The sequence below is a fragment of the Nuphar pumila genome, chromosome 5 (genome assembly GCF_984573655.1).
Source record: "Nuphar pumila chromosome 5, dmNupPumi1.hap1.1, whole genome shotgun sequence".
Classification (NCBI taxonomy): domain Eukaryota; kingdom Viridiplantae; phylum Streptophyta; class Magnoliopsida; order Nymphaeales; family Nymphaeaceae; genus Nuphar; species Nuphar pumila.
In genome coordinates this window covers 35782123-35854211 of record NC_143253.1, presented here as the reverse complement: position 1 = coordinate 35854211, position 72089 = coordinate 35782123, and the positions used below count along the sequence as shown (strand labels likewise).

The window sequence follows — 72089 nt, the reverse complement described above, 5'->3', positions numbered from 1 at the left end:
TTTTGAAGGTAATTAAATCAGTAACTTTATTGTATTAACTCAATCTGAGTTAATGATAACCTAAGTTAAATTTAGAGAAGTGTGTTTTCTTTATTAATGGAACAAAATTTTAGGCATGTTTTTAACAACATAAAGAACTTAGTTATGTTTTTTATTATTGTTAAAAATTTTGAAAATTTTAAATTTAATACAAGATGTTAAAAAGTAATAAATTACTGTCCATGGGTGTGTCGCGTTCTCATGTGTCTGTGTGGTGCTGTGCCGCTCGAAACATTAGCGAAAAATGGCATCCCTACGACGTAGATAATAAATCGGGCATACTTCTAAATTTCTAATTGTATCTTTATCCTAGCACTCCTGAGATCCGCTTACTTTGTACGCACGGCACGGTAAACAATGAAGCAAAAATAGAAAGGAGAAAATTAAAGAGAATAAGGAACTATCGATATCTTTCAAAGGCCAAGGTTGGCATCATGTGAATAGGGGTGGCAATCGGGTCGGGTTGGCGGGTCAGCATACCCCAACCCGAACCTGACCCGTTTATTAAACGGGTCGGCTGTGGCAAACACGAACCCGTCCTGTTTATTAAACAGGTAACCCGACACGACCCGCCAACCCGTTTAATAAACGGGTTGGGTCGGGTAAACGGTTTGGCAGGTTAGAGGGCGGGTTGACCTGCCGCCTAACCCGTTTATTAAACGGGTCAGCCGGGTTGGCATACCCCTAACAAGAACCTGACCCATTTAATAAATGGGTTAGGTGGGTCGACCTGTTTATTAAACTTGTTAGTTTAAGCCCAACCCGAACCCGCCTAAGAGGCAGGTTGGCGGGTCGTGTCAGGTTTTGCCACCCCTACATGTGAATTTTAACAAATACGTATAATTACAGTATCATGTGAATACAAGAACTTGGAAATTTTTACCTCACGCCCAAATGTTGCATGACCGTTATGACGTGAAATGAATGTATGCCAAAACAGCTGTTTTACCCAAAATTCCTGAGCTCATGAAAACTGTGAAAAAGATTCAATATTAATAAACAAGTTAAAGGTTTACTATTGGCGTTTCAAAATTGGGAAAATAAAGGTCCATAGGGGTAACATGTTTTATCACTTAAAGTTAAACTTGATTTGTCCACAAAGGTTCCAACTCTCTCTAGACAAGGGCAACTGTCGTATGACCATATTTAGGAACCCACACAGGATGACCCTTGCCACAAGGTCCAAGCTTGGTGTACTTCCAGGTAGGCTGAGAGGACCTCAAAAGTTTTATCAATAGAAGGTTTACCAATTTGTGGCCCGTAATGAGAGGGTTTTCGTTTGGCTTTAGCTAAAAAAAAATAAAAGTTAAACTTGGTTCATGGTCCAGGTCAATTTGTATTGAGGGCCTGTCTGTCAGATTTATGATTAGCTTTGGTGTTCATTACAGGGTTACCTTATTTTTATGGTTACGCAAGAAGCAACTCTTTTGATGTACAAGGATAAAATCCAAAATGGTGCGTGCATCTTTTTTGCAAGGCATGCTTTAAGTGTTATCTTTTAGGAACGTGATTGTGATATCTTGCTTAAATTAATGCAGCACAACTGTCCCAAAGTTAGAGCTCACCATGGTTGTTGGTCTAGAAAAAATGTCCCTTGTGCACATACATATGCACATGCGCAAGTTTAATACACGCCATTCATTACATCGACGTGCTCCAAAGTAATTCCCACCAACATTTCAGATGATCAGTTGCAATCTCGTGGCGGTTGAGTCCATGCTTGTGGGGCCCAATGGTCCAAATATTCCTTAACCAATGTGGGTCCAGCAAAGTAAAGTAACCAAACTAATTAACTTGATACTACTTTTTGGCCAACTTGCTGGTCAAATTGCAACTAACCTTGAAGTCTTGAGGAAATTAAATAAGAGCCTTCCAATTTTTTTTTGTGGTGGGGGTGGGGGGGGGGGGGGGGGGTTAAAACCAATGATTTTTTTATATTTTACAAGAAATAAAGGCGAATGTTAAAATATTATTCAAACTTAAGATGCTATTTAATTATAATCAGAGCTTTAATTGCATTTGCAATGAATCTCAAATTGGGAATTTATTTCGAATTGAGTTTTGAATTTTAATCTATATTTAAGTTAAACTTAATTAGAATTTAATTTAAGTTTCAATATTAGTTAGAATTTGAATTGAGTATGCATTTGAATTTGAAGTCTTATTAAATTTTGATTTTAATTGTTGGAGTTTTATCATATTTGAATTTTGATTTAGAAATTTGGATTCAGATTGGACTTGGATTTGAATTCAGATTTAATTAGCAGGTCTCAAAAATTATAATTGGATTTGGGTTTGATTCGCATCTAAATTAAGATTTAATAGAATATCAATTCAAGTTTGAATTATACAATAATTTAAATCCTTGTCAAAATTGAACTTGGAATTTAAATTGAAGTAGGATGCATTACATGTGATTTTTCAGAGTATTTCTATAAAAGAATAATTAATAAAGATATTTATGAGAAAAAATATAAAAATACAAACTTGTCTAAGTTTAATGATAAAAAAAGATTCTATGAAAAATTAAAGTTGCTTCAAGTTGATTTTAGTGAAATTTGCATTCAGAACTGAATTTATAAAAAAGATGAAATTTAATAAAATAATTAGTAAATTTTGTCAGAATAAAGTTGAATATGATATTAGATGAATTTAGAATAATTTGATACAAATGAAATGTAATTTCAATAAATTTGAATTTAGTTTCATGTGTTTGAAATCCAATTTACAAAAAAAAAATGACTAAATTATCCAACCGACCCTAGTGAAAATCACACTCAAAGCTAATTTTAATAAAAATGATATTTTTAAGAAAAATAATTTAGATAATTATAGTAATTCAGTATTTAAAAGAATTTCATATGCATTTTAAATCATTTGGATTACATGTCATTTCATTTAAAATTTTAAATATGGTGTTGGAAATTTTTGAAATCTAAAATATTAAATAAAATTAATTAATAAAATAAAAAAATAATGGAATGAAAATTTGGATTTAACTATAATCCATAAAATAGTAGAGGTCCATAGGTGGGTTGTCCCCTATGAGGCCCATTCTATATGGCACCTCAAGGTTAAATTAGGAAATTAAATTTAAAACTTTTTTTAAAAGTTGTCAAAAACCAATTTTTGATAACCAAAGTCAAAAGTTTCTAAAACAAGACCAAAGGTGAGACTCTCCCAAGAGGAGAGCCGTCCCATCCTAGAAGGATCTAGGATGGGGTAGGTAGCTAAGGAAAAAAAAAAGGAATAAGGAAAGAAAGGAGGAAGGAAAGAAAAAGAAAAAAATTAACAAATTCAAACTTGGTTACCAAGCAAGTAAGTTTGACAAAATTTCAAAGTGAAAAGAGGAAACCCTATAAGGTTGTGATGTCCAGCCTATGGAGGGATATACTACACATTAAATATACTATAATATACTATATAGAATAATAGACTAAGCTTACTAGATAGAAAGAAAAAATATAGGGCAAATGAAAAAAGAAAATAGGAAACTTAAAAAAAAATTAGAAGAAAGAAAAGATAAGAGGGACTTAGATCAAGGGCTAAGAATTTTCCCATCCCCTTTATCTACCCCTATGCTTTATAAAAAGGGAGGAGGGGCTCACGCCCCTTATTTTCCCTCTTTTTGTGTTTTTTTTTCTCTCTCTCCCTATCTTCTTCCTCTTCTATTTTTTTCTAGTTTTTCACTTTCACACAACCAAAAGGTAAACTCACACATGTTGGAGGGGGGGCTGAACATCGAGTTGTAGCTACTACATGAAGCAGAGAAGCCGATTCGATCGAAAAATCTATTTTGTTTACTAGAAGAGGTGTTTATCAAAAAAGGTAGGGGGTTCTATTCTCTACACATAAATCAGAACTCATACATATGAGTTTATTCTAATTTCTAATTTGATGTATCCTGTACCGAACCTCCCATGCAAGGATTCAATGTCGGATTTTTCAAAATTAGAATAGAGATGGTTTCTTGAAGAAAAACTCTCTAAAAAATCTGTTTTGCTAAATCGGGTTTCTCAGATCTTAATTAAAATTAAGTTATAACACTAATATATGTGCATACACTCTAAATCAGAGGTGTACACATGAATACACGTGTGAGGAAGGCTCTAGTTTTAAGCCTTAATGGAAAAAAATTATAAAACATGCATTGGGTTCAAATATGGGCAAATTGGGCCTAGCAGATTAACCCGAATTTGAAGTATTAAGGGTTTTCAAGTGAAAGCCCTTCATAAACCATGAAATACATTAATGATGAGGGATTTATCTGATTTTCTAGAGAGAAGTTGGTTCAATCCCTAGAAAATGATTTGATTGTATTGAAAAACTTAAGATTTGAGGTCAACTGTGTGTTATGGGTTTTTCAGAAATAAAAATCATTCTCGAAATACAATAGGATAACGTATAATTAGTCATTTGTGAAAAAAAATAGTTTGATTGCTTTATTTATTATTCTCATTCATGTGGTCTATTGTTAATTGAGATTGTGCTATTTTTGCTGTGAAAAAAAAATATAACTCTATGCATGAATATAAGAAAACACCAAAAACTTTTCTGAGGAAATAGTTTTTGGGAAGGCAGATCAATTTCGCCATCTGATGGTTGTGGAAATAGAATTTGTCTGTAATGAAATATCATGAATGTAATACCTGCAAATTTTTGAGGAATTTTCATTAATTTTTGCAAATGCATTTATAGGTAATAAATTGATAATACTAATATACACTAAGTATTATACCATATATTGTGTAAGGCTTAGAAAAAAATATAGGAATTACACTCACACACCAAAACGGTCCTATCGACCCTAGTAAAAATTTCTCTTTCGAAAATTATTTCTGAATAATTGGAATTTCATTAAAAAAAAAAACATATACATATTAAACTAGCCAAATTTTTGATCTAGACACATCCACCTACATTTGAACCTAATTTAAGTTGTATTTAGAGTCATTCCACTTAAATCTAAATTTTAGTTTTGAAAGAATTGAAATTCAAATTACCAAATTTAATTAATTAGGAAATTATTAATTGAAATGGAAAATGTGCTTCAACTAAAATTAATAAACTTATAGGAGTCCTATGTGGCATCTCCTTTTTAACTTTAAAAACTGAAAATGAAATTTAAATTTTAAATTCATAGGGTTTTAAAAAAAAAACTTACCCAAAATCAAATAGGGAAAACAAAGTCAAAACTTAACATTTCCATAAGGAAAACTTCCAAGAGGGGAGGGAATCTCATCCTAAAAGGGAAGGCTGGAACAAGAAGAAGAATGGAAGGCGGATTGGGAAAAGAAAAGAAAAAAAAATAAAATAAATTTTTAACTAGTCAAACTTGTTTGCCAAGTAAGCAAGTTTGAAAATTTGGGAAATAGAAAGGATGACCCCATGGGGGTCGACCAGCCGATTCCCCTCCTTAGTAGATATTGTATACTTTATATAATATAAAATAAATATATATTCTAACCTAAGCTAAATGAAATACACAAAAAAAGAAGAGAAACAGAAAGAGAGAAAAGGAAATTAGGAGAGTTAGAAGAAAGGTAAGGGAGCATGGGAGAGATTAAGGGCTGAGATTAACCCAGCCCTTGACCTAACCCCAAGACCTTAAAAATAGAAAGGAGGGGCTCATGCCCCCCCACCCCCACATTTTTCCTCTTGGAATTTATGCCCTCTTCTTCCTCTTATTCTCTCTTGCCTCTTCTTCCTTCTCCTCTCGAAACGCAGTTGGATTGGACTTTTAATAGATCTAATAATAGTGTAACCTCAATCAAGATCTGAAGTTCAGTTGGGAAGTCTCGAAGGATCCAAAATTTTAGGAAGATCTAACCTGGATCCGAGATTTGTTAGAAAACCATAAGTATATAAATAAATTAATATAGACAAGATTTGCAACAAGATGTGAAGCGGTGTTGTTGTGGGGTGTGTTACATCCTTGTGAGGCAACCTGAGTTCAAGTCTTACTATAGACGATTTTTTTTTTGAAAAAAAAGACCACGTAAATTGATTTGAGAATTCATATTTCTAAATTAAAGAAAAAAAAACAATGGCCCCAATATATATATGTATATCCAAATTAATTAGTTAGAATAATATATATAATGCAATATATGTAAAATCCTAATTATCTAGGGTTTTATTTAAGTGAAGAAGAGGCAACTAGGGAGAGTTGCCATGTTTAGATTAGGCCGAGATTTTTTTTTTCAACCCTCATCCAACATTTTAGAGAGGTCCTATTTGGTAGGAGATATAATTAAATGAGAAAGGTTTAAAAAAAAAATGTAGAAAGAACAACTAAGGTAAGTGGGCACTTACCATATACCTTGGGCTTGGGGGTGACTCTATATAGAGACTCTCCACATGTTTCCCCTCAAGCTACTTTCTTTTTTTGTCTTTGTCTTTCTCTCTCTCTCTCTCTCATTTACACTCTTTTTCTCTTATTTTCCTTTTCTCTTTTTCCCTCCTTCCTCTCCTCTTTCACACCCCTTAAGTACACTTTGTAGCACGAGTTGCAACCATTAGATTTGCAGCAAGGTGGTGGCAGCCTACATCCAACGTGTTCTTCATTCCTCACCAAATTGATCCATCATCTAACCACAGGATTCCAGTTTTGGGTTTTCAATTCATCAAGAGGTAAGGGGCTGATATCTATGTGTGTGTGCATAGTGCCATGAGGCACGTATAGGTGTTAGACCACTTGAATATATGTATGATGATATGTACATTTCAGCCATTAGACTTAGCCATGGTTGAAGAAGCGTATACATCTAACACCGCTCTATACTTATGCATAGATGTATAGTCTCAAATAGTAATATACATAATTGCATAGATTTGATCTTTTATTTTTCATATACATATGTGCTTAATCATAAGTCTGCGTATTTGTGCATATTCGATTTTTATAGTCTTGCATATATCGATGTTAATCATAGATCTGCGTATAAGAGCAGATCTGATGTTAAATCTGCATATAAATATGCCTAACCACATATCTGCGTATTTGAGCAGGTCTGATGTTAAATCTGCATATGAATATTGTATATTTTTGTTGTAGTTGGTAGAATATATGTCTGTGGATATTATGTGATTTTTGTAGATTTTTTTGAATTTTATTTGCATATAAATTTCATGATTTATTTCATTAATTATGTATTTTTCTGAATTACTTTTTGAGAAAATAATGCATGTGAGAGACGAGTCAATTTTTTTGGCCAAACGGTTGAGAAAAAATATTATTTATCTCATTTAGAGTAAATCAGACTTAATTGTGTAGTTTTATTTTAGTTTTTAATTAAACGGTTGAGAAACAAGTTTTAATCCTTTTTAGCAAAAATCGGATTTTCATTTTATGTTTTATGTTCAAATTAGATTAACATGAATACATAGTTGATTCATTTCATGTTAGTAATGTTAATGAACATGATATTATATCTGTAAATTTAAGAATTGATGGCTTGTTTGATTTCTATGTGGTTAATTGGTGTGAGTTTTGGAAAATGATTTTTAAAACAATATTTTTAATGAAAACAAGTGTGAAAGCCAGACACCAAATAATAAAAACCGGCTCGCACGAGTGGTGAAGTCTGGGTCGAACTCAGAGAACGGAAAATATTTTGTATTGAAGAACACAACTAGCTACGCTTTATTGCCAAAAAGGAAAATCAATTAATTGAGTAAATACGGGAAAGAGTGCAGCCCTTTCTAGAGGACTTTAAACAATAATTAATCAGCCTTATTACAAACCCAATTAAATGAATAAAATAAATCCTAAGCTAAAAATAAAAGAAACTATCTTCAGTGCTTTAAGTCTTTTGTCCTTTTTTTGCCTCTTTTGCTTAAGGTTATTTATCACTATTCATGAAGGGCTCTTTTGAGGGGCTTGAAGGGCCTTTTCAGGACATGAGAGGGCACTTCGGGGGTACTAAAAGGGGCTCACCGCACGTTTGATCGCTTCCCTGCAAGAATAAAAAATGCAAAATGCAGCAAAATGATACAAACTAAACAAAATCTAACACTTAATGAACTAAAAAACGGCAGCAAAAGAAGATCTAAACTACACTAAAGGACAAACTAGCCTAACTAACTTTCTAACAAACTTTTAACAATCTATGAAACTAATTGATGTGACTAACTAAATGAGTTCAGGCAACAAGAACATAAAACGTAAACTACGCTAAATTGTAACTTCAAAAAAAGAATTAATTAACCACTAACCAATTAACTATAATCTAAGTAAACATGGCCACTCATATTGAAACACCCCAAAATCAATTGGGACAAAACAACTTGGATTGGCGTTAATCACGCTGAATTGTGATTGATGCCCATCCAAGTTGAATATCAACGCAATAAAATCGTGCACCTCTGTCCGATTCTATCGTTTGGTTTTCTTGCACCCTGTTGTACCCAAGATTAACAAGTAAATATGTTCTTTTGGCACACTATCAGAAGGGTTCAACAACCTGCTTAATGGTGGCCCGATCAACAACAAGCAATGATAGATCTGGGATTCAATCGAAGTACAAGACATGATTAGGTAAGAATAACAAATGAATTATGAGCAAAAATATAAACCTATGCACTATATGAATCAAATCTATCAATCACACACATTGACTACGACCAAAAAACATTGAATAGATCTAATTTAGATGCAACCAACAACTAATATAAGATGCAAAACTAAAAGAAACAAAAATCAAACTAGGCTATATGCTATGAATATGCAGAAAAATAAGAAACATGCATGCAATGATCCTATGAACTACAGAGATGAGAGAGAAGATACAAACCATATGATCTGCATCCGATGGAGGGGTTGAGAAAAAGAGTAGTTTTTTCATTGAGCAAAGCACGCCTCTATCGAGTAAGGCAAGAAGAACCGGTGACAGAGATACGTTAGAAGCAAGACGAATCCAAGGGAGAAAATAAGAGAATGGGGGAGAACCGGTTGTAATTGAGAAAGAGGAGGAAAAGAAGAGAGAGGGTAGAAGAGGTTGCATTTTTCTCAAGAGGCAAAAACAACTTCCATGGCTGAAAAAGTTCTATTTATAATAAAAATTAGGTTAAAACACATTTTCTATGAAAGTCTGAAATATTTTCAAAATTTTCAAAACAAGTTCCTCAAAAATGTGTTTTTCAAAAAAGGTTTTTCCTAAACTAATTAAAAATTAGTAAATACACTCGTAACCTAATTAAACTATGAATTAGAACAATTCTAAACTAATAAAAAATACTGAAAATACAGGGCAGGCTCTAAAAATGTGATTTTTCTCAAAAATTCAATTTAAAATAATTTCTCAAAAGCAATGATAAAAATAGGTTTTTAATACGATTTTATCATGGATCATGCATAAATAGAGATGAATAAAATGTGAATATTATGCATAATCATTAATGTTAGATGTAGGTTGTTAAATAGATCCACCATTTATTTATGATTCACGAATGATAGATATGGTTATTTTAATATTTGGTTAGCTTGACAAGTCTAAATATTTACTATAAATACTGAAATTAAGTTTTAAACATCAATGGTTATGGTTGATTATGTTTTAATATCACATTTAGTCATGGTTTATAAAGTCATTATAAGTTTTGAAATCACTGTGATTCTATTCCCATTTTTAACCTGACCAGTTTTAAAAATAAATTATACATCTCCTAGAATAAGAATTCAAAATAATTAAATAAAATTATTGAGATGATCTACACATCTGGGGCTTAATTTTAGAATATTTTTGTGTTTGATTTGCATTTGTTTTGAGGGACAAACCTCCACTGTAACTGAGCTTAGTTTTTAGGCTCTTGTTATAGGATTGTCTCGATCTGTTATTTCAAAACTCATAGAAACCTATCCAAATTAACTCAATTTAAATTATAAAAAATCTGGGTGAAATCCAATACATAGTAGAAGATTTATAAAAATAATTAACATTAAGTCCCAAGAAATTTTCCAAGTTGAAAAAATGTTTTTAGTTTACATAAACTGGTCTATAATTTTTCTAAAACTATGTTTAGTTGTAGAATTTTTATAATTTTTGTATAAATGATTTTGCAGATCTGTTTTGGGGGTTGTGTTTCTGATATATTATGGAAACCCCAATAAAATGATGAAAGTTAAGTCTTTTTTCTATAATATTTGGTGAATTTTACAAAATCGGGTAAATAAAGATATGAATTATTCTCAATTGCTTATTTTAATACCTAAGCCTTTATTAAATTGCTAATCATGATGAGTAATGAAGAAGACTTGATTTGTGATATTTGATACAAGTTAATTGAATATATATCATGCATAATGAGGCATGATCTTGAGATAGATGAATGCATATGTACAACATATAATTGTGTGCCTAAGTGAAGCGTACAATTGATATGTTTGCATAACAACGTGGGGTCGATATGCTTTGTGAACGATTGTATATGCATAGATGTACATGATATGCTTGTGTGATAACATGACATGAAAGATGTTATTTTTCATACATGAAGTGAATTGCACGTGAAGCTATGCTAGAAATGTTTCATGCATAAGCATGGATGATTAGCCTATCATGATTATGATAATGCATATTGATTGCAGCTTCTCGTAAATTGTAGTGATAAGGACTATTCGAACTTATGTATATTGGTGTCATATACATATTGTTGCATATGAACCATGTATGTAATTGCATGTTTGTATTGACACATTTAATAAGAGAGTTAATCAAAGAAACAAAATGTAAAATCAATTCTCTTGTGGCTTACTGAGAGAGAGTATGCATGGTACAATGGGTGATTCCATAGGGATATTGCTCAAGCACGAAAGGTTACTTTGTCCCCCACCCACTGAGTTAGGGAGAACTACCATGACTTGTTCATGATGTGGAGGTAAGACTCATTTGAAAATACTAATATATCAGGTTGCAAAGATTGAAAACTCGCTCGAATTTATTGTCTCTTCTTCAAAAGTATAATCAACGTTGAGGTGTAACACAAGTTAATAAATCACAATTGTATGAATAAACAAGCTTGGGTCATACCTCTAAAACTAGGTAACTCTGTGTTATACTCACAGATGATTGGTAAAGCAAAACAAAAAGGTAAAACACATGTAGTTAGAACATTGCATGCATCATTTAAGAAATATAATAATAATTGAAGACAAATTTATTCATGCATGAAGAACTCGCACAGCCAAAATGGTAAGTTCATGCATTATACAAATGTTCATATGCAAGTATGATTTTGATGCAATGTTGCAAACCATAGCATAAAATGAGTGTACATGAATATGTCTTGCCATTATAATATTTCTAATTTATAGCATGTTGCGTGATTATTGACCGCTAAGAAATATGCATGATTTACTATGGTATGTTATATATATTTTGAGCGAAGGTATGTCTTAATGTATGCTGATATCGTTCATGAATGCAAGTATGTTTATTTTCTACTCATACTCAAGTAAACTCAAGTTGTCTGATCCTATTAATTTAACAATTTTTAGATTCTAAGGGGGCAAAGTGATTTTCTTTTATGTAGCTGTGACGTTGGACTTTGCTTGCTACTTGTCGAAGTGGTCGTTTTGTTTTTTCACGTTTGAGACTTTTGGCTTTGGACATGATGTTTAGTGGTGGTTCTGGATGTGGACTGTTGTGAATGATTTGAATGATTATGAATTATTTAATTTAATTTAATTCAATTAAATTAATGATGACATATTTTTTTATTATAGTTTAATTAGTCAATGGTTTGCTATAACAATTGAGATGATTTTGAATCCAATGTTTTTGCTGAGTTTTATAAAAAAAAAATCTTTTTGAAAAATCAAGTTATAAATCGAGAGCATTAAACATCTAGATATATTGTTAAAAAAAATGCCACTTACATCAGTCCCACAAATAAAGCACTACAGAAAAAGCACCGAAATTCACCTACATAAATTGATGACAGAAAAAGCACTGCACTGCAGCAAGTGAAAAAGCACTACAGAAAGAGAAAGGAGGACTATAAGACGACACTAATAAAAAAACACCACAATTTTGATCAAGAATGCATGTGAGGCAAAACAAAGCGTAAATGAGAGAAAACAAGGCGTCAAATGCAAATAGAAACTATAGAAAAGTTTGGGTCCAGCAGGACGCATAAACCCTAAATACTCATAATTAAGAATTTTTTTTTTTAAATAAATGAAAAGTTTGCCAATCGCACAAAGAAACAGAGGAAACTTGGCGATCTTCCGCTACTAAATGAAAAAACATCAAAATTCACCCAAAATCAACAACAAAATTTTCCCAAAACACCGATTCCTCCATCTTTGTGCCTGTGTGGATGTGGAGTTTCTGGGTGAGGATACCACTGCCCACCCACCCTGACCCAATACCTCCAATGGAGGCCCTCCAAAATATGGGTCCCTAGGAGGTGGCTTCAAATCGCAAAGAGGCCATGGTTGGACTCAAGAGAAAAGAAAAAAAAAATCATAAAAATTGTGGTTTACACATTAGTTCTTATATTTCCAGTTATGGTTGTAGGTGTAACCACTAAACCACTTATATTGCTGTGTTGATTCTTGAGTGTCTTTCGTTCAATGGTTTGTTTATAGTCATAAGTTGGCTCAGATTCCTCATTCAACTTTAGACGCCAAATTGTTTAAAATGGATCCATTTTCGAAAATCATGGGCTTGGACAACACCAACATTTCTTAAAGTGATTTGACAGATCACCTGAACTGGTATCCCCGGGTTAGTTTTTTTATTAAGCAGTAGGCAGGTTAGTAGGTAACTGGTGAACGAAGGACGAATGGCATGTGAGTTGTTAAGAAGGGTAGAATAGTCATTCTTGCAGATAAATAAGTAATGGAGTATAGAAAATGATAGCATAAAAATTACAAGAACATTTGAGGAGAATATTTTATCCCTTAATCCTTCGTGCAGAGCCGGACTTGTAAAGAGGCCAATGAGGCATGGGCCTAAAAAAAATTTTAGGGGCCCATTTTTAAGACTCCAGCTCCCTTATTTTTATTTAATATAATATAAATATTTAGAATATTATATTTGTTTAATGTGGATGTAAATTTTATTGTTATTTTGATTCTTTAAAAAAAAAATCGAAGGCGCTGCCCCCAAACTCCGACTATTAATAGGGGGCCCATTTTTTCCCTCGGCCTCAGGCCCCATAAAACACAGATACGGCACTGCCTTTGTGCACGATATTATAATGTACATATAGTGCGATCAGCGGATGGCAGATAGAGTGCATTACTCATATATATACGAAAGAGCGTAACGTCGGACCCCTTTCGTCGGACACAATTGGACACATGCAATACGTGAGCATGTAGTGTAAAAGATTCTTTAGCACTGGTCAAGAACACAACTAAAAATTGCATCCACGCAAAAAAATTGTGTTCGACGAATTGAGTGTTTGATGATATATATATATATAGTGACTAGAATATGAGAACTACCATGTGAACTTGGGCATGGGTTTTTTATTCTTTTTTCTTAAATTTAATCATAGGGATGTATTCCACATAATTGGTTTTATAAGGACCAGCTCTTTAGTTATCCGATTATGATGCATAAATGAAATTTTTTTAATGCTTTAAAATCAACAGTCATAATCTTCAAAAATATTCAAGCATTTAAAAATCACATCTTTTATTAAAAAATACACGTTTCAACCATTGATTCCTAGCAAATTTATTAGGCCGAATACATCTACGTGGTTGGATTTGCAAATAGAAAAAAAATGTTGGAAGTGCCCATATTGTTAGTTCTCATATTCAAGTGACTATATATATGGGTTAATATCTTACTATTGAAGACATGAAACTATATGAAACTATGGACATAGAAATCATAGGTTCAAGCTTGATTGGCCTAATCTTACCATATAGATGTGTTCAAGATGGTTTGTTTGTTATGGATCGATCCTTCATGTTATTTCAATTCAAAAATATGATTTTTTGAGATGAGATTTTAATGCATTGCGGGTTGTGAACCATTAATATTTGGCGCTATTGAAGGCACAAAATTATATGAAACTATTGAGCTGAAAATTATATAGTTTATATTTCTTTATAGATTAAATCTTATACATGTGATCTAGGAAAATGACTTTTGAAGCAGGTTTTTTAAGGATTCCAAAAATTAACAGTTCACAATGCACTAAAATCTCATGATTCAAAAAATCAAGTCACAATATAAAAACATGATCCAAGGTTTGATCAGAAAATAAACCATTTTTAACACATCTCATGCTCAGGTTGCGTGGATAAAGCTTAAACCTATGGTTTTCAGCTCAATAGTTTTATATAGTTTTGTGCCTTCATTAGTACCAAATATTAACCCATATATATCCTTGAAAATCAAGTCACAATATAAAAACTATGATCTAAATTTAAGACTTGATGCAATTTGAGCTCAAGATCTGATAATTTGGATCCGTATCTTGAGTTTTTGTGAAAAGTATTTTTTCTAAACGTATTCAAATGGTTTAGTGAGAGCATACTTCTTTTAATTTGATCGATAGAGCCCGCTAACTACCACCGGAAACAATGGCTAAAAATGTGGGTCTTTGCCCACCTTTTAACCCTTAAATATGGGAAACGAAGACAAATTTTTTTTTTTTAAATGTTATTCCTTTGCTAATATAACTAATATAGTGTGATTGTCCCATCAGTTTTGGTGCAGGAACGCAGAAAACCACACGCAGGCATCATATCCAGCGACTGTTTCTTTTTAAATAGAGCTTTGGCTGTCTACCGTCCACCAAGAGGGTCAATCTTCTTTCCACCAACGCCTCTCTCTCTCTCTCTCTCGCGCGCGCGCTTGGCTTTTTTCGACGTTGATCGTTCTTTTAGTAAGTTTCTCAACGTAAGCTAGAAGAACCCACCATCTCAATTTTAGCTCTTTGGAGAGATCTTCGTTGAAGAAGAACCGACCTCAATTTTAGCTCTTTGGAAAGATATTCATTGAAGGTACTTCATTTGAGTCTTAACTTGTTTTTCTGGTTATGTTCAGTTCGGTTCTATGCTTGACCCGGTTGGCTACAATTTTAGTCTCTCTCTCTCTCTCTCTCTCTCTCTCTCTCTCTATATATATATATATATATATATATATATATGATTTGATGCAACAGTGGATGACAAAAGAACGTCGATTGGGCGGGCGGACGCGCCGAGTGTTAGCCCAATAGGGCTTTTGCGGCAGTCCTTGACCACTACTAATGCCTCAAGGGTCTTTAGCTGAGGTCTTTTTTTGACAGAATTTGCACGTGCACTGCAATGGCATGTGGGTTCCATCTTGTGTCTGATGGTTTGGGTGTTATATATAGAGAGAGATGGTGGTAGCTGCTAAGTACTTTTCTAACTAATTGCTGTGCTAATCAGGTTTTCGAAGGGTTTTCTCCATGTATTACTTAAATTGGACAGTACAGCCGCGTTCGGCATGGTCGATTTACTAGAAAAAATACTTGGATCATGTTTTTTCGATGACAAACATGATTATTTAAGCATTTAATGTTTATAAAATCTTATACCGTTTATTTTTTAAATATTATAAAAACCTACCTGTGTATGGGAATCAGATGATCTACGAGCAAGCATGATGCATCTATATGATCATATTTAAGGAAAATCTGAAAAAAACTTAAAAAGCTGGGTTAGCACAGCGGCTAGTTAGAAAAGTGGTTTACCACCTCTCTCTCTCTCTCTCTCTCTCTCTCTCTCTCTATATATATATATATATATATATATATATATATATATATATATATATATATATATATATATATATATATATATATATATATATATATATATATGTGCTTGAATGTGATTAGTTAGAAAAGTGTTTATCGGACCCATTTAGAAAATATGCTTGCATATGTTTTTTGCTTAATATATACCCATAGATGTGAACTCTATGCTTTCTCTAGTATAAAATATGTAATAGTTTAAGTATTTTTTATGTTTAGATGTGTTTTAAAACTAAAAAATCAATGAATTATATTGCAGCAAAAACTTGATTAAGTAAAAATCAAGAGTTTTTTGTTAAAACTGATTCAATCCAAAGCAGGGTTTTTAGTTAAGAAATAGTGATAAACATGTCTAATTATTTGGATTAAGCAAAAAAACATTTCTAAAGGGGTACGAGAGATAAAGATACACATCACTCTATCTCTATATATATAGAGAGAGAGATAAAGTTCACAATTTGATTTGAGGGATTGTTTGGGTCAGTTACATTTTATATTGTATGGAACCGTTTGAGTCGGGTTAGAAAATGGGTTAGATCTAAAAGGGTTTGGGTCTATATATACATTATATAAAAAAGCAGACCCATTTTCTCTATGGGTCTAGATTTTGAACCCGATCTGATCCCATGGGGCTATTAAAAATGGGTTGGGACTGGTCTTCATGTCAGGTATACCAAACCCTGTTACATCCCTACCTAGGAAATTGACAGGTTTCATAAACTAATCACTTTCGCTAGATGAAGGCTGGTCTACTATTTCTTAATTAATATGCCTAAATTATGCATTTGGAACCTTTTATTATATATATAGGGACCATCCAATCAAAGGAAGGTCCAAAATCTACGACGTGTTCCTTCTCTACCGATCGAGTTTTTTCATCAATGGGACTTTATATATTGGATTATTATCATTCATTTAGTGAGCAACATATTTTGAATTATGATTTTTTAATGTTTAGATGCATTTTTTAAAGCGCTAAAAATCAATGGCTCACAATACTTTGTATTGTAAAGTTTTAAATTTATTATGAGTGGTTGATTTTTCAAGTTTCAAAGAATATGTCTATATGTCATAAAGTCTTTTTATAAAGTATATTTCTTACTAAATAAATTATAAAGAATAAATATGAGGTATGATCCATGAGATGCTGAGAGAGCCATCCTATTGTCGTTGGTTTTAGATTTTGAACCTTCTTTTGGTTGGACGGTCCCCTTTCCTGTTTGAATGTATAAATGTCATATTTATTATTATTTATCATTGTTTGGTTGTTTTTCATGAAACGACCTTAGAGGATCTACATGTTTTTCTTACGGGGAATCCGTTCTTAGATTTTTTTCTTGACTCAAAAATATATTTTCTCATTCAAAAAGCCTGATCCATGAGTCAATTCCTGCTAAATCAAGCATGTTGAACACATCTATGAGGTTAAATACAGTCAAAACTGCTTGTATCATGAAATCCCAACCCAATTGTAGCAAATATAAATCTTACACACGTGCGCGGATGGGTCTATGGTGGTATACACTTGATTTTCATAAATCTAAGTTCCAAAAGCAAAATTTAACCTTTCAAGCATGTTGAGTTGGTCAAAACAACTTTCTCCTTATGAGTTGCAACTTGGTGGTGGGCTCCTTACCCACTAAATGTATGGTCAACACAACCAACCCTCATGAATATACACATGCCTGCCTATGTCACATTGATTCATGGACTCGAGGATGAGGGATTTGGATTCGACTTGAAAGTTTTTTTTTTTTTTTCAAAAGTAGTATATGGGGACACAATTTTTTTTATTTTTAATCAATAAAAACTATTTTTTGAACATTTTAACAAGAAAATGGTTTTTTATTGAATTAAAATATAATAAAATGTTATTAAAAAAATAATGCCATAAGTGTCAATGTCCGAGCCAGTGTGTCACCAGGGCAAGCAGCCTAAATGGTGTCCCTGTAACATAGGTTACTGCACTACATCCAAAAATGAAATGTATGTGGATGAGAACCGAAAGAAAAATCTTTTAAACTCTCAACAAAATAATTGGCGTAGCGAGTAGTTCATGTGTAGGGATGTAAATGGGTCGGATGTAGGTTAAACCAAATCCGACTAATCGGGTTTTTGGTGATCGGATTCGGAGTCAGACTCGGAGCCAGATGCATAAATATGCCAGCCATAAAATCCGGATCCGATCAGAATCCAATAAAGTTCATTTAATGCTGTTAAAAAGTGCCCACAAATAACTCGCTTACACGACACAGCGTTGTTTGGCTGTTCACTGCTTGGTAGGCAGTTTAAGGGAAGAGAAATGCTAGAACGTTTCCTCATGCATTTAAGAAAGGTTTTTAAACTTTTAATAGTTACATTTACTGCAATCTGCAGTTACAACCTACAGGGTTTCTTCCCGAAACCCAGTTTCACACTGAACCCGATTGCCCTGTACCGAGCTTAGCCCAATTATGCATTTAAATACAAAATCTTCTACCAAACCCGATCAAACAGATTCGGGTCGTTCGGGTACCTGACCCAAACCCGTACCATTGACATCCTTAATTATGTGACGGGGTGCTGTTCCCTTAGAGAATGAACGACTCTGAAAATTTTTATGGGGACCATCTAAGATATAAGTAAACGAGAGAGAGAGAGAGAGAGAGAGAGAGAGAGACGACTTAAAAAACCAGCTGGATATATCAGCGATGGTGATGAGAACAAACCACACTGTAATCGAGCTCCAACCAAAACCCTAGCAGCAAAACCAAAAAACGAAAACATTATTAGATTGGCTACCATTTCATGTTTTTTTCACCTATATTGTGTAACATAACTGAAAAAAACAGTGGAGAGAGAGAGAGGTTGTATTTCTTATGTAAATACAAGAACAAAATTACAGAAAATTCTACCCAAGTTCCAGATTATCTAAGAAAAAAGTAGGAAATATGAAGAAAATTAAAAAATAACTGAAAAATAAAGAAAAAACAAGAAATTAATGAAAAACTAGAAGTTAACTGATTTCAAGATCTCGATGACCTGAGTAATCCCTAAATCTCTCATCTATTTATAAATGAGGGATCCTAATCCTAACAAATATAGATTTTCTATTTGATAAACATTAAATAAGATAAGTTGATAAGCTTTCTAATTAGATATGGATCTAATATAGATCCAATATCTTCATACAAACTAAAAAAATCTAAACTACAAAATGAATCCAATTGGATCTTGCAGACCCAGATATGTTTTGTCTTAGCTCCTGGATCATTCTTCCCAGGTTCTTTCAATTGCGCTCCATTTTGTAGGTTATAGACTCATAGTATTGTATGGGATCCTCATATTATTTTGTAAACAGAAAGAGCCTTGTTGAATCAAGTCCAATATGCATGACAAAGCCAAAAATATTCTTTTCAAACCATCCATAGTCATATGAGGTGCTTATAAGTGAAACAAATCAAACAGATATAGAACAAATAGTTGAGATAAAGTCATAATCCACTCAAAGGAAACCTGATCCAATTCAGGCAAGTTGAAGGTTTAGATGAGGCTTGGGTTAGGCAAGATGGGTTTAAGTTGGCTTTGGATCTGAATAGATGATATGTTTTGATGGTGTCCACCATAATCCAAAATAAATTGGTGTTGGGTAACATGAGATTTGGGTTTGGGTAGTGGGTAGGATATGAGATGTTTGGGGTTGGATTGGGCATGAATGAGATTGGCTAGGGTTTAATAGGGGTTGATTTAGAGCCTGGGTAATGGATTCTAAAACAGGTTTAGATCGATCCAATAAATTGAATTTGAATTCAGATTCATTAAGAGATTTTGGATCTAAATCTAAAGTAACTGGATTTGGGCATTTGGGGGGTTCTGGAGCGGGTTTTGGAGATGCTTCATTTGGGCTAGGTTCCAACAGCCCATTATCTAACTGTGTTTGGGTATATTTTGGATCAACAGTGAAAGATGGTTGTTCTGTGAACCTCACCCGCATCAATTGCTTAATCTTGATCTAGTCTGGTAGACCTTCTCTTCGACGAGTAACTTACATATCCATCCACAGCGATCTCACAAAATGCAATAGTGGTTAGGAGGACTTTTCGATGATCCAGGACATTATGTTGCTCGAAGGTTCGCTTCATTGCTTGAATCCAATCAAATAATGCGTTTGAACCATGGCCTGTGAACTCAGGAATATACAATTCATCACCACACCATATTCAATATGAATCCAATATTCTAAGCATTTCTCAACGAGTCTTGGTGTATGTTTGGATCCATGCTCATCACCATTGGAATCAAGAATTAGATCAAATCTGCATTTGTTCTGGATCTCAATAGAAGCAGATCTTGAGACCCATATCTGTTTTAAAGAAGCTTGAGGTTGGTTTTGGGTTTGCGTCTGATCTAGATATAGATTAAAATTTAATGGGTTGGGTCCAATATTTGGGGTTTGGGATTGCTTAAGTGGATTTGGATAGGGGCTAGCGTCAAAACAGGTCAAAATGGGAGGTGTTAGGGAGGGAACTAAGTCCAAAATATTGGTTTGGTTAGGTTAGAATGGGCTGAACCCGGTTTTAGAACTCAAAACCGGTTTCATATGTTAGATTAAATGGTGTGAAAGAGTGATGGCAGAATTGAACCAGTTCGGAATCGAACCGATTGGTTTCCCTCTACTCTTTTTCACGATGTAGAGAAGGGTGGATGGTGGTGAGGTTAAGGTTTTGCTGCCCACCCACCACCTCCGCGATAAAGAACCACCGGTCAGTGGCTAGGTGTTTTGTCGACGGCCACAATTTGGCGAGATCCTCGTCAGCATGTACCACACCGGCGGTGATCAGATGTGAAAGAAAATATGAAGAGGGAAAGTTAGATGGGAAAGAAAGGATAGCGGAGGAAGGGGTGCCTCCCACCGGCGGGTGGGGTTCCAGTTGGTTAGACTAGGTCAGCGTTCAGTTACTATTTTTTGGACTCCAACGTGCCAATATTTTGGTGACGGCTTGGGCTGAGCGTAGTTCCGTCACCATTAGTAAATGTGTTGGCATAAAATGGATCGGGTAGAGCCACTTACCGGATGTGGTCATGGATTATCCGAATGGTGCTTCAGTGCACATGGTTGTTTGGTCAACATTCAACCAATCAACGCCCTCAATGAGCCCAGGCTAGAATGTCAAGTGGTGAGCAGGTCACTTGAAACCCAAAAACTACTCATAATCACACCGCTACGGGTAAGTATAAATGGTGTATAATGAGCATACATAGACAATTATGAAACCTTATAACTGTCTTATAACCCCCAAAACCCAAGATTTTCTCACATGTATATCCTTTGATGTGCCCATGTCAAGATAGGTCATATTCAGGTTGGATTTGATCGGATCTAAAATTCAACATTCTCTCACTTGACTCATTGACATACAACACTTCATCCAGGTTCGTTATTGTTATCTCGATTCAATTTTTACATGGGTTCACTTGCTATCCTATATCATGAAAATGAATCATACGAGTCTATGAGATGCTATATTTTCATGTATTACAATAATATTCATTTTAAGTGTTTAGCATGTTAAGAATACTTTTACGAACATGTTAGTCTCTGACCCATTTTATTGATCTTTTTAATATTGTTATTTTGCTAGTCTCTCTTCAAAATGAAAGACACTTTACATAGAAAACTATATCAATATAGTTTTATAAATATGATCACATATAATCATAATGTATTGTCATAACATCAAAAAGAATCAAATAAACCCATCCTCGTTACATGTTGAGAATATAATCTTGATGTTAGCCCTTTAATAAGAGGATCGAGAGTCATTTCCTTCGTACCGATTTTATCAATACACACTAAATGATTCTTAAATTTTTCTTTAACCACAAAGTACTTTAGCTCTATGTGTTGAACTGAAGGGCCTGAATCGGTCCAAACAAGACCCGATTTTGCTGAAAACCAGGTCCTAAGTTCAAAATTGGGTCCTATCAGTTCAGGCATAGACCCAATCTACCTAGAACCCCATTCGGATCCTAGACGGGGTCCAACGGGTTAGGGTCAGGCCTGGTCCACCCAGAACCCCCAATGGGTTTGGGTCCTAGACTAGGTCCGACTTAGACTCAATTCACCTAGAATCCCCAACACTTTCGAGTCTCGGACCAGGCCCGATCGAGTCGGGCACAAACCCGATCCATTTGATCCCGCCAATGGGTCTAGGTCTGGATCGAGTCCCACTGGATCAGGTGTAGACATGATCTACCCAGTCCTGCCAATGGGTTTGGGTTGGGATCAGGTCTCGCCAGGTCGGGTGCAAATCTGATCCGCCTGGTCATGCCAATGGGTCCGAGTCAGGATTGGGTCGCGTCAGGTCGGGTGCAGACCTGATCCACCCAGTCCCACTAATGGGTTTATATCTGGATCAGCAGGGATATGTGCACACCTTATCCATTTGGAATAGAGGATCGGGTCTGGGTTCGGATAGGGTCCGTGATCGGGTTTGACTATAGCTATTACAGTAAAACCTAATGCCCTCTGTTCTGAAACTGTCATCTTTTTTTTACAACGCCCCCATCCTCCGATGCGAACAACAATCACCACCATCAGTTAGCCAGACACTGCCATCCACCGACGATAGCAGTCGTTAGGATGGCTTGTGGGAAATGGTTCTACCCCCCTCCTCTCAAGCTTTCAATGCCGACAGCCACCACCGATGGTCAGCCCACCTCCGACGACAAAAAAAATTATCGGACCCAATCACCGGCAGGCGACTAAGGCAGAGAGTCGAAAAAGAAAAAAATAAACATAAAACGAAATGGGGGAGGGGGCTCTCTAGCATCCTGCCGCCTGGAGAGGGTGGTGTATGTTCTCCTCCGATGATTCACTGAATCCCACGTCTGTGTTCGGGGGTTCGAATGAGCGCCACGTATGTAAGCACATGGGGCTCGTATTCCTGTGTATGTTGACATCACTTAGCATCGGAGTCTGGTGCGGTTGCAAAGACTTAAGTACCCTTTCTTGCTATTCTTGCTATAGAACGACGGTTTGAAAAAATGACAAAAATGTCCATTCAAAAAAAGGAAAACAAACGGTTCAAAAAAAGGACAAACATGTCCTCTGTCCAGAAAGTCGAGGATGATGTTGACTCTTCAAAATCTAAACAGTGAAACAAACCTTAGTCGGCGATTCGATGGTGATCCGGCGAAACGATGGTGATCTGGCGAAACGATGGTAAGCTGGCGATCCGATGGTGATCCAGCGAAACGAACCTGAGCCATCAAAAATGTATGTTTGAACTTTTCGTCGTCATCTTCTTCTTCCTTCTCTGTAAAACACTGTAAAGCCCTCTCTCTCTAGAGAAGAAATCAAGGGAGGCAAAGAGCTGGCAATCCGATGGTGATTGTCATCCTCTTTCTACTAGCAGTGGCCGGAATGCTGCTCTCGTTCAGCGGGCAACCGACTGCGGTGGCTCCTCCTCCGTCTTCGAGGGACACCTACAACAGAATCTTCCTCCAGTACACCTACAACGGAGCATGTTGCTCTCATCCAGCGGGCAACCGACTGTGGTTGCTCCTCCTCCGCCTTCGAGGGACACCTACAACGGAATCTTCCTCCAGTACACCTACAACAGAGTACAGCCTCCAGCTTCCCCATCATGAACCTCAAGACTGCCATCAGAATGCCTGGCGACTACAGCCTGATCACGGCGAAGATCGTGCTCAAAGGGTGGTGTTCGGCATCGCGATTTATGAAAATCGCGTCGTGCAAAAAAATGGCAAATCACAAAATCGAGTAGCAATTTATGAAAATCGCGTAGCAAAAAAATAAATAAATGGCAAATCGCTATGTGATTTTCGAAAATCGCTATATCGAGTAGCGATTTACGAAAATCATGTAGCAAAAAAATAGCAAATCACTATGTGATTTTCGTAAATTGCGATATAGAGTAGCGATTTACGAAAATCACGTAGCGAAAAAAATGGCAAATCGCAAAATCGAGTGGCGATTTATGAAAATCACGTAGCAAAAAAATAAATAAATGGCAAATCGCTATATCGAGTAGCGATTTACGAAAATCACGTAGCAAAAAAAATGGCAAATCACTATGTGATTTTCGTAAATCGCTATATCGAGTAGCGATTTACGAAAATCACGTAACAAAAAAATGGCAAAACCCAAAATCGAGTAGCGATTTATGAAAATTGTGCAGTAAAAAAAAATGGCAAATTGAGTAGCGATTTACGAAAATTGCAAAGCGAAAAAAAAAAAACAGAAAAATTATGGGAAAGGGTGTTACGAAAACCTCAAGCAAGAAACAACCGAATGAAACATGAGCACCATGATTAAAAAAAATACTTTATTGCTCTTTTTCGATAGTTACAAGAGGAAAAGAAGAAAAAATTTATACAAGGCCCCCAAAAAATTTAGTTTGGGGGGCGCTGCCCTTCGAGCCCCCGCCAGAGGTGCCCCCCCTGGACCCCCGTCCGCTGACAGCGCTGGGGGGAGCCCACGGACCCCCCTTATATAAGGGCAAAAACTCTGAATCAGGTTCCACAACTCATCAAGTTGAATGATGCTACCTACGTCAGGGAGAGCCCCCAGACCCCCCTTCTGTAAGGGAAAAAACTCTGAATCAGACTCCACAACTCATCAAGTTGAACGATGCTACAATCAGTGTGCAAGTTAGTTGGTGTTTGATGGAGCAATGTAGGATCGTCTGCTGGATGTGCACAGAAGCAGAAAGAGAAGGGAGAGAGAGTGAGAGGGTTGATGTTCATGGCCTTGTCTATGGGGATTCCTTTCTCAGATAATCCTGCAGTGCAGGTACTGGGTCTTAAATAACCATCTTCGGGGTACTTAAGTCTTTACAACCACTCTTTTTCTAGAATCGTCATTTTTTTTTGCACTAATGGAGGAAAGGGTACTTAAGTCTTTGCAATCGCATCAAACTCCAACGCTAAATGATGCTGACAAACATGGGGATACGAGCCACACATGCTTACATACGTGATGATCTTTGGGGACCCCGAACATGAGATGTAGCTACCTGCCGGGGGGGGGGGGAGAGGGGGGCATATAACCTGCTTCGTGCCGCCTACAAGTGCCATTGACGATGATCGTCGGCCTTCGATGGACAACCGCCGACATTGGCAACATTATTCTGGCAAAGATATCATAATTGATTGCCTGTTGTAGTTGTTTACAGCCACAATCACTAACAAAGCCCCCTCTATCGCCATGGCAGCCACTGACGATGGCCAACCTCAGGCATTTGTTGTGACCAACTTATAGTGGTGAGAGACTCTGATTACTCAGCTGAGAACCCAGATTGTGACAACCTTGTTCGCCTGGGACGCCCACTGCCAGCCTTTGCGGGGGAGCAAGACCTTCTGCCAACCTGTAGGCGATGGGTCGTTGGAAAATGCTTCCCTAGTCACCGTTTAACATCCCAAAACCAAACAAAAGTCTCGTGAGGGAGAACAATACCAACAAAAATATTAGGCAAGCGCCAGATGGATGCCAACACACCCACACCCAGAATACGTACTACTGTAACCTAATGTTGCCATCAAATGGATAAGGTAGAGCCACTTACCGGATACAACCATGGATAATCTAAATGATACTTCAGTGGAGGTGGGTGGTCGGTGTTCTCCATAACCAATCGATCTTCAAAACGAGCACAAGTCAGAATGTTGAGAGGTGATCATGACCCTTGAACCCCAAAAATATTAAGAGACGATAACACGGAGGTAGTAATCATCACACTACTATCAGTCTCTTATTTATAGAAAGATCTGGAAGAAGGTCCATAATGAGCATAATAGGTCTATAATGGGCATACATGGACATTTATAAGAACCCTCAAAACCCAAGAGCTCATGTATGCCCCTTGATGTATCCATGTTAATATGGGTCACATTAAAGTTGGATCCCATCCGATCCGATCTAAAATCTAACAAAATGTTGTATGCCATATCATTCATTGTTTCGATGAGAGGCACCCGTGGGTCTCCTACCTACACCTGACTTGATTCTCACTCCTTAGGAAACATCTTTTTTGGTACTCGAATTAAAAAGGTAAAGTTCTCAAGGAAGATCTTTCAAATGCATAGACTGCCATTTTATACACCAACAGTTATGAGGGAAGCACATCAAACTAAGGAAGAAGTCTCATGTTTTTCAAACTTCAAAGTAAAGACCAAATTAATCCACCACCAACCAACTGGAAGGGGTCGCCCTCATGGTCTCAGGCCCCTAACTTGAGTTCGGTCCCCCAATAAGGTGAAGCAGTTGCTTCCTTGGGGTTCAATGGGAGCACAAAAGATATTTAGGAATAGGAACTGTGACCATAGGTATAGTAGAGTAAGAGAGCACAATCAGTTATAGTCCCATGTGCGGTTTATTTGTGTAATAAATAAATAAATAAGTCAACCAATCAGAATTCACAAATAAATTCTCTTGACAAGAAATTAAGAAATTACAAACAACCCAAATGTTGAATGTTCTCTCTCTAAAACTCTTTATACGGGGGCTCCGTTTGTCTGTACGTCACCTTGTGTTGGGACGTTGCAACTTCAAATCTCAATGGTATCGTTGTATAACTGGTAGGGTACGCCAGCTTGCCTTAAAAAAAAAAACTCTTTATATGCTACCTTCTATTTCTCATGTCCAATCATGAAGAGTGGTTGTGTGATCGGGCCGAACACCTCATAGGTGGCTCCCCTCTTAACGGAAGGGGGCAGGCACTACGTGGTTCACAGTGGTTGCATTCCGCCCTGATCATTGATCACTACTCTTTATCATGCCCTATTAGCACAGAAAAGAGCAAAGGACCAATTATAGCATTATTTTTGGGGTTTATGTTTGGTAATGCATAAAAATTCACCAAGTCGGTAATCTTCCATTTCCACTTTCATCATGTCAAGATTGTGGCTTTTGTTCGTGCTTACTAATAGAATGTGATATTATTATCGGTCATATTGACACACCAAATGTAGACATGTCCGTAAAGTACATTTCAGTACATTGCGCACATAGGCAGAGCCACGGATCGGCCTGATCCCACCCTGAACTGAATGCTGTGCTTCCCCTCTCTCTCTCTCTCTCTCTCTCTCTCTCTCTCTCTCTCTCTCTCTCTCTCTCTCTCTCTCTCTCTCGCTATATATATATATATATATATGAGATAGAGAGATCTTAACATATTAGGCTCCATTTTTCGTTCTGCCTTAAAGGTTTTAAGTGTTTTATGATAGATCTGAACCATTAGATGTGTTTAGCATGATCGATTTAGTGAGAATCGACTCTTAGATCATGTTTTTTTATGGAAAAAAATGTTTTTATGAGTCAGAAAAAACAGGTACCTTCATAGCCATTGATTTTGGTTCACTAGAAAAACCTATATACAGGTCAAATTCTGGCGATCCAAAAGCTGGTTCCCACTAGAAAAAACCTATAGATCACATCTATGGTATTAGACGTGAGAAAAAAGTAATTAAAACTATGATTTTTTGAAAGAACATAACAATACCTAATGAAAAAGAGGGCCTAAGGAATGCTATATGTAGGCACATACATATGCACGCACACATACATACATTTGTGCCCACCTTAATCTGGGTTTCTAGCACTGCCTCAGTTTGTGCCAAACATCATTGACACCATGACATGTCATTTTCCTTTAATTTTGACAATTCTAGTATAAAAACAGGAAAAAATCATGAGAGAGAGCTCACCATATCATTTCTTTTCATTCTTTAAAGTACTGTAGGATCGATGCAACCAGCACTAGAGGGGGGTGAATAGTGATTTTAAACTTCATCTTTGAAATTTGAAAGATTTTGAATTCTGCAAAACAATCACACACAAAGAACACAAAGATTTTATCCTGGTTCAGTCCTCTAAACCTACATTCAGTCCCCAAGCAAAACCCACTTTATATTTTTACTATTAAACTTGTGTCACCATAAGACCAAACAAACCAAAACCGGTTTCACTTTCAACTACAACCCTGCTGAAAGCTAACTTCTCCTTTAAACCAATGAGACTCTATCTTTTTATAGAAAAATTAAAATAAATAACTTACAATCAGCCTATGAGCCTTTCTTATGAATGTAAAGGAAGTTAAATAGGTTTGCAGAGGCTTCTAAGGCTTCAAAAATACTCAACTCACGATTTCACTGACTCACAAAAAAATTTAGAGTGAAGAACTTGAGTGAAAAGACTTAGTGAGTGAGAAAACGAATGCTTGAAAGAATAGGAGTGAAAAACACAGAATTCAATGTTTCAATTCATTGATTTTGAGTGTAGATCTCACTCTTATTTATAGTTGAAGAATTTCAGACGTTGATGGTATGAAGAGGTGTCAAACTGACAGTTTTGAACAGTCAAAATGTTTGAAAAATGAAAGAACGTAACTTCTGAAAAGTTCATAAAAACAACTATATTAGTCGACTAAAAAAGTTATCAGTCGGCTGAAATCAAATATTAACAGACTGATTGTTAAATCAGTCGACTATTGTGTCTAGCCAAAATTATTTGAATTCGAGATTTTGAAAATTAATCGACTAAAGAAAAATTAGTTGACTGATAAAAATCATCAGTAGACTAAAAAAAACTTTCAGTCGTCTTCTATTAAATTTTTCAAAAATCGGACATTCGGATCAGTCGACTAAGAGTAGATTAGTCGACTGATCAGAAAATAGATATTTGGCTTTGAAAAAGGTGCGAGAAAATTGATCGACCGATAAGACTATTGGTTGACTGATAAAACTAAAAATATAGGTAAAGGGCTTTCTAAAATAATTTTTGCAAAGAGTTCTTTTTAGAAAAGTTTTCTTAAGTATTTTTAGGTGTAATGCAAGTGAGATATGCAATCAAATTAAGGCTCTTATAAGAATCTAAGAATTTAAAGAGATTTACACTTGCATAAAATCTTCAATCAATTATTCAATGTAGAACTTGTAAATTTTTTCAATTCTTTTCTTCTTTCTTTATTGTCATAGCTAAAATCTCGTTGTTCCAGTTGTTCATTATTAAAATATCATACTTGAATTATCGTGTACAACTTTCTTGTTTTAACAATCTTTCCTTTTTTTATGATGACAAACTAGTCACAAATAGAGCATTGATAAACATATAGAATAACTTACTCCCCCTATCAATATGTTGTCAAAATATAAGAAGTTAGCATATCAAATAACATATATCACACATGCATATTGTTCTCCATATATCACACATTGTTCACATGTATATTGTTCACCATGTATCACACATTGTTCACATGCATATTGTTCTCCTCCTTTGTGATGATCAAAAAGATTAGGTAGAGACATAGTATCAAAAAGATACTGCAGATATAAGTTAAAAAATATTACAAACCAAAAATGTTATCATAGCAATCAAAGTTCAAGAAAAATGTGAGTCTTACAATTTTTTAAGTAAAACAAAAATTTTAAAAAAAATATATTATAAGTCCAATAATGAGCAAATACCAAGTTCTCTTCTAATTCTCACAAAATCTTCATTTTTGAGTGGTTTAGTAAAAATATCAGTATGTTGTGCATTTGTGGGTATAAAATTCAAACAAATATCACCTTTTAAAACATGATCTTGTAAAAAATGATGTCTCACCTCAATATGCTTAGTTTATAAGTGATGAACAAGATTGTTTGAAAGATTTATAGCACTACTGTTATCAGAATAAATAGTTGTTGTGGAGTAATTCAAACCAAAATCTCTTAAGGTTTGCTTCATTCATAGTACTTGTGTACATGCTAAACTAGCTACTATATATTCTGCTTCAGTTGTTGAGAGTGATACCGATTTTTTTTTTACTAAACCAAGAGACTAAGGAATGCCCTAAGAAGTAACAAGTTTCACTAGTACTCTTGCGATCAGATTTGCTTCCAGCAAAATCTGTATCACTATATGAAACTAAATCAAAGGAAGATGACTTCGGGTAAAACAATCCAAAGTCTGAAGTATCAAAGAAATTGTTTTACAACAATTAAGTGTGATTCCTTCGGATTAGCTTGAAATCTAGCACATATACATATACTAAGCATTATATCAGATTGACTAGCAGTTAAATATAATAGAGATTTGATCATACCTCTATAGAGCTTAGTATCTACAGTTTTACTATTTTCATCTTTGTCAAGAGAGGTAGTTGTGCTCATAGGATTTCTTCTTGATTTAGATGAGTCCATGCCAAATCTTTTAAGAAGTTCTTTTATATACTTGGATTGGTTGATGAAGACTCCTTCTTCAGTTTGCTTTATTTGAAGTTCAAGAAAATAGTTTAATTCGCACATCAAGCTCATTTCAAACTCTTTCTACGTATCTTTAGCAAAATCTTTGCAAAGATAATCATTAGTAGAACCAAATATTATATCATCAACATAAATTTACGCAATAAGAATATCTGAATTTAGATTTTTAATAAATAGAGTAGAGTCTACCTGACCGATGAAGAAATCAGATAGTTCTAAAAAACTTTGTAGTCTTTCATACCATGCTCTTTATGCTTGTTTGAGTCTGTACAAAACTCTTTTTAATTTGTAGACTCTTTCTGGATATTTCTCATCTTCAAAGCCTGGTGGTTGTTCTACATAAACTTCTTCATTGATGTATCCATTCAAAAATGCACTCATAACATCAATTTGGTATAACTTAAAATTCATGTAGCTAGCAAAAGCAAACATCATTTGAATTGACTCCAATTGAATCACAAGAGCAAAAGTTTCATCAAAATCTATGCCTTCCTCTTGGTTATAGCCTTGTGCTACTATCCTTGCTTTGTTTTGAATGACTTCGTCATTCTCATCCAGCTTGTTCTGAAAGACCCATCTCGTTCTAATTACTAGATAATTCGTTGGTTTATCAACTAGATCTCATACATCATTATGAGTGAACTTGTTAAGTTCTTCAGACATGGCCAAAATCCAAAATTCATCATCACAAGCTTTATTGATATTCTTTGGTTCTAATTTTGACATGATAGCAATATTTATAATACATTCTTCCAACTAGCTTCTAGTTTGGACACCACTCTTTATTTCTCCAATAATTTTCTCATGTGGATGATTATGAAGTTCTTTCTAAACTGGTGAAAGATTTTGAGGAATGTTTTCTTGTGAAGTGCTTTATATCAAAGGTTCTCCTTGAGGTATAACTTCTTCTCCTTCGTTTAGAGGTATAACCTGCTCACTATTCTCATCAAATACAATATGTTAAAACTCTTCAATGCAAGAAGTTCTTTTATTAAAAATATGGTAAGCTTTGCTTCTAGAAGAATATCCAAGAAATATTATTTCATCTGGTTTTGAATCAAACTTGTCAAGATTATCTTTGGTATTTAACAAGAAGCATTTGCTACCAAAAATTTTAAAATATGAGATCTTTGGTATACGATCATAATACAATTCAAAACAGGTTTTATATAAAAATGGTCGAATAAAAACACAGTTTAAAACATAACATATTGTATTTACAGCTTCCGTCCAAAAGTATTTTGGTAAATTTTTATCTTGAAGCATAGTTCTAGCATATTCTTACAATGTCTTATTCTTTCTTTCAACAACTCCATTTTAGGGAGCCGCTCTAGGAAAAGCAAAGTTGTGAGATATTCCATGTAAATCATAGAACTTGAGAAAAGATTTATTTTTAAATTTATAGTAATAATAGAGGTAGATTTTTCATTTATAATTCTTCTACAGAGTTTAGAAAATTTAGAAAAAGCAGCATTTTTGTTTTACAAAAAAATTACCCAAGTAAACGAGAATAATCATCTACTATGACAAAAGCATATTTACTATCATTCAAACTTTGAATTCTTGACGGTCCAAAAAGATCTAAATGTAAAAGTTTGAGAGGATGCTTTGTTGAAATTATATTTTTTGCTTTGAAAGAACTCTTGATTTGTTTACCTATTTGGCAAGCATCACATAAGTGATTCTTTTTATATGATATTCTAGGTAGGCCTCTAACAAGATCATTCTTGGATAACTTAGAAATTAATTTGAAGTTAACATGTCCAAGTCTTGATATCCTTTTGAAGAAATTTTAGTTTTGAAAAAAAATTTAAATGAAAAGCATGTGAAAACCAGACATCAAATAATAAAAACTGGTTCTCACTAGTGGTAGAGACAGGGTCGAACTCAGGGGACGGGAATACTTCGTATTCAAACAAACAATTAAACTAATCTTTATTGCCAAAATGAAAAGTATGAGGAAATTAATCTACTTATCTATTACAATGAATGAATACCTTACGCAGAGGGCTTAAAAAGACTTTATTACAAACCCAGAATTAAATTCCTAAATTCTAAAATAAAAGCAAAAATTCTTCTATGATTGTGCTTCTATGTCACTCGATCACTTTCGCTCCACTCATGTGCGATCTTGCACAGTTCAAAAGAATACAAGCAACACAAGAGAGAGAAATAGAAACTATACTAAATAAAGTATACTAACTAAATGCTACAACGATGAAAGACAATGTGAAAAAAATTAAATGACAAGTAAACCGATATTGAGTGCTAATTATTTCAAGTCAGTGAAGTAATCTAACAACTAACAATTAAGCTAAACAGATAATAGCTAACACTAACAATTTCAACTAAGCTAAATGACAGCTAACAACTAACAAGTAAATTTTCAATTAACATCTAACAACTAACAAGTAAATTCCTAACAGCAAAACACTTAGTTAACAAACAACAAAACAGGAAATCAGATATTGAAAAACACAGGAAATTAATGATTTGACAAGAAAATAAGAAAATGAACTGAAAAACAGAATGTAAAACAGGAAATTAATTGAATGAAAAAAACAATAAATCAATGTATTAAAAAAATAGGAAAATGAATGTAAAACAGTAAGTAATGTGATGAAAAACAGAAAAACAATGCGATGAAAAACAAAAAAACACAAGATAAGAATGAGGAAATTGGAAATACATGAAATCAAAACATGAATGACAGAAATTTACTTAAATGCAAAAACAGAAAATCAACTATAAATAGAAATTGCAAAAATGAACAAAACAGGAAAAATAACGAATGAATGAGAAAGCAAGAGATCGAATAATGCAAGACATGAAATGTGATGCTGTAAAAAAACAAACAAACAGAAATTTGAGGAAAACACATAAAATCAGAAAATGCAAAATAGGAAATTCGAAATAGAAGTACAGAAAATCATATGCATGAAAGAAAAACAAAGAATCGAAGAAAAAAAAAAGAAAACAGGAAGTGCGATGCATAACAGAAAAATCAAGGAATAAAATAAACAGGAAATCCGATAGTGAATCAAAACAGAAAATTATGATTAAAACAAACAGGAGATCAAATCAATGAATGAAAAAAAAACAAAAAATCGAGAGATGAACAAAACAGAAAAACAATAATGAAACAAAACAGGAAATAGCTATGAAATGAAAAATAAACAAAAAAATCGATGACATGAAATCAAACTTTTTTTGTTTTTCTTTTCTGAAAACAAAATTAACTATTCTAAAATGTACACAGAAAGAAGAAGAGGAAGAGGAAGAAGAAGAGAAGGAACTGTTACTTACCGTAGAGATTGGGTTGGGAAAAGAAGGTTGGACTTCCACCCTTACGCCATTGCCGTGCTGATTGTCTCCACTGGAAAGAAGGAAAGATGAGAGAGAGGGAGAAGGAGAAGAAGAGGAGGAAGAAGTGGAGAGGAAGGAGAAGAAGAGAGGGTTTTGGCGTGAAAGGTGAAAGGGGAAGACAATGATTTTTGCCTCTTTCGTGAAATTTAAACTAAATCTGGTAAGTTGTTACACAATTTTTGAAAATTCTAAAAACTACCCTAAAAAGAAGTTATTTACAAAACACCTCCTTTTGACTTATGTTTTAAAAAATCTAAAATAACTCTATTTTAACTCTAATTTTTGTTATTTTTAAAAACTAAAACTACTACATTAATGACAAACACTAAAATATACACTAAATTGCAAAATAAAAATAATTTTCAAGCATTTTCTATTTTTTAATCATTTTCGCACATTTACTCAAAACTAGCAACAAGTCCTTTCAACCTCTGGGTTACCCCAGTAGACGAGTAAGGTCTCGTGAGGGTTTGCAGTGATGCTACCCACAAACATCTCTATCATGTATGCATAATATCACACATCTTCACAAGTAGTAGGTAATTAAAGGATTTGTTTTCACAAATGTCTGTTACAAAAAAAATCAAAACATAATTAGAGTCTTTTATATACCACCACAGAAAAAGAATTTCTTACACTTTTCTAAATATCACAATTATTTATGTTTTATTCTTGAAAAATCCAATAAAAACAATTTATTATTTATTTATCTTCACTCATAAGTTTTTTGTATAAATTTTCTCAATCACACTTCTAAGCAGTGAATTTTTTTTTTTAAGCTCTTTTCTTTTCTTGATTTTCAATTTTTCACACTTTTTCTTTTTGCGTACTTATTTTTATTTTATGGCTTGCGTATGGTCTGCTTTTATGCCCTGTACAATGTTAATATATTTTATACTTTTTCAATGTATACCAAAAGATATCAACTAAGACATAAGAGTGAGTTTCTTCCTTTACCTTTTCAACATGAGATTCAAACACTTCAGCTTGTGTCTGTTCTCAGCTACTAGGGATCACGAAGTTTTCCACTCTCCTTTTCAAAATGAAATTCAAACGCTTCAACTTAAATCTGAGTCTCATCTACTAAGAATTGTGAAAATTATCCAAACAACCTAACACATGTTTTTTTAGTTTTTAGCTCATTTTTGTGCTTTTGTTCATTTGCTTAGTTTTTCAAAAACAAACTGTTCATATTCATATTTGTGATTCAAAAAAAACTCTAACATGTATCTATCATCATTTCTTCGAAATCCACATAAACAACCATAATTTCTAGATCTATATCAGGAAAAAATTTGTGGGGCTTAAAAATCCTCTAAAAACATTAGATTTGAAATAACATTCATATAAGTTCAAACTCTTTCTTTTAAAAACTTACTTTTCATGAAAGATGTATAAAATATGCAAGAACGTAGAAAAAAATATCAAGGTGTGCAAACTACACCCTCCCCCATGCTTGAATGGCATTGTCCCAATGGCACTCCCCCATGCTTATATGAAACTGCGTGAATGGATATGAGACACAATAAATGAGAGAAAATAGTATAAACAACCTGACATGAAATATAAATGCACATGCAATGAATGAAATGTATACATGACATAACATGAAAACTCATGAATGAAATAAAAAACAAAAACCTAAGAAAATCTATAAATCTTAAAAGAAAATCTAGTAATATACAACATATGGTTGCCTCTCATAAAGCGTTAAATTTCATGTCTCCAGCCAGACGGATCCCTGAAAAAACCTTCATCGTCTATGAGATCAATGGATATGAAGTCTCGCTCAATCGGGCTCTTTGAAGAAAAGAGTATCATCTATGACACTGCGCACTATGTTTCCGCCCACTCGACTCCTAAAAGTAATATCGTGACTCTCACTACAAGAAAAATGTTAATTAGCGACAGAAATTTGCGACGGATTTTTTTCGTCGCAAATTAGCGACGGATTAGCTAGAGAAAACTTTCTTCATGAATCTGTCGCTAAGTAGCGACGAATTAGCGATGAAAGTTTTCTCTAGCTAATTCGTCACTAATTAGCGACGAATTAACGACAATAATTGTTTTGTCGCTAATTCTCAATACAAGAAAAACATTTTAGCGAGGGATTTAGCGAGGGAATTTTTTCGTCGCTAATTTGTTGCTAATTAGCGACGGAAAAATTCCCTCGCTAAATCCCTCGCTAATTTTTTATTTAAACCGAGCGCGAAATTTTTCCTCTCTCCCCGTTTGAAATTTAAATTGATCACGCTCGATTTAAACCGACTTCTTCGAAGGACGACGACGTCGGCGAGCACGTTGGAGAGTGGAGGACGGCAACGCCGGAGGACGGTCGGCGATCGCTGGAGGACGTCGGCGCCGGTTCACGGAGGACGACGACGCCGGTTCACGGAGGACGGCGACGCTGGTTCACGGAGGATGACGGCGACGCCGGTTTACAGAAGATGATGGTGCCGGTTCATGGAGGACGGCGACGCCGGAGAGCACCGGTTCACGGAGGACGGCGACGCCAGAGGACGGTCGGCGAACGCTGGAGGACGTCGGCGCCGGTTCACGGAGGACGACGACGCTGGTTCACGAAGGACGGCGACGCTGGTTCACGGAAGATGACGGCGACGCTGGTTCACAGAAGATGACGGCGTCGGTTCATGGAGGACGGCGCCGGAGAGCATCGGTTCACGGAGGACGGTTCACAGAGGACGGCGACGCCGGTTCATAGAGGACGACGACGCCGGTTCACAGAGGACAGCGATGCCGGAGAGCACCGGTTCACTGAGGACGATACAAGTCCGACGATGAGGGAGAGCGATCATTCTGTGTAATGCCTGTCGGGTGCGGTATAAGTCTGGCTTATTGCTGCCGGAATACCGCCCGACAGGGATCATTTTTTTATTTTTATTTTTAAATTTAGCGACGGATTAGTGACGGATAATGTTCTTCGCTAATCTGTCACAAATTAACGACGAAATTAACGACAGATAAGTTTTTTCGCTAATTAACGAGCAAAAATTCGCGATGGTCTCTATCCATTGCTAATCCGTCGCTAAACAGTTTAGCGACGGCTTAGCGACGGATTAACGATGGATATAAGCCGTCGCTAATCCACGATTTTCTTGTAGTGTCTTGTTACAGAAATAACGGAGGTTAGTCTCCTCTGGGAGACTACTCTCAAAAGGAGAGTCTAGGACCGATCGACTATCAATGTATGCAACCTCAAAGAAGTGGTGGTCATGATCTTGCTTGACTAGGTTAAGCATCTTTTGCATCTGCACCTCTTGCTTGCTAAAAGCAATCGGTTGTCCCAACGCTTAGGAGACTGGAGCTCGATGAATATATGATGATAATGCATGTTGCGGGCCTTGTCCCTTCTCCTGAGGCCTAATGGAGGAAATCGACTTGTTAGTGGGTATGACATTGGGCTCCTGAATCGATTCCTAAATGGGGTGATACACCTTCCCATTCTGAAGGGATGTAACAGATTTGACCTGCGTAGGGTATGAATCTGTGGGGCGCAGGTCAAATGACATAGAATCTCCTCCCTTGGGTATGACAACAGGCCTACTAGATAGGTGCCCCTCATTTTGCCTGCTAAAGGTTTCAGCCAACTGTCCCATTTGAGTCTCTAGCTTGGCTATTGACTGCATATGGGAACAAAGAGTGGCCTTAATATCAGAAAAAAACTCTAACATCTTCTCCTAAAATGATGTGCTCTATGTGGGCTCCTGAGAAGAAGGCAGACTATACTGGGGGTAGACCTGTGAAACTATGGGACACAAGTAACCTTGTGAAAAGTTACTTTGTGTATGCTGTGTCTAGAAGGGCTGATGAGGTGGACTGATCGGATATTTGGGGCGGTCGACTAAGAGTAGATTAGTCGACTGATCAGAAAATAGACATTTGGTTTTGAAAAAGGTGCGAGAAAATCGGTCGACTGATAAGACTATTGGTCGACTGATAAAACTAAAAATATAGGTAAAGGGCTTTCTAAAATGATTTTTGCAAATGGTTCTATTTTAGAAAAGTTTTTTTTAAGTATTTTTAGGTGTAATGCAAGTGAGATATGCAATCAAAGTAAGGCTCTTACAAGAATCTAAGAATTTAAAGAGATTTACACTTGCACGAAATCTTCAATTAATTATTCAATGTAGAACTTGTAAACTTCTTCAATTCTTTTCTTCTTTCTTTATTGCCATAGCTGAAATCCAGTTGTTTCAGTTGTTCATCATCAAAATATCGTACTTGAATTATCGTGTACAACTTCTGTGTCTTAACAATTCTATTGTTTCATTGAACACCATGTAGATCAGACTTACATATTAGAGTAGAAGACATTAATAATAAATAATATTGTAAAATCCAAAGCTATAAAAAAGTAAATATTATATGTGATTGAAATGCTACATTAGAGTTTTAAATATTACCAATCATTTGTTGCTCAACTTTTGAAGGTAAATATTGCTTTATATTTTTAATAAATTTAAAGATATATACATTTGGTACTAATGAAGGTATGAAACTATTGAGAGAAAATAACAGTCTTTTTCTAGATCGAACCCTCTGGATGTGATCTACGAGGTTTGTTTAGTAGAAAATGAGATCTGAATCTTGTGGTTGTAGCATGTAAGCAGACTTTTAAGTGCTTAAAAAATCAATAGCCTACAATATACAAAAATTTTATGACCTAAAAGATCACAATTTTACATCACCAAATCAGGTTACAAGGTATGACCCTTAGCACGGGAACCATGCTGAACACAACATCCGTATAGCCAGATTGAATCAATACAACTTTAACCTATGATTTTCCTTTTTTTCTTAAAAGAAGTATATTTCATTGGCATAATTTATTCAGCATGACAACAGAACTTTAGCCTATGATTTCCAACTCAAGAGTTTTGCATCTTCATTAATACGTTTGTATTTGGTACTACTAATAAAGGTGAAAAACTATTGAGCTGGAATATATATATATATATATCATGTCAGAGTTTTATAAAACCAATGAACTGCATCTCATATGAGAGCCATGTACACGTATGTATCAGTGTCACTGTGACAAGCTGTCATTTATGCGTACCATTAATAAAAAATGAATGAAAAAGGAGCAGGAGATTTTGCTTTATTTTGTAAAATTTCTAGATTTAAGGCAATGTTTGGAAAAACAAGTTCAACATCGAGAATCGTGCCTTATTGTTTTGCAGTATATGCTGGTTATTTTGGTGTACCTTCATCTTGGTTGTATCACTACTAATTCAAATATTAGGGGGGCAACAATTTAGTGTTCTGCATTATATATGCAGGATATGATAATTGCAGTGAAAGACTCGACCATGGTCTGTCCTGCGGCCAAGACCCCACAGCATGGGCTATGGATGTCAAATCTGGATCTTGTGGTGCCAAGGAGCTACACTCCAAGTGTTTACTTCTATAGGTCTAATGGCACCCACAACTTCTTTGACACAAAGGTGATGAAAGAGTCACTAGGCAGAACACTTGTTCCATTCTATCCTATGGCTGGAAGGCTCAGGCGTGGCAAAGATGATCGCACCGAGATCAACTGCAATGGCCATGGCGTTCTCTTTGTTGAGGCGGCTGCAGAGGCGGAGGTAGATGACTTTGGAGATTTTGCTCCAAGTATGAAGCTGAAGCAGCTTATTCCTAAAGTTGACGACTCAGAGGAGATCTCTTCCTACCCTCTCCTGGTGCTTCAGGTAATAAGTCATATGCACATGACCAATGTCATCTTCTGTTTAATCTGCTTATGTAGCTTAAGCAAAGAACACACAATTAATGGTGAATTAAAATCATAGACCTAAGGTTAGATTTGATCATAACAACTTGCATCATAAGATTTAAGAGGGTATGAAGATGGAGGATGACTTAGCAGGATGAGTGGAAAACCGACAACGGTGTTAACCTGGGTTTGTATCTGAATTAGTGATTCCTTAACGGGATACCAGATTTACATCTGACACTGAGTTCACTGGTGGAGCAAAAATGCGAGAAAATAAAATGATGAGATACAAAGCTTTCAAAACCCTAATCTTCAATACACCCAAAAGCTTTAATACCCAACTCTCAGAAGAGGTGGCTATATATATATATATATATATATATATATATATATATATATATATATATATATATATATATATATATATATATATATATATATGATGAAGGGCATAAAACCCTAGTTCAAAACTGAACAGGTGAATACCACAGGGGGTCCGCCCCGCAACCCTAAATAACTTTGTGGTAGGGCCTAACAGCCCGACCCTTCCGCTACCACCACAAGCCTCATTGAAAATTCACATTCTACGTCCACCAAAAATATTTTTGGATCAAGTCATGGTATGGAGGGGGTCCAGAATTCATGACACCCATAACATTTCTTGTATCTGTATTTGAATCCACGTCAAGGTTGCTGGATCTTGAAGTATATGGCAGTCATGTTTTATGGGCTAAATATAAATAGATCTTATCACGTCAAAATCCTACTTGCACTCATTTACTGGATCAGACCCATTTCTCACAATTTTCAGGAATTATGTCTGGGACTGTTTGAATAAAATTGACTAGGGTAGCAACAATCAGACTTGTCCTATATTGTTTGGACGTTGTCCGTGTCTTGGATTATATCTAGATCGGGTTGGAGAAAATACAAACCTTATCTGTGCCCCAAATGGGCTTGGAATCTTCACCAACCTGATAAAATAGCGTGAAGCGCTAGGAAGTGTATAAACCGTACTAGCTAGAAGGAGGATCCCAACTATTGGCAGGCCATGTATAGACATACATTCACATCAATAATATACTAAAAGCTTTATTTAGGGTAAATATTTTGCACTCATGAACTGAGTAAAGATCACCTTCTTTTTATATAATTCTTTTGATCCTTTTTTGTATATCTGACATTACAGATGTGATCTACATGGTTGGTTTAGTAGGAGCAAGTTTTAAATTTGTGGTGGGACGTTGCAGGTTCAAAACCCTATGGTACGTTGAATAATTGGTGGGGGTCTGCTTAACCCGAGCTTGCCTTTCAAAAAAAATAATAAATAAATGATACTGTGATATGTAAGCAGGCTTTGCAAGAATTAAGAAATCAACCACAAACAATTCAACTCAAAAAGTTAAAGTTTTTACGTCACAAAAGCATGACCAAAGGTCTGATCCTTATCCAACAAACTATGTTGGATTAAATTTTGCTAAAACACAAATCAGGAACAAATATAATAAGGGAGAATAAGAAGAAGAAGAAGAGGGAATTTATTTCATGGGTACTGAAGCCGGTATCTGGATTCAAACATAGATCCAGGTTAGGGCAGAGATCCACACTCGTGCTCATATATAGGATCATTTACAATTGAGAGTTGATTGGGTCCAAGGTCAATTGGATCATTTATGGCTAATAAAATTTGCTATCTAAAGTTTGGACTGTCAATTCCAATGGGACAGGTCACCTTTTTCAAGTGCGGAGGCGTCTCTCTTGGCGTGGGTATGCATCATGTAGTAGCGGACGGGTTCTCGGGCCTGCATTTTGTGAACTCTTGGTCCGATATCGCACGTGGCATGGATGTAAATTCCACCCCATTCATAGATCGGACCCTCCTAAAGTCAAGGGATCATCCAAGACCCTCCTTCCCTCACTTAGAGTATCAGCCACCCCCTCCACTGAGGACCAAGACCCGACCCGTGCAGATTCCTTCAGAAAACTCCCCAAATACCCCTCTCTCCATGGCAATTTTCACACTTACCAACGAACACTTAGCCAAGCTGAAGAACAAGGCCAAGGAAGGGGACAACGGCATGATCAGCTATAGTTCCTATGAGACACTAACTGGCCATGTGTGGAGATGTGTTTGTTTGGCCAGAGGCCTAGATGATGACCAAGAAACCAAGTTGTACATAGCCACAGACGGCCGGTCACGGCTCCAGCCGATGCTGCCATTGGGCTACTTCGGCAACGTGATCTTTACTACAACGCCGGTAGCGGTCTCCGGGGAGCTCACATCCATGCCCACATACTATGCAGCAAGTAAGATCCATGATGCATTGTTGAGGATGGACGACGAGTACTTGAGGTCAGCACTTGACTACCTGGAGTTGCAGCCTGATTTGGGTGCGCTCGCCCGTGGGCCCCACACGTACCAGAGCCCAAACCTGGTGGTCACCAGTTGGGCCAAGCTGCCTATCCATGAGGCTGATTTTGGGTGGGGAAGACCAATCTTCATGGGCCCTGGTGGCATTGCATATGAGGGTGCAGCTTACATTCTGCCTAGCCCTTTCAACGATGGTAGCCTTTCACTAGCCATTGCCCTGCACCCTGATCACATGCTTTCCTTTGAGAAATTGGTATATGATATATAAGTCTTTTTCTCCATTGTTTGCTGGCATGCTATGAAAAACACATGCTTTTTTGTTAATAAAATGCATGTTGGTGATATCTAAATTGTGGGGGACTACCTTTCTCACATGTATTTTTATAAAGTTTGGAGGTTGTTTGTTTTTTCCTTCAAAATTTATTTGATAAAGAATATAGTCCCTCACATTAAAGAGGAAGAAAAAAAAACTTTTGATGCTTTAGAAAATGTTCTCCCTCACATTCTTAGTTAATAGACTGAAACCTTATATAATTGGTGCATGTGAATGCTTTTGCGCCACTAGCGTGCCCTTGTATCTAAGGGCGTTTGAGGCGTCATGTAGCATTTTCACATATGGCACCGTAAACTCTTAATCAGCGAAACCATCACTGTTTGTTCATGTTTCATTTGTTTTATATGATCAAAGTATTTTCTGACAATAAAAGATATGCCACTTACTTTTGGCTCCATTAATTCTCTGTTTTGAAGAGACTAGAGAAATATGTCCAACATATATAGTCAATTTTACCACCCAAAACAGCTCAAACATGACCACTTGCTTTTTCTTGACAATTTTACCGTTTTGTCTCCTAAAAAAAATACACCTTGGGGTCAAGCCACTTGTCTAAGGTGTCGCCTGAAAAAATTAGGTGACATGTAAATTGTCACCTAGAAATATCAGGCACCATATAACTTTGTCTCTTGAAAAAACATGACCGGAATTTTAAGATGGCAAAAGGACAAAATTGTCAAGTAAACAGTAAATTGGCTATATTTGGTATATTTTCTAGCTTGCGGTCAGTAATGGTATTTCCAATAAAAGTGAGGGCCATCAACGTTATCGCCCAAAATGTTTTTTAAATGTTAGCAGAGTAAAACAACATTAATACTAAGATGAGCAAAGTATTTTTAATCAAACCAATTCTAAGAACTAAGGAGAGCAAATCTCAGAACAATAAAACCATATAAAATCTACATGCAACAACAACTACGCCTTCATCCCAAAACAATTGGGGTCGGCGATATGAACCAACAAAGAAAATCATTCTGGGTCTTCCACATGAATCCTTCTCCTCCATTCATTTTTATCCAATGCCATGTCCTCGGTGAGGTTCAAAGCATTCATATCCTTTCCTATCACCTCCATCCATGTCTTCCTAGGCCTACCCCGACCTCTTTTAACTAATATATTTTCCCATTTCTCCATCCTTCTAACTGGAGCATCATTAGGCCTTCGTCAAATATGTCCAAACCACCGTAAACGATTCTCTCTCATCTTATTTTCAATGGGTGCAACACCTACGTTCTTACGTATCTCCTCGCTCTGAATCTTATCTTTTATTGTATTTCCACACATCCATCTCAGGATACGCATCTCAGCTACACTTATTTTTTGAATATGATGTCTCTTGGCAGCCCAACATTCCGTACTATATAGTAAAGCGGGCCTAATAGTCGTCTTATAAAACTTTCTCTTCAATCGCAATGGCATTCTACGATCGCACAACACTCCAGTTGCACTCTTCCATTTCATCCACCCAACCTTTATCCTATGATTTACATCTCCATCAATTTCTCCATACTTTTGAATGATAGATCTCAAATATTTGAAAGAATCATCCACCGATATTTATTGCTCACCAAGCTTCACTACACTCCCGTCACTACTTCATTGCTTACTAAATCGACATTCCATGTATTCTGTCTTACTCTTACTCAACTTAAAACCTCTTGCTTCCAATGTCTGTCTCCATAATTCTAACTTAGCATTAACCCCAGCTCTAGACTCATCAATCAAAACAATATCATCAGCAAACAACATACACCACGACACATTTTCTTGAATTGATCTCGTAAGCTCATCCTCCACTATAGCAAATAGGAAAGGGCTTAAAGCAGATCCTTGATGTAACCCAACTGTTATAGGAAAATTGGTTGTCACCCCTCCACAAGTGCGGACATTGGTTATTACTCCTTCATACATATCTTTAATTATACTAATGTACTTGAGAGAAACACCTTTTTTCATCATTGCCCACCAGAGAACGTCCCTAGGTACTCTATCGTAAGCCTTCTCCAAAACAATAAAAACCATATGCAAATCTTTGTTCCTCTCTCTATTTCTCTCAATAAGTTGTCTAAGAAGATGTATAGCTTCCATAGTTGATCTTTCAAGCATAAAACCAAATTGATTCTCTGATATCATGACAACCTTCCTCAACCTAGACTCAATCACCCTCTCCCAAAGTTTCATAGTATGACTCATGAGTTTTATACCACGATAGTTTGTGCAATCTTGTATATCACCCTTATTCTTATATAGAGGCACCAAAGTACTCTTCCTCCACTCATTAGGCATCTTATTTGTCCGCCAAATCTTGTTAAAAAGATTTGTCAACCGTTATAAACTTTTCTCTCCCAAGCATTTTCAAGCCTCGATAGGTATACCATCTGTGCCAACTGCCCTTCTTGATTTCATTTTCTTCAAAGCCTCTACAATTTTTTTCTTTTGAATCTTGCGCATGAAGTCACGATTCATCTCATGAAAAGGAATGGAAAAGTCTCCAAGATCCTGAGCATGACTTTCATTAAATAGCTTATCAAAATAATCTTTCTATCTCTCCTTAATCTCCTCATCTTTGACTAAAACCCTTTGCATTTCATCTTTGATATATCTAACCATATCCAGATCCCTCGATTTCTTATCTCTCATCTTTGCAAGCCTATAAATATCCTTTTCACCCTCTTTGGTATCCAACTTGTCATAAACCTCTTTATATATCTTATCCCTCGTGTTCCAAACTACTTTTTTAGTTTCCTTCTTTGCTATCATATACTTCTCCAAATTCTCATTATCACGACTTTTACTTAGATTTCTATAACACTCTCTTTTAACCTTAATAGCTAATTTGACATTCTCGTTCCACCACGATGTATCCTTACCTAGCGGTGGACCGCCTTTAAACTCACCCAATACCTCCTTAGTCACCTTTCTCATGCCACCCGCTATCTTATTCCACATTGATTTTGAATCCTTCTCGAGACACCAATCAACTTCCTTAACTATCTGCTCTACAAACATTCCTTGTTTAGCTCCTTTCAGTACCCATCACTTAATTCTAGGATCTATCCTATGTGTATCCCTTTTGCGGCGTTGTCTAATTCTAAGATCTAAAATTAAGACTCTATGTTGTGTAGCTACACTTTCTCCCGGTATAACCTTACAATCGATGCAACAACCCCTATCTCTCTTTCTAAGTAAGAAAAAATCTATCTCACTCGTATTAACCCCACTTTTAAATGTTACTAGGTGAGACTCCCTCTTCCTAAACCAAGTGTTTGCTAAGATCATATCATAGGACAAACCAAAATCTAAAATCCTTTCTCCACTTTCGTTTCTTTCTCCTATACCATAGCCTCCATGGTTACTCTCAAATTCATCCCTACTAATGCCTACATGCCCATTAAGGTCACCGTCGATGAAAAGCCTTTCTCCATAAGATATCCCTTGTACTACTTCATCTAAATATTCCCAAAATTGACGCTTAATGGAATCATCTAAACCTACTTGAGGTGCATAAACACTAATAATATTAATAATATTCGTACCTAATACTAATTTAATAAGTAAAATCCTATCACCCTTCCTACGTACCTCAACTACATTATCTATAAACTCACGACTCATAACAATCCCTACTCCATTCCTATTTCTATTTATTCCTGTATATCAAATCTTATATCCCCAAGGTTCTATCACTTTTGCTTTCTCACCTACCCATTTGGTCTCTTGTAGACATAAAATATCAATCTTTTTCCTACACGTAACATCTACTAACTCTACCAACTTATCAGTTAAAGATCCTATGTTCCAAGTGGCTAACCTAATTTTATGGTCTTGGACTAACTTATTTATCCCCACCCATCCAACAAAGTGAGGGAACACTTGCCTATTTGACACCACACCCGGGCGCCGGTGTGACGCGTCGCTTTCGGGCGACGACCTAGCAACCCTTGTCCATTTATCACTGCCTTCGAGCCTATAGAGTATAGTGTGTCGCTCAGTAGGGAACACCCCAACGAAATTCTCATATTGATTCATATTCATAGGGTATGACTAAGTTTTTATGTTGGCTGTCACAGGCCTACCGCAACCCTCCTCCTTTATCCGGGCTTGGGACCGGCAGTGTAAAATCTACATGAATGAATAAAAAATGAAACTCATGAAAATGAAGGTATATGACCTACTATGCCCTACACGAATAGCATAGCCTATTAGCACATCATGGTAAAGGGGGTGCTTCTAATAGAAATTAATAGAAATATAATTATAAAGGATCTTTTTATCCCTACCAACAAACATGCATGAACCATTTCGCAGAGTGTGTATCCGAATAGCCCAAAGTCTTGATAGTTTAGCTCTAGGTCTTCCAGAAAACATCGATGAAAACATTTAAGTGCACTATTACACGGTGGAAATTGCAATTTTCTATGAAATTTTTATTTCTCGATCAACAATGAAACATTTCCTATTTCTTCTCACAGATGTTTTGATTCCATTCAACAACGATGCTATAGCTTCCAACCAATTGATTCGTAATAAATTAATATCCACCATTTGTCACGAATGTTCTAGCTAGTTGTCGATTAATAGTAAGATAAGATAAGTCAATTGCTTGGCTTCAAGAACCTAGAGATTCATTTGAATGGGTTACACTTACTATTCATGATTGTATCTTCGTCATTCGAAGGAGTTTTAATGAACGGTTTATTGCGTTGGAAAGCTAACAAAATTTCACAGCTACTTGAAATTTTGAACTTTGTTCATGGACTGAGCATTGTTCTTTGACGGTTAAAATAGAAAAGTACATATATGCACCAAAATGTTTGTAACTTCCTCATACGGATTAATTTTTACAAATAGTTTGCAACATCAAAAAGCTGACAAAATTTTCTATAAATTGTTAAAAAATTAGCTCTAACCATTGACTACAAATTTTTTTATAGCTTCTATAACAGTTGGACAGAGTTGTGTTTTCGCAAGTTTGAAACTGGTTTAAGAACCGACCACCGAATGCTTGTATAATTATGTGTTGATGTGCATGCCTTTACGAATGAATGTCAACCTAGATATGCACTATCAAAAGTTAATTTTTTGCAGGGAATTAAATGCTCAAGTATGGAGCATGAACTGAATGCTAAGCGAATGCATATGCTCTCCTATATGACCTTTCGCTACTTAAGGGACTAAGGTGTCTCTATTGTGAAGTTATAGCAAGTTTGAATATATTGTTTATGTTGCATTCTCCCTTATGTGACTGTCATGATGATCGTGTTGATAATGATGATAATATAAATATAAAGGATGCATGCAATGCTTAAGTATTTCATCATGTTGTTTATGCATATACGCATATGATTGACAAGAATAAAGTATGAGCATGAATTCGAATGTAAGGTTTTAAATATACATCTATTGGTTTTGTAGTGGCATAATCCTCTTTTATAAATTCATACATGGTGTTGCATGTAAAATATTTAAATTAAAAAAATAAAATATGTAACACTAAAGCAAGGGTTTGTAAAGATAGGGCAAGCGGTACTTATGGCTTCATGAAAATAAGTTTTGAACACGGAAGGTTACTCTTCCCCAACCACGGAGTTTAGAAAAATCCTCTACAATAAATTGTAGTGTAAAGGAAAGAAATGCATGAGTAGAAGTTTGATGCATCAGGATGGTGGCGTTAGAAGCTTTAATCGCTCTTGTTGTCCCTCGCCCGGTACTGTGAAAGGTGTCCAGTCAAGCCAAAGCCACCAATGTATGATCGTCTGCGCCATGACTCTGATCTAGGTATAGGTCTGTGTTTGTACCCACGGGGCTAAAAAGTTAAACCTAAATGTATGTGCATTAGATAGGCATGACATGCATCATCTGAAAAAGAAAAGTTAATTAAAGATAAGAATCAGCTCATGCATAAGAAGGGCCTTTGCAATGGTAAATGCATGCATTTTAAATTGTTCATGCATTTTTAGTTATGTTCATACAATTTTAATTATTTATGCTTGAATGAATGATGGATTAAGATTAGTTTCACAATTGTATGTTTGTATGAGATATTAGAAATGCATGCTTAAATTCGTTATATTTTTTTTGTTAAATGCATAAAAATTTGTGGTAATTTATACTTGCTAATTTCAATTTACATGTTTTGTATAGTTCTATCCTATTGAGACAAGTGTTGTCTGACCCTATGGATTTTGATATTTTTCAGTGAGTAAGTGAGATCATGTGCGATAGCAGGAGGTTGTGGTGGGAACCGAGCCATGTTTTTCCTAATCTTTGAATATTTTGGATTGAGAGCAATTTTAGTTGTTCAAAGACTTTGATAATTTAATTTGTTAAATAGACATTTATATTCAATTTGGACATGTATGGACTTCTAATTCAATTTGTGAATGTTTGATTTCTGATTTAAATGCTTGTATGGTTATGAATGTAAACAAAAAGTAACGCGTCAAGTTTTTTTTTCTCGTTTGATTTTTTTCACTACAATTTTATAAAAGTATTTTAAAAGCATTTCAAAAAAAAGTTTTCTATGATTTTTGGGATACGAAATTTTGGGTGTTACACACCAGTTCTATTGGTTTCAAGCACAACAATGAATTGTATCTCTATCAGAGGATGTAAATGACAAGCTTGATCATATGCATTTATGAAAATTCATAGAGATTATGCCATAAAACAACAGTCACCTCATCATAAAGGCCATTGTGTAGTTCTCAAATGTGGCAACCAACATATTCTAGCTCAGAGATATTAAGATGACCATCATGTTGGAGGACGTGATACAAATCACAAGATATAGGTACCAATACCTACATAACTAGGGTTATCAACAGGTTGGGTCAAGGTCCGTAAAACCTGTAAAATTTTGGCAATTATTGAAATAAATAAAAGTGAATTTTGTTTATTTCGAGTATGCTATTAAATAAAATAAATTTAATTCAAATGAATCATGGATATGAATAAAATCATATGGATCCAATATACAGGTTTGGATATAGTAATTGGGTCTGGATCTCTGAAAAAACTGAAATTCAGTTGAAAATCGGAGTTGGATTCTTAGAGATCTAAGCTGTAATTCAAAAAAAAAAATCACAAATTTTTTTTAGTTAAATATTTTTGGGCGTTAGAGAGCCTCTATAAATGATTGAGTTCAAGGCTTGTCAGGTCACTAAAATGAAATGTGAAACTTGAATCTCCATAATTTTAAAATTTTATTTTTACTGAGAATACAAATGAAATTCTTGAGTGGGAAAGAAAATCAGACAAAAATTATAACTCAAACCCAACCCACGTATGGCTTAGGTTAGGTTAACAATTTTAATGTTCATACATACTCGAGAATTTAGAGAACCCGACCCATTGACAGCCCAAGGCAGGGTGTTGAATCCCGCATTTCCCAGCAATATCTTATCGCCATTCGTGAGTTGGAAAAAAAAAGTTAAAATAATTTAAAATTCCTTCTCATACACACTCTACCGTTCGTTCAAATAATGCAATACCTTTAGGCGTTCGTTCGTTCCCAGCAATATCTTTACGCGTTCGTTCAATTAATGCATGTCTTCAGCCGTCTTTACATACACACTCTACCGCGGGCTCCACCATCCGCGCGATGCACGCTGTCACGATGAGACTCCTGACATATGGCCGTCGTTCGTTCACGTGGTTAACTTACTAAGTTAACCCCATTCTTTTACTAATTCCAGTTGGCTCCTCAGCACGTATCGTATCGGTAGAAAATCGATAAGCATCAACTTAAATCGGCTGTTTTTAATAAATAAAAATACTAAAATTAAGTTTTTAATATTTTTTTTTTTTTTTTTTGGCTGATACAGAAGGATTCACTTGAGCATCCTATACAGCTGAATCGTCGGCCAAACGGGGCTATTAGCACCAAGTCCATTTAGCAGCGAGCGTTTGAGGCAATTGGTCACCGGAAAGAAACATTAAACAAAACACCAAATCCCCAACCGAACCTCCCAAGATATGTTATTTTCACACCATGCTCTTTCATTTCCAAACTGACTCAAACAAAATCCACAAGGGCAATTACGTCATATCATTCACTTCAACGTACGCACCCAACAAACAAACCGTAAAAGAAGAAAAAGCTCCGCAAATTCTCTACGAATGGGGTACTTCACAGCCTTACAGCTCTTCAACACGCCTTTTAAAAAAAAAAAAAAACAGGCTAAATCCACCGGCAGGCTAGATCTAGAAAGCAAACCCTAGCATCGCTAAAAGCAGGCAGGCGAGGGCGAGGCAGCTGCAGTCGCCGGCCCAGCGCCATCGAGTGAGGGCGGATCCGGGTGCGCCGGACTTGGAGGCAGCGGTCGCGTTGAGGGGAGAAAGGGCGGGGAGCTTCTGGACGAAGACGGTGACCTTCATGCCGTTGAAGCACATGCCGTTGCCGCAGATAAAGTAGTAGCGCTTGGACTGGTCGAGCTCGATGAAATCCTTGCCGCTGCTCCAGTTCCCCAGCGCCCCCTCCGTCGTGCAGTTGTCGTACCCAGTCTTGTTCACCATGAACACGTTGTACTGCCCCATCTTCGGATACCGGAAAGCTTCACCGGCAGACAAAGATTAAGAGAGGAGAGGAGAGGAAGAGTGCGGAGATTTTAGGAGAAAGGCAGAGGGTGGTTTGGGAACCGAACTTACAGATGAGATCTCCGACGTAGAACGTGTGGTTAGCGGCCCAGGCGGTGAAGTTGACGCCGGCGTTCCAGCCGTGGTTGTCTCCCACAATGTGGTCGGTGGCGAGGGCAAAACGAGCATCCTGGAGAGCGAGGAGGAGCGGCAGCACGACGATGGGGAAGGGGACGAGGGAGCGCAGATCCATTCCGCTTCTTCTAGAGGCTTCCGTTCCTCTCTCTCTCTCTCTCTCTCTCTCTCTCTCTCTCTCTCTCTCCTTTGTTGTGAGTGACAGACAGGGAGGAGCATTATAAATAAGTGGAGATGATGAAATTACTAAACTACCCTCTTTCTTTTGAAATAATGAAGAAGGTGAATCTTGGATGGAATACATTTCCTTACTCGGTGATTATGAAAGGGGATTGCTTTTCTTTTTCCCCAAACCTTCCCTCCCATGTGAGTTCGAAAACAAGGTTGCGTTTGGATACTTTGGAAAAGAGCATTATCAATGTGTATATATAAACTCAGGTGTGCTCAAATGATTTTCTTCCCTGTAAAAGCGGCAAGAGAAATTTATATCTACTCAAATTGCTCCATTCTTCAAACGGCCCTCCCCCCATAAGAAATTGATTCTCAAATCCATTCAATAGGTACCTTCAGTTTGTTAAATCTGTTGAAACAATAACCCACAATTTTTAAAATGTTCATCCTTATTTGCACAAATTCCTAGAAATTTGAACCTCAAGATATTCTATCTCAATTCTTCAAGAGATCCTCCGCTTACACTATTTCTGGAAAGGCACCCAATACCCACTAAAATTCCGGCCAAATGCCGGCGTTAGAAAATCCGTTACAAAATCACTCATGCCGTATGATTCAGAAAATCCTTTGCAAATTTCTCTGAGGAAAACCCCAGAAATCTTGCCGGCCATAAGTTTTATGATTCAAAGAGAGGAGGTAATAATACCAGGGTTATCTGAAAGCGTTATAAAGACTTGGGGAAGCGGAAGTGCATTTAGGAAGCGCTAAAGGTAGCAGTTGCAAAATGTGCTGGAAAAAAAAATGTGCATTAATGAGAAGCTCTCGTCTTCTTAGTTTTTTTTATTTTTTGTTTTTCATTCTTATTTTTCTTTTCACTTCTCCCTTACTTTTCCTCACTTCTTAGGTAGCTTCTGGTTAGCTTCTCTTCTCTCGTGCTTTTCATTTCTTAAAATTTTGAAAGTATCTCGCTTTTCGCTCCTGCTTTCTTACTGGTAATGCTGAATAATACTTTTCATCAAAGAAAAAAAAAACTAAACTAAACACGAAGATGATTCTTTGACGGGTGCAATAATTAGAGTTCCCACGTAAGGAGGTGGGAACTCTAAACATTGAATTTTAGGGACTTAGAGTTGGAATTACCAACTCAGAAAAAAGATCCAAACAAGTGAATCCGATGTGGCATGGAGGGGGTTAAATTTCAAATTCTATTTTCCTCAAATTTGATTGAATCTAAACTCACCCTAAGTTCTCAGTAGGGATGGTAGCAGATCAGGGCCGGGGCAGGGGACAAAGTCTCCACCCCCGCCCCCTCTCAAAATTCTGTCCTCTGTCCCCGCCTCCATTCTCCCCACTGGTTTTGATTTTAACTTTCATCCCCCATTTCATGTCCCCAATCCTCAGTCCAAATGGGGGTGAGGCCGAGCAAGGCCCCGTTTCTCTACTGTCCACTGCCATCCTTAAAGACATTTGAATTATTTTACTAACAGAGATAGTAGATCAGGGATCGAGGATGAGGAGGGGGCAAGAGTGAAAGAAAGCGTAAGTCCATCCTCACATGGATTTTGATTTTAACCTTCATCCCTACTTCCATCCCCGTTTCACGTCTTACATCCCCAGTCCAAACGGCCCTGTTTTCTCCTGGTCCACTGCCATCTCTAGCTCCCAAGCTAGTTTTCTGCCGCTCACGGCTGCATGGAGTATGCTTGAGGAAAGTCTTCTTTCCCTTTTCACTATTGTTAATATTAGGACTGGTAAATGAGTAAACGAACCAAACAGTTGTTTTGGCTCATTTCTTGTGGCAAACCAAGCTGAGCTTGAGTTCATGAAAAGCTCCGGGCATGTGCAGGCTCTCATATATATATATATATATATATATATATATATATATATATATATATATATATATATATATAAAAGTTGAAAACAATATGATTTAAGCCCTAAACCTACTAAGCCAAACTCAAACTAACTCATGTATAAAAATATATAATTAAATTATAAACTTATTGCTTGCAAGCCAAACATTTTAAATATCTTTATTCTATACAACAACAACAACTACACCTTCATCCTAAAACAATTGGGGTCGGCCATACGAACCAACAAAGAAAATCATTTTGGGTCTTCCACGTGAATCCTTCTCCTCTGATCATTTATATCCAATGTCATGTCCTTGGTGAGGTTCAAAGCATTCATATCATTTTCTATCATCTCCATCCAAGTCTTCCTAGGCTTACCCTGACTTCTTTTAACTAATATATTTTCTCATTTCTCCATCCGAGCATCATTAGGCCTTCGCCGAATATGTCCAAACCACCATAAACGATTCTCTCTCATCTTATTTTCAATGGGTGCAATGCCTACCTTCTTACGTATCTCCTCGTTCTGAATCTTATCTTTTATTGTATTTTCACGCATCCATCAAAGCATACGCATCTCAGCTATACTCATTTTTTGAATATGATGTCTCTTGGCAGCCCAACATTTTGTACCATATCTTTATTCTATAATATAAAATATATGTAAGATATATTTATTATTAATAAATGAGCCTTTACGAGTTTAACCGAGATGAACATTAGTTGTTCATACTTGAGCTTGTTGACCCTATTTCACGAGTGTGAACGAGCACTTTACAAGCTGAGCAACGAGCGACTCATCTTGTTTCCCAGCCTTGTCGTGCATATTGCTAAGGGAAAGTGAAAACAAGACCATAAATGCTTGTTTTTACCCTTTAATTCTGAAAAAAAAAATTGCATTAAAAAATCATTCTTATCAGTATTTTTGAGAAACTATTTTAAATTGAAAATAAATAAAAATTTACATATTTCAAGCTCTTCCCTACATTTTTCAGTGTTTTGTTTAGTTTAGAACTTTTCAATTATTAGTCTAATTAGTTTAAAAGTGTTTAATTAATATTTTATTTTTTTTATAAGTCCCTTTTTTAAAACACATTTTTGGAGAGGTGTCTTTTGGAATTTTCAAAAATTAATGGGGGTTTTCAGGAAAAAAATATGACTTAATTTTTTATTATAAATACTGTTTTTTCAGCCATGAAAAGTGTTTTTGCCTCTTAAAAAAATGCAGGTATCTTCTCCCTCTTCTATTCTCTCCCCCCTCCTTCTCGTTCCCAATCGGTTCTCCCTCGATCTCTTTCTTTCTCCTTCATTTTTCGTCTCGCTTCTAATGTTTATTTGGCATTGGTTCTTCTTACCCCCTCTCAATGGAGGCACGTGCAGCTAAAAGGTAAGACCACGTTTTTTTGCTCAACCCCTCCACCGAAAATGGATCATGAGGTATGTTTCTTCTCTCTCATTTCTCCATAGTTTTTAGTTAGATCAATGTTTCATTACATAAAGCATGGCATATTCATTGTATATTGTTTGTATTTAGATAGTTGCAGAGTAGTTTCTTTTTATGATCTTCATGATTTTTAATTAGTTTAGATTCAAATTTAATGTAGATTTAATTTACATTAGGTTTTTGGTTATCCAGTATTTTTTGGCATAGTTAATTATTTTTTAATCTAGCTGATTTAGATAAAGAATAATTCTTTTTTATTAACAGTATTCAATTTTATGTTAATTCATTTTCGTATTGATTAGATTAGAAGTGTACTTAGTTTAATTATATTAGAAGTAAATCAGTTTAAATTAGATCGAGCAAACTGGCTTAACAAAACAAAAAAAAAACTAAAGAAAACAGAAACCTAACTCACTTTTATAGGAATCACAGTTGCATTTAGTGTATGCAACAAGCCTTTTAAATCTTTGGGTTACCTCAGTGGATGAGTAAGGTCTCGTGAGGGTTTGCAGTGACGCTATTCATAAACATTTCTGTCATGTATGCATATATATTTAAATTCCCAAAAGTGTTAGCAACTAAGGAGTTTGTTTTCACAAATACTTCATGCCATTATACTTTTAAAACATAATTAGAGTCTTTTACATGTCATCACAGAGTAAATTTGTTTCTTGTACTTTTTTGAGAAAACCATAATCATTTATACTTTATTCTTGGAAAATCAAATATACACATGTCATTATTTACTTATTCTTACTCATATATTTTTTGCACGAGTTTTCTCAATACTTATTCCTAAGTAGTGAACTTTTTCTTTCTTGCTCTTAATTTTCTTTTTTTTTCTTTTTTCACATTTTTTCTTTTTTTATTAAGCACTATTTCAAATTTTCAGTTTTCGTGACCTGTGTAATGAGCTTTGAGTCAATGACTCTCAGGCCAGATGACCTTAGGGCACCAGATACAAAGTATCCCTCAAACTTAATTGTTCAAGTCACTAGACTTTCAATTTTTATAGTTTTACATATAGTTTGCTTTTTGTCATGTGCAATGTTAACATCTATGAGGATCTCTATAAAATCTATGTAACGGGCTTTCAGACCAGTAGCTCTCAAACCAGATGGTTTTAGGGCACCATGTGTAAACATCCATCAGACTCTACTTGCTCAAACAAAATAGGCCACAGATACTAACTTAGAAAAAGAAATGACTTCCTTCGTTATCCTTTTCGACATGAGAATCACGCACTTCAACTTATGTCTGAGCCCAGCTACTAAGAAATACAAAGAGATCAAACAACTAAACATATGATCTTTTTTACTTTTTGAGCTCTTATTTTTAATGTTGTTTATTTACTTAGTTTTTCAAAAATAAAACTGTGCATATTCATACTTGTGATTCAAGATAAACTCTAACATGCATCTATCAATATTTCTTAAAAATACACATAAATAACCATGTTTTTCTATATTCGTGTTAGAAAATTTTTTTATGGGGCCTAAAAATTCTCTAAAAATATTAGATTATATAAAGCATTTATATAAGGTCAAACTCAATCCTTAAAAGCCCAATTTTTATGAGTTTTCATCAATGTGCAAGTACAACGATACAAAAAATTTGGGTGTGCAAACTACACCTTAAATTTCATGCAACTTTTTCCAAATAGCTTTTTAAAAATATTTTTTCAATAAAAACATTTGTGCAAACTGTGTATCAAATAATAAAAACCGGTTCACACTAGTGGTGAAGTCCGGGTCAAACTAAGGGGATGGGAAAAGCACTTTTGTACCCTACACAATACTACTTTGTTACCTTAAAAAGAAAATTAATTAATTAATTAAAATAAATAAAAGGGAGTGTTACCCTCTGCGGAGGGCTTATAAAAGAGTAATAGACAATTTTATTAAAGACCTAAATTAATAAAAAAAATAAAAATCCTAATCTAAAATAAAGAGAAAAAATGTCCTTCTATGCTTGAGCTTTATGTCTCTTCATTATCCTTCAGTGTTTATGATCTCTCTTCTTTTTCTTCACCAATCCCTTTTCTATTTCTTGAAGGGCTCCTTGAGGGGCTCTGAGGAGCCTGAAGGGTCTTTTGAGGAAACCTTTTCAGGACCTCAGAGGGCTCTTCGGGGGTACTTTCGAGGGCTCACTGCATGTCTGAATGTTCTCCTGTAAGAAAAAACAAACAAAACACAAAAAATATGAAAGAAACTATGAGAAAATTACAGGTTAGTTTTAAGAAAATTCATAAAAACACTAAACAACTATGAAATACACTGCACTAAAAGACAAAAACACATAACTAATATGAAACTAACATGAAATAACTATGAATCAAACTAGCTAGAGGACAAATTATCATAGCTAATTAACTACTTAACAAGAAACAAACTATGGAATTAACTAAAAGCAAATAACAAGAAAGAAACTAAGCTAATTAATTGATTAAAAGAAAACATGAACTATAACTAATATAAACTAAATTAATTTATCTTAAATGTTATAGTAACCAAATTTAAAAAGGAATTGAATTAACTAATTAACAAAGCAATCAACAAATTAACTATCTACATAATTTAATTTGATAATTTAATACAATAAAGAAAATTGATTAATTGTACTTAAATCAAATTAAATTAACTAATTAATTCTAACTAATCTACTGACATAAACTGAACTTAAATTAATCTAATTGCTATAGAAAAATCAAATTTAACATGGAACTAAATTCAACTAGTTAATTGGAAGAAATTAAATCTACCTAAATTGGTTAATCTAATTCTATCCAGGAAAAAAATGATAATGAATAAATAATAACTAAATTAAAATCTAAATGTTGGAAATATAAATTCTAGAAATTTAAATAAACTAAACTAATTTCTCAAAATAAGAATTAATTCTAATCCATTTTGCTGAAAAAATAAATAATTAATTAAATTATCTACTCTACTTAATCTAACGAGCCATCTAACTATTCTATAATTCAGAAAATTCACATGAATCAATCAATTAAACTAAATTAGCATATTAAAGCACACTAACTAAGAAGTAAATAATTAATTAATTTGTTAATAACAAAAAAAAATGTTAGCTTTATTAAACTAAAAAAGTTTAAAATAATAAGAAAAATACAGAGACTAAAAAAAAATTATTTAGTTAATGCGATTATTCCAAGTTATTTCTAATTAAATTAATTCTTAAAACTAAACTAATTAAAAAACAACAACAAATAACGTGAGTCAAAATCAGAAATTAAACTAAACCTACGATTATCTACTTACATGCAATCCAAGAAAAATGCTTATTTTTATTATTTTCTATTTTTTTTCTTTTCTTCTTTTCCAAAATGATAAACAATGGATATATGATATGCTAAAATTAAATCATGCAATATGCCATGAAAATCATGAAAATTTAACTACAATGCATGGTATGAAACTAAACTATGAAGAAAGGGGAAGAAGAAGAAATTGGTTTTTACCTGTGCAAACAAACAAACTTTGCTCTCTCTGATAGAGAGGATGCGAGAAATCAGCAACAACGATGTTTAGAAGAAGTGAAAAGCATAAGAAGCAAGAATATAGAGGTAGGCAACCGATCGATCAAACAAGGGGGAGAAATGAAGAAAGGGAGGCAAAGAGGAGAGAGAGAGAGGGAGGCATAGGCTACACACAGAAAAAAAATGTTTTCTTTGGTCCTCAAAGATTCTATTTATAGTGTGTAATTAGGTTTTGATAAATTATTTAAAAAAGAGTTCAATAAATTTTCAATATTTCCAAAAGGCCTCTCTTTTAAAAAGTAATTTCTAAAAACTTAATTATTCTCCCCTAATTACTCCAACAAGGCTCAAATTTGCTCAAACAATAATTTTGATAAAAATGTGAAAATTTGTGCAAACAAGCATTTTTAATCAATTATCGCATATGTTCATGCATAAAAATGTATGAATTTGTGCATAAAAAGTATACATGATCAGCTTGGGAGTCACTGGCCTAAATATTGTTACATGGGTCATGAAATCTGAAAAGTAACATAATGCTTAATTGAAAAAAGAAAAATAAAAAGAGTTTAGAGAAAAAAATTTGCATGAAAATTTTCACAAAATAGTGCAAAAGTGTTTATGTAATGATAAATAGAGGATGACATGAGTAAACAAGTTTTTCTAAAAATAAAACATACATGATATAGAAGTCTAAAGAGATAGAAAGAAAATTTTCTACTGTGGAGGCATGGATGATTTAATAAATGAAAAAGAATGTGAATATCTGAAATGTATTTGTTAAAAAGAGCTTTTTACTTGCCTGATATTTGAGAAAATTATAAAAAATATGCATGACAGAGATGTTTATGGGTAGCATCACTGAAACCCCTCACGAGAGCTTACTCATCCACTGGGGTAACTCAAGGGTTTAAAGGGCTTTTTGCATATGCTAAATGCAGTTGTGATTCTTATAAAAGTGAGTTAGGTATTTTTATTTTAGCTTTTGCATTTTAAAATGAAGCTTTTATGTTTTTTTTTAGCCTAGAGTAGTGTTTGCTCGATGACTAGCAAACAATAAGCATGGGGGAATTTGATAATGCATTCATTCTTAATACATAAAATTATGCATTTAAGCATCTTTTATTGGACTTTATTTCATGCTTATAATGTTTCATGATTAAATAAGTCACGGTTCGAATCATGCGAAATTCAAAGTTAAAACGAGGAAGTGATGGTTGTTTTATGGTTTTAAAGCGAATCCCAATGCAATTCGGACCTTGATCCAATCCAAAACATGTTAATTGGATCATGGATCTAATTTTAATGTGTTCAGCAAACCTTTTTAACCAATTTCATTTCAATGTTTTAAAAAAATCTATTTTGAAAATGGTACCAAGCAATTCTTTTCATTTTAAGCCTCTTTTTAGAATTTTATAAAAACTTGGACTTAATTGTAATTTTTTTAAACACTCTTATAAATATCACACAAGGGCTTGAGTGAAAGGCATCTTTATCCCATTCATGCCTACTCTCCTCTTTCTTCTTCACCCCTTCTTGAATATCCAAACTCTCCCTCTTGCTTATTTTCTCTCTTCTTTTTTCAATGCTTCTTCTTCTTCTTTTCTTTTCTTTTCTTATCAAGCAAGAGAGATCCACAAAGAAGCCAACTCGGAGGAGGGCTGGACATACTCTATTAGTTGAAGATCATTCTTCTATACCCCTAATCGTTGAATTCTCAAGAAATTGGTGAATCTTCCTTTACCTCTCTCTTTTTAATCCATGCAAGAAATTGCATGGATTTGTATTTGAAAGTTTCTTTTGATTTTTTATTTCTTTTAGTTGATTTCATTATTCTATAATTTTAATTTTTGTAATTTCTATTTTAATTCTGTAATTAGATCATCTAGATATTAGATCTTAGTCCATGAATCTCGAATTTGTCATCCTTTGATCTAATTCAATAGATCAAAGTGTGAAAATCAAAATACTAGAAATTCATTTTTTTAATTTTCTATAGCTTATTGTTTTGATCATAAATCAAGTTTCTGAAATCCAAATCATGATCCGTAAATTGGATCTAATTTGTGCTTGATTCCTCTTGCTCTCTACAAAAATTCAGTATGATTGGATTCTGATTCATGTGTCGTTCTGAGCTTTTTTCGATCATATATTTCAGCATCTCTATTTTCTATAGAATTTTATTTCTTAATTTTTTTCTGTTTTTGTTTTTTATATATCTAGAGCTTTCAAAATCCAAAACTGTAAAATGGATTGGATTCATGAATGAATCTAATTTCTGCTGTGAATTTTTTATTCATTTTTAATTTGTTTTACTATACTAAATTTATTAAATACTAGAAGCTGTCAGAAATTTTGACAACAATTTCAAGAGTTTTAAAGTTATTTATTTATTAATAAATCAAGTTCTACGTTGAATTTTATAATTCTATAAATTGGATTATCTTTATTCATGTTTTGATAACATATATGAAAATTTTGAGAAGGATTTGAATTCAATTGCTATTTGATTCTGTCAAATTACAAAAACTTGTTATGACAGAAAATTATGTAATAGCTAGTGACAAAATTGCAATTTCGTATAGTAATTCAAATTAGTATAGATTTTGCATTTTGTGTGTTTTTGTTATTGTTTTTGTATAAAATTGCATCATTTGTTGATTCCACATTGTTAAAGTAAAGTGGATTTGATGTTAAAGTGAAGAAGCAAAGACAAAAAAGCTCCATTTTTAGTTTTTAGCATTTTTAATTCCTAGTTAAGTAGGGCCTTTTTGGCCACATTTAAGCTTTATAATTAATTCCAATTTTAGCATTATTTGCGGTCTGTAATAATCATTTAATTCTTATTTTATAATTACTTTTAATTACTTTGTTTTTTCTTTTTAAGGTAATAAATAAATTCGCTTTGAGTGAAATACAAAGTTTTATCAACTCATTCATCGAGTTCAATCCCAGTTCTCACTACTTGTAAGAGTTGGATTTTTAAAATTTGGTAACCAACTTTTATAAATACTTTTCATCAAAATACTTTTAAAAATACATTGATAAAGGGAACACCATTAGTTAAGAAGATTATATAGCCTAAGTAAATTTTTATTAATAGTTATTTCCAGATCTAATGATCTGTACAATAGATAGTAATTGTTAATTAGTTAATTAGTTAGTTTGTTTGTTTTTTGTTTGTCATTTAGCTAGTTATTTGTTAAATTCAATTCTTGATTTAAGTTAATTTTATTTATTTCTAGATTGTTAAATTTGTTATTTCCGTATAGTAGTGGTTAGATATTAGGTTAGTTAGTTCTTGTTAGTTTTTGTTATTTATTAATGTTAGATTAATTAATTAGTTAGTTATTTATATTATTTTTAATTCCTTTTTTTATTTTCAGCTAGTTTACTTTCTTGATTTAGTAAGATTGTTATTAGTTTATTACAAATTAGTTTCTTTCTTGTTAGTTAGTTTTGCTATTTTGTCATTTAGTATTTTAGTTTGTTATATATTAGTTCATAGTTGTTACATGTAGTTAGTTTGTTATAGGTTAATTAGATTCTTGTTTTTGTGATTTTCCTTTGAATTAACATTGAATTTTTGTCTAGTTCTTCTGTGTTTTGATCTTATTTTGTGTTATTGTTTTGCAGAGAAGAGGTTGGGCATGTGGTGAACCCTCAAAAATACCCCTGAAGAGCCCTCGGAGATCCCCAAAAGGTCCCTTCAAAGAGTCCCTCAAGGGAGCCCTTCATGAATAGGAAATAAAGAACATAAATCAAAGACATCAAAGGGACTAGAAGCTCAAGCATTGATGACCCTTCCACTTTCAATTTTAGCTTAGGGTTTATTTTATTTAATTCATTAGGTTTTTAATAAGGCCACTTTATTATTTTTATTTGTTTAAACCCTCTGCAGAGGGCCATACTCTTAGTTAATTAACTAATTAATTTTTTTTATTTTTCAAGAAAATAAAGAGTAGATTAGTATTCTATATAATTTAAAGTTTTCTCTTGTTCCCTGAGTTTGACTCGAACTTCACCCTACTGTGAGCCGGTTTTTAGTATTTGGTGTTTGGCTTTCACATTGTTTTATTGAAAATATTATTTTAAAAATCTATTTCATAAAACTTACACCAAATTTTTGGTCATGCATATGTTTTGCATTTTATTCATACTATTTTATGCATGATCCAGTGAAAAATTGCATTAAAAACTCATTCTAATCAGTGTTTTTGAGAAACTGCTTTAAATTGAAAATAAAGAAAAATTTACATATTTCAAGCTCTTCTCTGCATTTTTCAGTGTTTTGTTTGATTTAGAACATTTTAATTATTAGTCTAATTAGTTTAGAAGTGTTTAATTAATATTTTAGTTTGTTTAGAAATCCTTTTTTCAAAACATATTTTTAGAGAGGTGTCTTTCAGAATTTTTGAAAATTAACAAGGGTTTTTAGGAAAAATCATGTGACCTAATTTTTTATTATAAATACTGTTTTTCCAGCCATGGAAATTGTTTTTGCTTCTTGAGAAAATGCAGGCCTCTTCTCCCTCTTCTCTTCTCTTCCTCTTCCTCGTTCTCAATCGGTTCTCTCCCGTTCTCTTCCTTTCTCTCTCATTTTTGTCTTGCATATAACCTTTTTTGGCATTGGTTCTTCTTACCTCCTCTCAAGAGAGGTACATGCAACTCAAAGATAAGACCATGTTAGTGAAAATGTAAAACGGATTGGAAGGTACGTTTCTTCTCCCCCGTCTCTTTGTAGTTTAGTAGTTTTAGTTTCTACATACATACATCATATCATTGCATATAGTTTATTTGATCATTGAATATTTAGTGCATATAGATTAGATTAGTTTTATTTTTAATATCTAAAAATATAAAAAGAAAAAAAATATAAAATAGTTTAGTGTAGCCATTTTCTCGATTTACGTGTCAAGTTAGATAGTAGTTTTTTTTATATAGTTAATTCATAATTTTAAATTCACGTCAGCTGCTATTTTTATCAAAATTTATTAGTTACTTTCATTAGACATAAATTAGTGTAATTAAAATTTAGTTTAGATTTAATCACATTAGCCAATTAGGGTTTCTTGTCTTAGTTTTGATTCTTCTCAATATTAGATTGTTAGTTTTTTTTATGCATGTATTTACGTTTATTAGATGAATTTATATTCAGTTAGATCATGTTCTTATATTAGTTTAGTAAATTTAATTATGTTAATTAGTTTTTACTTAAATTATCGTCAATCTAGATAATCGATAGTTAAAGTAGATTAGAATAATTAGATCTTTTAATTTAGCCGATTTTAATAGAGCATGTGATTTGTTGTTCTTTATCAATTATTCATGTTATTTTAATTTCAGCATGTATTTCTTTTTAGTTTAGAAAATAGTGTTAATCATAATTATCATTTTTTTAAATTAGATTTCTTAATTTTTAGCCAATTTACTCTTTCATCTAATCATCATTTTCTTTAATAGTCATGTGTTTTCTTTTAATATTTTAGCTTAAGCATAATTTATGTAGATAACATTATTTAGAGTTACAAAGTTAGATTAGATTCATTTATGTTAATCTTAGTTAGATTTAATTTTTAATTTTGCATGTAAAGTAGAATAGTTAGTTTAAATACATAATAGCCGATTTAGATGTTAGTGCAACTATCATTTTCTTTCTAGCATAGTTAATTTTTTTGTTTGCAATAGTATTAGTTGTAGAGAGGTAGTTTTAAATTCAGTTAGATTAGAATATTTAATCTACGTCAACTTAGTTCAGTTTTAATCTTGCAATTAAATTAGTTAGTTTGTTAAAAATTATTAGACAGATTCTTGCTTTCTTTTTAATTCATAGTTTTAATTTGATTTAACTAATTAGATAGGTTAGTAGGTTAGCTTTTATCTTATTTCCAGATTTTGTCATTATCTTACATTCATATTCTGTATAGCATATAGTTTTTGTTAAATTCATTTAGTTTGCTATTAGTTTTTTTGTCTTTTAGTTAGATTGTTATTATTTTGTTGCATAAATTAATTAATTTCTCATTTAGTTAGTTTTGTTATTTGTCATTTAATGCTTTAGTTTGTTATAGGTAGTCTCTTTCATGTTAGTTTGTTAAATTAGTTTATTAGATTCTTGTTTTGTTGATTTTTTATTTAACTAACCTTAAGTTTTTGTCAAGTTTTGCGTTATTTTTGTTTTGTTTTGTGTTATTGCTTTGCACGGAAGTTGTTGGACATGCGGTGAGCCCTCAAAAGTACCCCTGAAGAGCCCTCTGAGGTCCCCAAAAGGCCCCTCAAAAGGTCCCTTCAAGCCCTCCAGAGATCCCCTCAAGGAAGACCTTCATGAATTGGAAAGAAAGAGCATAAATCAAAGACATCAAAGGGACTAAAAGCTAGAGCATTGAAGACCCTTCTTCTTTTATTTTTAGCTTAGGTTTATTTATTTTATTAATTTGAATTTATAAAAGGCATGCAACTAATTATTATTTGTTTAAGTCTTTTGCAGAGGGCCATACTCTCAGTAGATTAGTTAATTAATTATTTTTATTTTCAAGACAATAAAGAGTAGATTTCTGTGGAATATAAAGTTTTCTCCCGTTCTCTGAGTTTGACCTGAACTCCACCCTAGTGTGAGCTAGTTTTTATTATTTGGTGTCTGGCTTTCACAAACCTTTTTATCAAAAATATCTTTTTAAAATATCATTTCATAAAACTTACACCAAATTTTTGGCACCATTAACGGAGAACGACGATAGAAATGAGTATTCACTTTATTGTCTCCTGTGTGTTCTCATTTTACTTAGGATTGTGAGTTTCTTTCTGCATAATATTTTGGATTGTTAGTTTATTTTTCCTAATCATTAACTAGGACTGCTAGTTTTTTTTTTGTATTTAGGATTTTTAGAACCACGTTTCTTGTGAGCACTAGAGACCAGTTCGCATTTCTTGCATGGCCCACCTAGTAGGTTTCCACCTAGGAGGTGACTCTGCATGATTGGTGTAACATATGTGATTTTCTTGATTTTTGTATTTTCTTGATTTTTTTCTTAGGAGGTAACTGTGCACGAGTGATCATGCATAATTTTTATGTATAATTTCATACATTTTCATGCATGATCATGTGCGATAATTTATTAAAAATACTTGTTTGCGAAGGTTTTCATTGTTTTTATCAAAAATATAATTTGAGTAAACTGAGCCTTTTTGGAGTAATTTGAGAAAAATAATTAAGTTTTTAGAAATTACTTTTTGAAAGAGAGGTCTTTTGGAAATATTAAAACTTCATTGGACTCTTTTTGAAATAATCTCTAAAAACCTAATTAGCAACTATAAAAAGGAATTTTTGAGCCAGAGGGGGACGTTATTCCCTCTTGGATCCTGCCCCCCTCCCTTCTCTCTCCTCTCTACCGCTTCTTTCTCTTCTTTTTCCCCTTTTTCTTCTTCATCCAGTTTTCTTCCATCTTTATTCTTTCTTCTTCTTCTTCTTTGTTCTTGCTTCTAAACCTCGTCGTCGCTGGTTCTTCTTGCCCTCATCATCGGAGAGATTGGAGGTGCGTATGATTCTAATGGAGAAACTATCTTCTTCTTCTCAACCCCTCCGTCAAAAGCGAGCCATCAAGGTAAACCTCTTCTCCCCCGGTTCTCCATAGTTTAGCATCTAGATTAGATCTATTTTAGTCGTTGAATAGATAAAATAGTTTTTGTTTTCTTTTAGCATATCATTTAGTATAAATTGTTTTCTGTATTATCATAATCTAGCGTAGAATAGGATTTAAAATTTCTACAACATTTAGCTAATGATTTGTATTTTCATTGTTTCAGTTGTTTTGGTGGTTGACGTTAAATTTTGTTGAGAAATACTTATAGCATGAAATCATCTTACGTTCATTGAATAAGCCTACATGATTCACGTGTCATACAATTCTGTTGGGACATTGGGATGTGCGTATAGTGTGCGTGAAACAGAGCGTAAGCGAACCTCAATCAACATATCTTAGTTACAACTGTATCTTTCTTTTGTTGATCGCATGTTCGATTCACACCAAGATAGATCTGATCATCCCATTAAGATGCGGGTTTGATTCTCAAATCACGCTACTCATTAGATTTCGTTGATTGTGATATAGTTTTTCACATGTGATCTGTGGTATTTTCACGCCCAACCTGATCAACATCTTTGTGTATTGAAGATATTTATTCATTGAATATTGATCATGCCTGCAACCACAACCTACTCGATCTAGCATAAACACGCAAGTGAACAAGTCGTTTAAAATTTTTCTTCGTCGGACTGTCAGCAAGTTGTGTGCTTCATGTAGATCACACACGAGTTATTGATGTTAAACTCAATATCCAACAAGCGTGTTCAAGTTCAACTGATTCATTTATTTTTTTATTAGCTATTTGTTGACATTAGTTTTAGTTTAAACTCATTTAGATTCATAAGCTCGATTAGTTATTTTGAATCCACTTCTTTTAGGATAGTTAGATTCAATTAATTTGTTAGCTTTTTTGTTAGTTCATTAATGATCTTGTTTACATAGTTTATTTTAGTTTTGTTCATCATTATATAGATTTAATTAGAATGTTTATTTAGTTAATCTGATATTTGACATTTTCTTGAATAGTAGAAGTTCAAGTTGGTAAGTTATTTACATAGTTGGTTACGTAGTTATTAAGTAGTTTCATAATTTGTTACTAGTTGTTACATCGATTTGTCTTCTTGTTAGTAGTTAGTGGTTGTACTTTTTGCAATGATAATTTTAAAAATGATATTTTTAAATAAGGTTTTGAAAATCGACAACCAAATAAATAAAAACTGACTTTCCATAAAGGTGGCAAGTACAGGTCGAATCCACAGAGAACAAGACAATATTCAAATTAACTCAAAATATTTGAATTTATTAATAATTTAAAAAATCTATAATACAAGTGCAAGTTACTTCACAACCTAAAATAAAGAAAATTCTAACTAAAAAAAAATGTTAAACGCCTAAACTATGTTGTGCAAGCTTTCTTCAGTCTCAAGGGTATTTTCATCCTTTTGCATATGTCATAATTGATTCTCCAATGCAAATACACCTTCCAAATTGCAGTATGCTTGTCAACCTAAGCAAACAAAATTAAAAAGTCAGCACATAAAATCAAGAATCAAATTAGCATTAAATCTAAAAATCACTACTACTAATTCATAAATTAACTTTAACTATGCTAAAATGGAAAAATCTAATAAAAATCACTAATGCATGCTAGAACTAATTATACTAACTCAAGAATCAACTTAGTTATGATGCAGCAAACTATGAAAGATCACATAAAATTATCTAACTAGTGAAATGTCTATTTTGCCCTCGCTAAAGTGCAAAAATGATTTTCTGACAGGTTTTAAAAAACAAACAGTTTGAAGGAGAAAACAAAGTCCAAAATTGATGAACTTTATTTTGTTTGATTTCTGACACGTGCAAAAATCTGCCAGTTTTTACATAATTCAAAAATTCATCCAGAAATGCCAGATATAAGTGTTTCAAAATCAGTCAAAATCTAGAATTTTGCCTATCTCAAAATTAGAAATCCCAAAAACCTTTTTTTGAAAGACACTTACAAATGCGACCAAATCAGCTCTGACTAAGATGAAATTTATCTACAGGCAGTCAATGCGTAAATGAAGATAATGAAACTAGTTTCTCTAAAAAACCTTGATAATTTTGGCGAGAAACGATAGGGGTGACAGACTGCAAATTCGGGTTTTGAAATTCAATTCATTTCAATCAAGGCAACGAAATCCATGCATTCCTAGCACTATGCAGTTGCAATAGCATGCATTTTAATGTTAACCTATTGCTAAAACACTGAATACATAGGCTACTAAATTTAATTTAATCTAAAATAGTTAACTGAAGGTAATTAAGAACTAATCTAACAACTAATTATTAGCTAAGCTATCATAACACCAACTAAACAAACATATATTACTCTAGAGACCATTAAAACATGTACTTAACTAACATGAACAATGACTTAAAATGAATTAAAATAATACAAGCAACTTCTAATATCAATTGAATGCAAGGATTAACTCTAAACTAAGTTACAAGCATAGAAGGAGAATAAATAAATGAATAGGCTGATTCGAAATTTAAGTCGGACCCATACAATCTTACCTTAGAGAACAAATGGAAAATTTTAAGATAAAAAATGACAGCCCTAAGGAGCCCACACGATTTTGATCAAAATCTTCTTAACACCTGCTTTGTGGTTTGGCTGCTTTGCACGTTAGGTAGATAGAAAACTAGTTCCTTAGTACGGTTGCTACACCGGTCTACTCGAAAGTGTATGCAAGGGCGACACTCGCTTGACCCCGAGCTTATAGAGACTTTAAAGGCCTCAAGTCCCTCATTAGGATAGCCCACAGACCTGACTCCATGATTGAGGATCAACAATTGACATGTTCTCTCAGAGAATACTTCATTCTCAATGTTTACACTCCCACCTCCTACATCATGAGACCTGATATAGGAGCCAATCATTTTGAAATCAAGGCCAATGTCATTCAAATGCTACCCACTTTTTATAGCCTTAGTAACGAAGACCCTGCCACCATCTCGATGAATTCTTCAAGATCTGCTCTATAGTGCAGATCAATAATTTCGGAGATGACACATTAAGGTTAACGTTGTTTCCTTTCTCCCTTAAAGACAAAGCCAAGCACTGGCTGAAGGCTCTAGATACAGTTTAGATTACCGCTTGGGAACACATGCAAAGAGAGTTCCTCAAGAAATACTTCCTGATTGGTAGGATGAATCAATATAAAAAAACCATCACCAGCTTTTCGCAAATTAAGGGAGAAATATTTTATAAGACATGAGAGAGGATGAAAGATCTTCTCCATAAGTGTCCCCACCACCAGATGCCCCATTGGCAACTGGTGAAATATTTTTATGATGGGCTGACCTAGAAGAACTGTCAAATGGTTGATGTTGTCTGTGGGGACACTTTCATGTTGAAGAGTGAGGATGAGGCGTAAACCCTGTTTGAGACCCTGAGTGAGAATTTGATACACCACACTTCAGCCTCACTATATGAGAGGGCTACACCTGCCCCTATTGGAGCCTAGAAGGCTGGTATCTTTGAATTAGGGACAAACCTTGAGTTGCATAACAAGGTCGATCTGTTGACCCAAAAATTGGACAAGCTATTGTTGAATCCCTCCCTAACCATGCAGGTGTATACGCTGTGTGCTAGCCCAACACACCATGTCTTTGACTGTCTTGTGGCACCACAGTACCCTAAGTTTTCCAGGAGCAAGCTCAGATGGCGCAAAGTTTCTCCAAGCCCTCACCCAACCCATTTTTCAACACCTATAACATAAGTTGGCATAACCATCCTAATTTCTCATAGAGAAATCCACAAGTCCAACCCCCCATTCCTTCTCAGAACCAACCCAGGCAAGGCGGTTATGTGCCTGGTTTTCAAAGATTTAACTACCCCCCAACCCAGCCTTCCTATAGTCAGCTTCCGTCCAAGGAGCTTGCTTCTAGCCAGTCCTTCGACGACAAGATACTACAAGCCTTTTCGAACCTTAAGGTAAACTTGAGTTCCCATACACAGTCCATTGCGAAACTTGAAACACAGATGTGATAGCTAGCTGAGGCGCTTAGCAGGCGAAGCGAGGGGGTGTTACCTAGCCATCTGTTGGTTAACCCTAGGGGTAAAGAGCCAATGCATGGCATGCACATGACAGATATACATCAAGAGCAGGCTCAAGCAATTATAACCCTTAGGAATGGGAAGCAATATCGAGCGAGGGAGGCTGTAGAAGAAAGAGAGAGACCTAGTGAAAAGCAGTCAGTTCCTACTTTCATACCTTAGAAAAGCAAGAAGGCTTTCCCATCTAAGACTTTCAGGTCCTATATCCCCAAAGCCCCCTTTCCTAAGGCGTTAGAGAGACTGAAGTCGTTCGACAAGCAGAGAGTAAACATGCAAGAGATGCTTAAAATTTTCAAACATGTTCAGATAAATCTCTTCTTGCTAGATGCAATTCAGCAAGTCTCTGCATACGCAAAGTTCTTGAAGGATCTTTGTACGCAGAAGAGGAAGTTGAGGTCCTATGTGTTGAAGAAGATCTATCTTACTGAGCAGGTGAGTGTGGTACTATAGCACTAAACCCCACCTAAGCTCAAGGACCCAGGGACTCCCAGTATTTCGTCTGTCATAGGAGACATCATTGTTGAGCGTGTCTTGCTCAACCTTGGGGTAAGTGTGAAAATCTTGCCAGTTTTTTTTTATGACAAGTTCGAACTAAAAGAGATGAAGCCGACACTTATGACTCTATAGTTGGCAGATAGATTGATCAAGGTCCTGCGAGGGATTCTTGAAGATGTTCTGGTCAAGGTGAAAGACTTCTACTTCCCTGTTGACTTTATCATCTTGGATATGGAGGGAGTGAATAATATGAGGCAGACCCTCATCATTTTAGGTTGCCCCTTCCTGGCCACCACCAATGCATGCATTAATTGTTGCACAGGCATAATGGATGTTTCAGTCGGCAACAAGAAAATGAGGTTGAATAGCTGATGATGCTTCTTTTGAGGTCGATCTCTGTAAAACCCATGAATTTTAAGAAATTTTCAATGAAATAAAAACATGTGTTTATGTAAAATAATATGGTTTATGAAATATTCAATATGATTTTGAGGCTTGCGGGCCAGTAGAGCGAACCCGGTAAAGAAAGGGTACTTGGATCCGAACTTTAGCAAGATCCGATGATCTAACTCGGTTCACGAGGCCAAGTAAGAAAATTGATGGTTTCAGGATGATAGCGTGAGATCCGAAGCACATTTAAAGTAAGCGAGTGCAAGTTTAAAACCAACGGGTGAAAAATTCACTTGAAAATGGAAGAAATCCATCAACAAGGAAAAACGTCCCAATATGACATAAAAAGAATATTTTTGCAAAAGTAAACACCAAGTGATGGTGTGGTGTTGTGGTAGGACACACGGTGTGTGATACCACAACCCAAGTTCAAAACCCCTTGTGCACAAATTATTTTTTTTGTGAAGAAAGTGATGATTTCTACTTTGGTGAAAAAGGTAAAAACGTGGGCTCAAATTAAACCCTACCTTTTTGGCCTCTCTTTACCAAAAACGTGAGCAACTCCTCTCACCTTACCCAAAAAAAGGAGAATCTCATGCATCATGGGATGAGGGGTACCACAATAAGGAAAAAAGAGAGTGGAAGTTGAAAAAAATGACACATGGAGTAAAGGGCAAAATCGGAAGAGATGCTATCCCAACAAAAATCGTGGGATTTGGAGGAGATTTTTGAGGGTTGAGTTTTGAAACTCCACCTAAGAAAGAGGAGACAAATCAAGAAGTTTTTTTTTTTAGAAATCGTGAAACACGATTTTCTATCTCTCTCTCTCTCTTTCTCTCTTTCTCTCTCCCTCTCTCCCTCTCTTGGGTGATCAGACCTCCATAGTTGGTGGTGGAGTTTTCTATTGCTGCACGACTGGACTTTCATTGGCAAACGTAGTGTGCTACTCCAACGAAGGAAGAAGTGTTGCTTCGTTCGCTTGACGCTCCAACAAGAGGTAAGGAGCATTGCTATTTGTATGTAAGTGGTTGATGCCTTGTTGCACATCTATATTGCAATATCATGGAGTTTACGCGACAAACACCACCTATATGTGGGTGCGTTTAGGGCCTCGAGACCGAGGTGGCATGAGCTGAAACACCTACTCGCCAATAGGTCAATATGGAGTGGTTCAGCCAATGGTTCTCACCCTTGGCCAACGTTGGGGCACTGTGGTGTTCTTAGTAATGGCATTATGTTCCTATGTATATGCCTGGTGATGTGTAGTACTCATATCAAAATCTATAGTTCAAATATATGTAGGAAAATACATATATTTTGGTGTGGGCGTTAGCCATAACGGATCCAAGGTCGAAACAATCTTAGGTAGGCGAATGGCATGGAACCTATGAGGGGTTGCCGGAAAATGCCTTGGTCTGTGCATCGATCCACTCTATACAATGGAATCAGTAGTATTAGCCTTGTATTGAACGCTCATAAAGAAAAAAATAAAAAAAATGAAAAGTCACGCCCTTTTAAAAAGTTACAGAAAAACAACAAAATTAGTCGACTGGAACAGTAGTTAGTCGACTGATAATATCATCAGTCGACTGATAAACCGTTCAGTCGACTGCTGCTAAATTTTCCAGAAAACAGACATTCTGTCCGGTCGACTGATAAAACTTTCGGTCGACTAATTTTTTATGATCAGTCGATTGATAAACCCTTCAGTCGACTGCTGCTAAATTTTCCAGAAAACAAACATTCTGTCCGGTCGACTGATAAAACTTTCGGTCGACTAATTTTATGATCAGTCGACTGATAAACCCTTCAGTCGACTGCTGCTAAAATTTCCAGAAAACAGACATTCTGTTTGGTCGACTGATAAAACTTTCGATTGACTAATTTTATAAAAAAGTAACGTTTCTGCTTAGAAGATTTGAAGCAAAAAGGTTGGTCGACCGATGAGTCTATTGGTCGACTAATAAACATGAAAAATTAAGTA

General features: G+C 34.9%; 2 protein-coding genes across 2 annotated transcripts; one reads left to right on the top strand and one right to left on the bottom strand.

Annotated features, from left to right (window-relative positions):
* Positions 1–38711: 38711 nt before the first annotated feature.
* LOC149837366 (shikimate O-hydroxycinnamoyltransferase-like) lies at positions 38712–41781 on the top strand. The gene is made up of 2 exons (XM_090007351.1): positions 38712–39119; positions 40870–41781. The coding sequence occupies exons 1-2, from the start codon at positions 38712–38714 to the stop codon at positions 41779–41781; spliced, it is 1320 nt and encodes a 439-aa protein (XP_089863477.1).
* Positions 41782–49874: 8093 nt separating this feature from the next.
* LOC149837365 (early nodulin-like protein 19) lies at positions 49875–50747 on the bottom strand. Its single transcript, XM_090007350.1, has 2 exons — positions 50497–50747; positions 49875–50402 (listed from the first exon to the last, which is right to left on the bottom strand). The coding sequence occupies exons 1-2, from the start codon at positions 50675–50677 to the stop codon at positions 50053–50055; spliced, it is 531 nt and encodes a 176-aa protein (XP_089863476.1). The 5' UTR covers positions 50678–50747; the 3' UTR covers positions 49875–50052.
* Between the last annotated feature and the right edge of the window lie 21342 nt (positions 50748–72089).

What these genes read in the sequence shown, in the direction of transcription:
- LOC149837365 (XM_090007350.1), bottom strand. Translation starts at nt 50,677, where the DNA reads ATGGATCTGCGCTCCCTCGTCCCCTTCCCCATCGTCGTGCTGCCGCTC. An exon ending in CTACGTCGGAGATCTCATCT is followed by an intron (nt 50,403 to 50,496) that starts GTAAGTTCGGTT and finishes CTGCCGGTGAAG; the next exon opens with CTTTCCGGTATCCGAAGATG.
- LOC149837366 (XM_090007351.1), top strand. Translation starts at nt 38,712, where the DNA reads ATGATAATTGCAGTGAAAGACTCGACCATGGTCTGTCCTGCGGCCAAG. An exon ending in ACCCTCTCCTGGTGCTTCAG is followed by an intron (nt 39,120 to 40,869) that starts GTAATAAGTCAT and finishes CCAATGGGACAG; the next exon opens with GTCACCTTTTTCAAGTGCGG.